The sequence below is a fragment of the Chiloscyllium plagiosum genome, unplaced genomic scaffold (genome assembly GCF_037043375.1).
Source record: "Chiloscyllium plagiosum isolate Xiang-an unplaced genomic scaffold, Cpla_swu_hap1 HiC_scaffold_13, whole genome shotgun sequence".
In the NCBI taxonomy this organism is placed as follows: Eukaryota; Metazoa; Chordata; class Chondrichthyes; order Orectolobiformes; family Hemiscylliidae; genus Chiloscyllium; species Chiloscyllium plagiosum.
In genome coordinates, this window is record NW_028270151.1 from 116,798,948 (window position 1) to 116,871,036 (window position 72,089).

Below are 72,089 nucleotides of genomic sequence, written 5' to 3' on the forward strand. Positions count from 1 at the left end.
GACGATCGAGCCCTCCACTATCAGCTGATGAAGGAACGTCGCTCCGAACGCTAGTGTGTTTCCAATTAAACCTGTTGCACTTTACCCTGGTGTTGTGTGTTTTTTGACTTGGTACACCCCAGTTCAACACTGGCATCTCCAAATTATGTCAAGGCAGATTAAGCTAACCGCCATGCCCACTCGCTAGCATGATTTATTTCACTTCAAATAAGTATTTATGTCAGGGGTTGAGTTATATAAAGGGAGTAGTTATTGCAATGTGAATTTCTGTCACGAGCATCGTTCTGTTGAACTCGTTGTTGTGTTTGGGACTTGTCATATTCTGAGTAGTTGTCGCAGCGAGGGAGTCGTATCGATGTGCTTGCGGTGTCAGGGTGATCATATCATGGTGTCGTCATGTCAGGATGTAGTACTGTTAGAGATATTCATGTCAGGAGGTTAATCAAGTCATGGACAGTTTGATCGGAGTAGGCATGTCAGTGAGTCATGCTGACTGGGATCAGTCAGTCCCTTCCTCAAAGGTAGGTGTGTTAGTAGGTAATTGGGTCGTGAGGAGAGTCAAGTTAAAGGGTAGACGTGTGCCGGTAGTTGCGTCAGGATATAGTTAATTCGGCAAAATTGTGTTCGGACTGACATTTTGTGGGGATCATCAACTCAGCAGGAGATATGTCAGGGGATAGTTACCTCAGGGCGTAGTCACATCAAGGGCAATTATGAAGAGTTACATTTGTTTGGGTCGCCCTATTTCAGGGCATTCGTGTCAAGGGCACTCTTGTCTGGGGCTGTCTTTTCAGTGGTACAGTTATTGTTGATAATTATGAAATAGTGCATTCATACATTGTTATTAAAGATAGCTGCATCGATATAGTTCTGTCAGGGGTTGTCGTGTTGGTGATAGTCGGATCGAAGGTATTCAGGTTGTTGGTTACTCAGATCTCTAAGTAGCAATGTCAATGTTATCTGGGTCGTGGTCGAGCATGTCAGGAAGTAACTCGGTCAGGAGTACCTGTGTAAGGCGGCATTTCTGTTGGGGTGCAGTTGCCAGGGTTGAGTAGTAAAGTCGGGAGTGTAGCTTTGTCAGGGGGTAGCCGTGTGAGAAACTAGTCATGTTGGGGCATATTCTTGCAAGGGAACTTTGTGAATGAGCGTCGTATTCTCATTGGGTAAATAAGTCGGGAGTTCAGTCCTGTCAGAGAATGGACATATTGAAGGAAAGTCATATCAGACTATAGTTGTGTCTGAGCATTCTTTTTATTTGATAGTTGTCTCGAAATACTTATTTGTGGTAATATCCATGTCGGGGTTCATTATGTGCACAGTAATTATTTCACAGGGTTGTCACATCAGCAGATAGTTGTGATGGAGGCAACGGTGCTCGGGGCTAGTCTTGTTTGGGCGGTAGTCTTTTTAGAGGAGCAGGTCGTCAGATCGGTGATTTGGCTTTCAGTCATTTCTGTCTGGGTGAAATATGAGTCAAATCCGAGAGAGGGAGTTCTCCATATTCTGTTTCTGCAAGGTGAATTAATAATACTACAATTTCAAACGTATGAATGAAAACAGATTTTCAATCATTCTGCCTCTCCTGCGCTGACAGAATTCAAGTCCAAAATAAAGACATCTCTGTTCCTGTACCCAAGTTAATATTGTATCTTTTATTTTATGGTGTCCTTCTTCAGTCTAACGTCCAAAAAGCAAATAAGTGCACAACATGCTCCATTCTATCTGCAAGAGACTGACTGATAATGATGTACAAAGTATGTTTTGTGCTTTATTCTTCCAAATACAGTCGAATGATTTCGATGGAGTTAGTCTATAAGTCAGTTGAATTTGTTCCAGTTAGCCTTTTCATGTTAGCACAGCAATGACGTTGACTTTCTAATTTAGGAAAGGTAAGAAAGAGCAGAAACTTTGAGTTCTCTGTGTATTTGAGTGGAGTGCAGATTCACCAGAATTCTTCCTGGATAACAAGTTGTCTATGACGGGAGAGCGAAATGCCACAGCTTGTGTACCTATAATTTTGAATATCTGAGATGATTGAAGCATGTAAGAGAAAAATAAGACCTGTTGAAATAGGGACAGAAAAAAGAGGTTCGACGAAATAATTAGATCCCTTTCACAACCACTCTTTATCTCTTGTTTCTTTCACCACCATTAACGGCCGCTTTGACTTTTGCCATTGCACTCTACACCAATTATAGATCCTCTTTCTGACTTTGTCTGAAGAAATTAATAAAGACATTTTTGAGCTTGTAAGACGTTGCACTGAATTTAAACCTTAACACTGCATTCCCCCTCGACAGACTCTTCCGAATCTGTCGAATTTAATCAAAAGGCACTGCTGTTTGCATCAGATTTCCGGCATTTTCAGAATGTTAGTAACAATAAAGAGTGCTGCTCTTGGGGTTAAATGGCATCTGACTTTTTTTGACGAAACAGGAGCTCAAAATACCTGTCCGAGTGGGCAAAGTAAAATGCATACCTAAAATGTGGAAGTGGAATAAAAGGTAGAAAGAAATCTGCCCAGGCGGAGGATTTGCAAACCATCCAAGGAAGGATGTATGATCGATCATGAGGCATAGAACATAGAACAAGACGGCACAGCACAGGCACTTCACCCACGATGTGGTGCGGAACAATTATCTTACTGTAAGATTAAACTTACCTGCACATCCCTCAATTTACTTCCGTTTATGTGCGTGTTCAAAAGTCATTCAAATGCTCCGAGTGTTTCTGACTCTAATAAAAACACTGACAGTGCATTCTAAGCACCTCACAGTTTCCCCATAAAGAACCTACCCCTAACATCCCGTATAACTTCCATCAACGACCTTATAATTATGACCGCTCGTGACAGCCATTTCTGCCCTTGTGAAAAGTCTCGAGCTGTCCGCTCTATCTATGCTTCTCATTACTTTGTGCCTCTCTATCAAGACACCTGTCTTCTGTCTTCTCTCCAGAGCAAAGCGACCGATCTCACTCAAATTGTCCTCAGAAGACAAGCCCTGCAGTACAGGCAGTATTCTGGTAAATCTGCTCTTTGTCCCGTCGAAAGCATCTACATTCTTCCTTTAAATCTGTGACCAGAACTTAACACAACATTCCAAGCTCGTCCAACCAGTATTTTATAGAGCTGCAGCAAAACCTCGAGGCTCTTAAATTTAATTCCCGAATTAATAGAAGCCAAAACACTATACGATTTCAAAGATTGTGAGAAGATTTGTAGCTCCGGTGCTCGTTGTTGTGGTTCTATTCGCCGAGCTGGGAATTTGTGTTGCAGACGTTTCGTCCCCTGTGTAGGTGACATCCTAAGTGCTTGGGAGCCTCCTGTGAAGCGCTTCTGTGATCTTTCCGACGGCATTTGTAGTGGTTTGAAGCTGCCACTTCCGGTTGTCCGTTTCAGCTGTCTGCTGCAGTCGTCGGTATATAGGGTCCAGGTGAATGTGCTTATTGATTGAATCTGTCGATGAGTGCCAAGCCTCTAGGAATTCCCTGGCTGTTCTCTGTTTGGCTTGGCCTATAATAGTCGTGTTGCCCCAGTCGAACTCATGTTGCTTGTCTTCTGCATGTGTGGATACTAAGGATAGCTGGTCGTTTCGTTTCGTGGCTAGTTGGTGTTCATGGATGCGGATCGTTAGCTGTCTTCCTGTTTGTCCTATGTAGTGTTTTGTGCAGGCTTGGCACTCATCGACAGATTCAATCAATAAGCACATTTTCCTGGATCGACCACTGCAGCGGACAGCTGCAACTAACAACCGGAAGTGGCAGATTCAAACCACGACAAATGCAGGAGGAAAGATCACAGAAGCGCTTTACAGGAGGCTCACAAGCACTGAGGATGTCACATAGACAGGGGACGAAACATCTACAACACAAATTCCCAGCTCGGCGAACAGAACCACAACTTTACGATTTCGGAACAAACCTATCAACTCGGTGGCAACTTTGAAAGCTCTATTTATGTGGACCCCAAAATCCTGCTGTTTCTCCACACTGCCTATAACCCTGTTTTTAGCAATGTAATTAGCATTCAAAATCGTCCATCGAAAATGAATCACTTCACATGTATGCAGGTTGACCTCCATCTGCAAGTGTTCAGCCCAGATAGGCATCCTTTTAATGTGTTCCTGTCGACTGAAACAGCCCTTCACACTATCTACGCAAGTACCGCAATTTGCATGATCTGCAAACTTCTTAACATAATCCTACATTTCTTTATCTGATTCATTTACAAACACTGTAAAGCGCAAAGGCATAAGAAGAGACCCCGTGCGACATCACTCGTCACTGACCTCCTGGAGGAATACTTGCCTTCCACTAATACACGTTGACTTCATTTGTCCAACCACTTCTGTTTCCAGACAGCTAAATTCTCATATAGCCCATACCTCCTACCTTTCTGAATGAGCCTACCGTGGGGAACATTCTCAAATGCATAGCTGAAATCCATATACTCCACATCGACTGCTCGACCTTCGTCGACTTGACTCGACATGTCCTCCAGGAACTCAAAAAGTCTTGTGAGACAGGACTTGCCCCTCACAAAGCTACACTGATTATCCTCAATCAAAATACGTTTCTTCTTTCCAAATAATCATACACCTTATTCTCAGAATTCTTTCCAGTACGTTTTCTACCACAGACGTTGGACTGACTCGTATGTAATTCCAACGACTTCCCTATTCCATTTCTTGAACAGAGGAACATTACTCGCCACCTCCAATCATCCGGTACTGCTCTCACGGACATTGAGGGCACAAGGATCATCGCCAGAGACGCAAATAATTCATTCCTCACTTCCCGCAGCACCGTTGGATATATTTTGTCCGGTCCTGGGACTTATAAATCTTGATGCATCTGAGAATTTCCAACACATCCACTTTCTTAATATCAATTTGTGCAAATACTTAACATAGTTCACGGTGTTCTCATTTTTAATAACATCGCTCTCCCGAGTGAATACTAAAGCAACACAATCATTCCCGTTCCCCTTCAGACTCCAGGCACACATTCATGCCACTATCCCTGTTCAGCCTGACCCTCTACTTGATCATTCTCTTATTCTTCCAGTACGTATAGAACGGCTTTGGGTATTCTCTGATTCTTCCCATCAAGGTTTTTTTTGTATTTGCTCCTACCTCTGCTCAATCCATTTTTGAATACATTTCTAGCTACTCAGTAATAATCTGAAGTTGTGCGAGATCCTTGGTTCTTCAAACTTACGCAAGCTTTGGTCTTCCACTTGATGAGAAAAACCTCTCCTCTTGTCTTCCAATGCTCCTTCACCTTACCATTCCTTCCCTGCCTCAGTTGGACAAGCTCATTCAACACTCCCAACAAGTGACCCTGAAAGTGCCTTCACTTTTGTTTTGTTTGTTGCCATACAATAATAACTCCCAATTTATTTTCCACAGTTTCTTCCTAATAGCAATAAAATTTCCTCTGTGCCCATTAAAAAAAACTTCCAATACTGATTGTTCCTATCCCAATCAATGGTTAACGTAATGGTGAGGGAGTTGTGGTCACTGCCACCGAATTTCTCCCTTTTCAAAGGGATCTGACAATTGGTCTAGTTCGTCGCCTTGCACCAAACCCAATCTGACCTTCCCGCCAGTTGAACTACCTACATATTGATCAGGAAACCCTCCTGGACAATGCTGACAAACTCGGCTCCATCCAGACCAAATACACTCAGAAAATTCCATCACAATTCTGTGCAAGTTGAAGTCAGCCATAAGGCCAACTCTGTTACATCTGCATATTTTCAATACCTGTTGTCAAATAATTCCTTCTGTATTTCGAATGCTATTGTTGGGGTCGATAGAAAGCACCCAATAAAGTGACTGCTCCTATCCCGACTTTCACCCAAACTGACTCTGTCGACAAACCCCACCTCCGCAACAACCTCCTTTCCTGCAGCTGTTATTCACTCTCTGATTAACAATGCTACACCCCTTCATTGGAAAAAACGTCTCAGAACATCCAGCAACTATGGTAACGCTTTGAAATCAATTTCTCAATTATGGCCAAAACCTACCAGTCCATGAACTAAGTTCATCACTCTTATTACTGATACGCTTTCCACTGAAACAGACAGACTTTGACTCACCTCTTTGTCCGATGAACTGTATATCTTGCTTGGCAGAAAGTGAAGACTGCAGATATTAGAGATCAGAATCGAGTGTAGGTTGCTGGGAAAGCATAGCAGGTCAGTTGGCATCCAAGGAGCAGGAGAATCGACATTTGAGCCTCATTTCAGATGAAGCGTCCTTGTCCGAATTGTCGATTCTCCAGCTCCTCGGATGCTAGCTGACCTACTGCGATTTTCCAGCATATCACTCCTGACTGTGTATACCTACTTACAGATACTCTGTATTCTAATTCTGCTCATTCAACAATTACCCTCTCTTCTGACTTGTAGTTCTTGTTCCCGTTCCCCTGACGAACTAATTGTAACACTCCAGAAATGTCATAAACAAGATACCTCCAAACCCTCCAAACGGACCCCACCACCAAGGATATATTTCCCTCCCCTCCCCTATCAGCATTCCGTAAAGACCACTCCCTCCGTGACTCCGTCGTCAGATCCACACCCCCCACCAACCCAACCTCCACTCCCGGCACCTCCCCTGCAACCGCAGGAGGTGCAAGACTTGCGCCCACACCTCCCCCCTCACCTCCCTCCAAGGCCCCAAAGGAAACTTCCATATCCGCCACAGATTCACCTGCATCTCCACGCATATCATCTATTGCATCCTCTGCACCCGATGTGGCCTTCTCTATATTGGGGAGACAGGCCGGCTACTTGCGGAGCGTTTCAGAGAACACCTCTGGGACACCCGGACCAACCAACCCAACCACCCTGTAGCTCAACATTTCAATTCCCCCTCCCACTCCACCAAGGATATGCAGGTCTTTGGACTCCTCCATCGTCAGACCACAACAAAACGACGGTTGGAGGAAGAACGCCTCATCTTCCGGCTAGGAACCCTCCAACCACAAGGGATGAACTCGGATTTCACCAGTTTCCTCATTTCCCCTCCCCCCACCCTGTCTCAGTCAAATCCATCAAATTCAGCACCGCCTTCCTAACCTGAGATCTTCTTCCCGACCTCTCCGCCCCCACCCCAGTCTGACCTATCACCCTCACCTTGACCTCTTTCCACCTATCACATTTCCGACGCCCCTCTCCAAGTCCCTCCTCCCTAGCTTTTATCTTAGCCTGCTGGACAAACTTTCCCCATTCCTGAAGAAGGGCTTATGCCCGAAACGTCGATTCTCCTGTTCCTTGGATGCTGCCTGACCTGCTGCGCTTTTCCAGCAACACATTTCCAGTTCTGATCTCCAGCATCTGCAGACCTCACTTTCTCCATAAACAAGATATACACATGTATCCAGTACAGATCCAAGTTCTGTTAGCATTGACACATACAACATGGAATTTGTCAGTTCACCAATAGACAAAGATTTTTCAAAAAAGTATTAGCACCTGCATTTCATCATATTTTCCCTCATGAAGTTAACAGCCTCCAATACTTTGGCAAATCAAAGCACATAAAAGTCACTTTTCAATGTTAAGATCTTTGTTACCGAAATTCCACTCTCAAGGAACACATTCCAAATTCGCACCAATGAAAAGAATTCTTTCTTCAGTTCCCCACGAAGACATCTGACTTTCCCTTGAACATATTATCAACACTTCAACTAAATGGAAGAGTTGCTTTCTGTTCAGCGTGTGCATTCCCCTTTACTTTATAGACATCCATCAGGTCTCCCTCAATCTTCATCGTTCCTGAGAAAAAAGCCCAGCTTTTCCAGTATCTTTGCATAGCTGAAATGCTCCAACTCAGGCAGCACTTTTGTGAAAGATCTGCACCACCTCCAGTTCAATTGCATCCTTCCGATAGTGCATTGAACAGAGTGCACGAAGTACTCCAGCTGCGGCATAAGCAAACTTCTGACCAGATCTAACCTGACCAGCTGAAACTCACTTTGTTACTTTCCAAATTGGTTCCATTATCGACAAGGCACAAGTAAAGAGTGTCATATAATGGTCCTCACTCACCTGGATGAGTACAGCACCAAAACCACTCAATAAGATCGACATTATCTCGGATAAAAGGTCCCATATACCGGCTACTAAAATGAATAACCAGAACAGGTAACTGGTAGCAACATGAATGGAACCAAATATATTCCAGAACGCACGCTACGGCAGCGCTTTGCAGAAGGTCGCAAAGCACTGAAAAACTTATCTATTCAAGGGACGATACTTTCGAAAATCAACTTCCCAGCTCGGTGAACTTCCCCACAACCAGGTTACAGGCACTCAATTTAAAAATATTTACACAAAACAGGAATTATTCGTGTGTGCAATACTGTCATCAGCAAACACTTTAAAAAACACTGAGTCTTTACTTCTCACTCTAAACCCCAGTCTGTGGTGCATCCGGCTGCCAGTTTCTGATCTCGATCCAAAATGGCCACTGCTGATTCTGAACCTAGGATCAAATACCCTCACAGAAAAGTCCTTTCCCAAGATCTGTCAGGTGATAATGGTCTCAGGAGACTGCAACAAAGCAAATGAGATTTCGGAGTTAAAGCTGATGTAATATTTAAAATATATGTTGCATTGCGTCAGAGTTATGGTCGGTCAATATTTGAAGTTTTGGATGAAGTAATGACGCCATAACCCCGAATTTCATGTATTTTGCTCTGTTGTTCACTCAATTCATGTCCTGCTTAATCTTTTTTAGGTTTAAGGAGGATACATTCAGTCCATTTGGAAAGAAAAACTTCATGTTCCCGCTGGAAACCAGATTTGAAATGTCTGTGACTGTGTGAACGTTGTTGCCTTATTCTCTGTCTCTCCTGTTTAAGCATCTGCACTCCATGTTGAAGTGCTGTTCACCAAATCTGGGAAGTAGCTGGTGTGAAGCAGAGATTGGCAGCGGTGGCTTGCTGACAGTTGCAATCGATTGTCTGGTTTTCAGCTCAGCATCTGCCATTGCTGTTCCTTCTAGTAAACGAAATAGTGTCAGTTTTTAGGTGGGGGACAGAATCTGTCAAGTTGGGTGGATCCCATCATCGTAAAAGGCCCAGACAATACTGAACGTCAATCAGAAAGAGGGAGAGAGAGAGAGAGGGAGGGAGAGAGAGAGAGAGAGAGAGAGAGAGCGAGAGAGAGAGAGAGAGAGCGAGCGAGAGAGAGAGAGAGCGAGCAAACGGAGCATTAAAACTCCGACACATGCGTGGCCATGATTGATCATCAGAATGAAAGGAGAAATGTGGCATGTCTATTTCACACCTGCTATTTGGTGTGAAAGAGTACTGTAAGTGTTGAATGATTCCTCTCCCACTTTTCCTTGCATTCACGATGCAGAGCGATGAGCATCACTGTGAAAATGATGTGCTTTAGTATGTTTAATGGAGACTGAATGTTTCCAACAGAATACAAACAGTGATTTATTGTGGACACGTCCGATTACCCTGGGTTTACCTTGAAAAACCAAGAGACAGTGAAAGGATCTAATGTGTTTGTCACTGCACAACACAATTGCGAGGTTATGTGCAGTGACATACACAAAGAAATGCTTCGGAACCGTATTTAATAATGATCTCATGAGGGCTTTCTGACAGTTTAGGCCGTCATTCCTTCTAAATCATGCTACTTTCTTGTCTTACTGTGCTGTCGCTCTCAGGGTGATGCAGTAATTTTAAGCGTTTTAACATTAATGATTGACACACGCAATGATCACTTTACCATGATTATGTTCATGAGTTAAACAGTGGATGAGATGCCATCCGACATTTTGTTTAAAATACTTGACAAGAGGGTTAATACAATTACACAGGAGCTTGTGGGGATTTGAATTGAGGATTGGTGAAGATTACGAATAGCATTCTGTTGGGAACGTGTTCCAGATGATTCAACAGCACAGTCTTAGATATCGCTGACTTTTATTTTAGGTGGGAAAACACAGACAGTTTTATCATGATGACAGATGGAGAAGAAGGTCAAGGGTATATCTGCACCAGTTCACTCAACGAATCCACTTGAAGTGCGTGATCATCATAGAGCCATATTCTATAATCAGGAATACGTTCACTCTGTTGAATCCTGACGTTGTGGCTGAACAGTACACAACGTTCCAATCAATCATTGGTTAATGAAGTGCTCCCGTAAGATACAGACAAAAGTTCTTTTGTTCGTCTCAGATGAGCAATTGCATAAAAAAGTTTTTATGGAAAATATATCCATGTACATTGATATTTGGAAATAGGAACTGTATTACCTTAGTCGACTTCCCAATAAATGTAAATGGATCTGTCTCAAACGGCAATCGATCCGTGATCAGACAGAACCCTACATCAGTGAGTATAATAATCTCGGGAAGAAAACACAAAAATTCAAGTACAGAATGCAGGACTCAACGAGAGGCATGAAATAAAGCTGGTCCCCCAGAATTGTCGGTTTTCTTTATTATACTAACCACTGTCTTTATGGCAACAGTGAATTTTCTCTCAATCTTCCAAGCTTACTTTCTGCCAAAAGTAAGGGTTATTCAGCACCTAAATGCAATCTTCAAAAAAAACATAATTTTGATACTGCGAACTGATAATCATGAAATAAATATCACCCAAGCAGTAGGAATGAAGCATCCTCAACTTACCTGTCCCGGTCAGTTCCCAGAATGATCGTACTGAAAACACAGACATAGAATATAGAACAATACAGCACAGAACAGGCCCTTCGACCCACGATGTTGTGCTGCACATTTGTCCTAGTTTAAGCACCTATCCATGTAACTATCTAATTGCTGCTTAAAGGTCACCAATGATTCTGACCCTGCCACTCCCACAGGCAGCGCATTACATGCCCCCACCACTCTCCGGGTAAAGAACGTACCCCTAACATCCCCCCCATACCTTCCGCCCTTCACCTTAAATTTATGTCCCCTTGTAACACTCTGTTGTACCCGGGGAAAACGTCTCTGACTGTCGACTCTATCTTTCCCCTGATCATCTTATTAACCTCTATCAAGTCACCCCTCATCTTTCGCAGTTCAATTAGACGGTTTAGTTCACGAACGACTTCACACGTAATGAATACAGTCGAGCTATCCTTCAAAATTGTAAGAAAGATGCCGCAGAATTTCTACGTGGCAGATTGAGTAAAGTTGGCCAGCGACTTCTTGAACCACATTACGTCATGCATGTCAATCGTTGAAATGATGTGCTACGCCATAAGACAAGGGACAGAATGCTGCATCAGATTCGACAGATAACTGATGCTCTTTTTAAAACAGCTCGGCTCAAGGATTATGAATCAAGTGGTGACATTGAAAATATCCAATTCACCGAGTCTCTCAAAGCTGCATATTAGATCAAGTGAAGATCATAGCAGCACGGCTGACTTTCACAAATTATAAGCGCGTGTATTTGAATCCGATTAGTCACTTTGGAAGAGCACAGAAAAAAAAAAGATTGTAAGAAATTGTGCAACAGTTCTCCCAAACCAAGTTGCCTTGGATCAGTGAAAAAATGTATTCTATCGCCGAAATTCCATTTTTGAGCTCTTTTAACCACGTGTAAAAGCAGAGAGACCACAGTTTGAAGGTGTATGACAATTCGTGATGCAACATTATGGGTTCCACTGTAAATCGGTCTAAAACTGCATCCAAATCCTGATCTATAATGTGTCATTAGCGATATCAGCAGCGGCACACCATAGCAATAATAACAATATATTAAAATTGATAGAATAATCACACCTCCCCTTAAACTGCATTAACCTTGGCTAATGCACTTAACCTGCAGATCTTTGTAAAAGGAAACTGGAGCACCCAGTAAAACCCAACGCAGACTCCATGCGAATATGTAAACTCCACGCATTCTCCCAAGGTCGCAATCGCATTTCGGACTCCGCAGCTGTGAGTAAGCTGTGCGAAACAAATGCACAGTGCAAACCAAGTACAAAACAATAGTCCGAAAGTTACGAGATGGGACAAACTTTATAGAAGCCATTAGCATTCGGGGAACGTCAAAAAATACAAGAGAGGGCATGGATACAAACATACTGACCATCAAATTTGTTTGGACTAATATGGGGGTGCTGCTGCCACACTTCTTCAGCACTTGGCCAATTAAGTTCCAGAACAGAGAAGTATGCAGTTTGCTATAAATTTCACAACATACATTCAATGTTGGATCAAACAATTTCAACAATGAACGTTTTAATTGAAAGCATGTGGTCAACTCTCCTCCCATCTACCTGGCCCAACGCATCCATTGACTCAAGCAGGACGTACTTGAAGCCGTCCATATTGACCTTCATTTATGTTCCAATATTACATGCTCAACCCAGTTATTGCCTATGTTTAATCTCATCAAACGTTTTTCATATCAAGGCATTGGAAATACTCAATGTCAGGAATATGTAGTTGTTATTAAACCAGTTTAATTGATAGCAAAGTTTAAAAAGCCACTAAGAGAGCAATCTTGCTAAGTAGTTTGTTGAAAAACCTGGGCTGCTGCACAGCAAAACTTCATCAATTGTGGCCTCAGTACAAGAAAACTGGGTACAGTATAGAGAATGAGGCTATGCTCTACATTACTGAGGAGACTACAGAATGACAAACTTAGCAAGTGAGGACACTATCACTTGGAATCCCGATTTAATTTGCTGAATGCAAATAAGCTAATTATCAGTCTGAGTGAGGAACTGACTTTGATTCAATGCAGTGAATTACACAACGTAGTTTGTGGTTGTGGTTCTGTTCGCTGGAGTCTTTTCAACGCTGTTATGATTAGTTTATGGCCTACTGTATCAAAAGTTTTTGCTAAGTCCACAGACACTCCTGCCAAATTTCTCTTGTTCTTTTTAGCACCATTCATAATATTTTCCAGGATTTTTATGTTTTCTCCGCATCCTGCTATGCCAGACTTAAGCCTTTCTGCCTTTTATTCAAATTTGTGTTGCAGAAGCTTCTTCCCCTTTCTAGGTGACAGCCTCAGTGCTTGGGAGCCTCCTGTGAAGCGCTTCTGTGATCTTTCCTTCGGCATTTGTAGTGGATTGAATCTGCCGCTTCTGGTTGTCAGTTCCAGCTGTCCGTTGCAGTGGTCGGTATATAGGATCCAGGTCGATGTGCCTATTGATTGAATCTGTCGATGAGTGCCATGCCTCCAGGAATTCCCTGGCTGTTCTCTGTTTGGCTTGTTATATAATAGCAGTGTTGTCCCAGTCAAACTCATGTTGCTTGCCATTTGCGTGTGTGGCTACTAAGGATACCTGGTCGTGTCGTTTCGTGGCTAGTTGGTGTTAGTTGGAAGAGTGCTCAGATAATACTCTGATGTACTCGTCGATGTTCTCAAAGACACCTTCAACATGTCCATGAGATGCGTCATAGATCCAATGTGATTGAAGGCTGCTAAACATAGTCCCCGTGCCAAACAAAATGTATTTATGTCGTGTCTCAATGATTCCAGCCCCATTGAACGAACACAAATCAGCGTGAAATGCTTAACGAGGCTCGTGATTAGGCAAATTATGATCGTGCTGCCCCACCATCCCCTCACTGGACACCCTGCAGTTCGCGTATTGTCGCAATTGCTCAGCTGACGATGCCATTTCCATTACTCTCCAACTGGCCCTTACCCAACTGGATTAGAAGGACAGCTACGTCAGATTACTATTTATATACGTCAGTTCTGCATTGAACACTACCATTCCTTAGCACCTGATTGGAAATTTGAGTCTGCCAGGCCTATGTGCCTCCAATTGTAACTGGATCCTGGATTTACTCACTGGGAGGCTTCAGTCAGTTCGGATTAGGAACAGCATCTCCAAAAACATCACACTGAGAACGCAGAGTTCCCAGCCTGAGCGCTCAGTCCACTATCGTTCACCCTGCTGACGAACGACGGTGGAGTGATGCACAGGTCGAATTACATCATCAAATTCGCTGATGACACGACTATAGTTAGTCTCAGTGGAGGAATGACGAGTCAGCATACAGAGTGGAGGTGCAGTCACTAACGGACTGGCGCAGAGACAACAACCTGTCTCTGAACATCGACAAATGAAAGAGATGGTTGTTGACATCTGGAGGGCATGGAGCTACCACTGTCCACTGGATATCGATGGTTTCCTGGTGGAGATGGTGAAGAGCACCAAATTTGTTTGCTTCCAACTGGTGGAGAACCTTAGTTGGCCCCTCAAATCCAATCCCATAGCCAATAAAGTCCAGCATTGTCTTTACCTTCTGTGAATAGCGGAAAAAGCCCACACGCCACCCTTCATCCTCATCACATTCTGCAGAGGGTTCATTCAGAGTCCCCTGAGCTGCTGCATTATTGGTTGGTTCGGAAATTGCACTGTCTCAGAACGTATGAACTTAAAATGGATAGTGAGGATAGCTGAAAGGATCATCTTGGTCCCTCTCGACTCCACTACACACATTAGCACCACACGTTGCGTCCGAAAGGTTAAGACGATTGTGAAAGACCCCACTAACCCCGCACTCCTTCCTGCCAGATGGCAGAAGATCCCAGACCACTTGGTCTCTTGCAGTCAAACTGCAGTTTCACGCCCTAATGCATCAGGTCCTTAATACTGCGTGATTGGAGACTTTTGGAACTGAACTTATTTGCAGCACGACGAGTTGCAGCTGGAAACATCTATTATTAATCTTTTTTTGGTAAACATAAATTTGCGTGTTTTACACTTCTTATGCACGTTATGCCGCCCTTTGCATAATCGCGTATTCTGTGTTGTGCACCCAGAAACTTGGCCCTGGAGCAATGCTGTCTCTTTCTTTTTAACGTATCAGTTATATTTGATTGAAATGGCAAAATCGACTCAGCTCTACTCAATCCCAAGAAGCGAATAAACCTGATTCCGGTCCTTAAATGTGAATCATTATTTTTCTGCAAGCAGCAACACGCGAAATAGTTCATGCTCATCTGTTTCCATCAATGTATAAATAAGTTTTGATTTTATTTTCAAAGATGACTTTCATTGTTCAGAGACTGTTCAGTCACTAATTACCACATACACAGAGCTCCTTGCGAGAGTATGTTTTTCTCTGTACACTGTTGTACCATTTCATTTCTTGCTAATTAGCATCTGATGATGTTGCCCGTTTAACAAGCTTACTTTGCACTTGGTATTATTCGAGAGGGGTCATAAAGGCAATTGTGCTGCATTGCCTGAACTGGCTACTTTAATTATGGCTAACCGAGAATGCATATGTCAACAATCAGACAAGGTCTTCAGACTCTTTTTATTTGAATTAAGAAAATGTTGTACAATTAAAAGTGAGTGGCCAGTTTTCCCAGCTCGGGTTATTTTACCAGTTGCTTTAGTTTGATCCTACTGCCCAAAGAAACATTGCTGGTGAAAATTCTTCCTGGTTTCAACTAAAGTTTTCTGGCTGACTCTCCCTCTGGCATCTCTCTTGAAAGAAAGTAAGCTTATTGTTACTATTTTTTTTTGCCGAGGGCGCCTTTATGTGTGGAATTCAGGAAATTGGAACAATATCATTGAGATGGGATAGAGTTGGTTGGATTTTCAGTTAGGTTAATTTAAATCAAACTCTTTTCGATTAATGGTTGTGTTTCATTCGGTACTCTGTCAATAAATTCTATTTGGTGCAAAACTCGTTGGTTTGATCTGATTCATCATTCTCGAATATTCAACATAAAACTGCATAAAACAACGAGAATTGATAGAGTCTGGCGTACCTTTCTAAAAGGGTTTGAGGGGTGTCGTCAGTTCAATAAGAGATTGGAGACTCGTTGCGATATTTATGCTGTCGTTCCATCAAAGAACTGCTTATTACTCTTGACCTGCAGGAATAGCGTTGGTCTGCTATTGCACCACCTCAGTCGTTTGGCGTTCATTTAGTCTGATCATCTTGTTTAATTTCATAACTTTCTGACGTACTTTAGCGGCGATTACGATACGCTCAAGATTCCAGACTAAGAATCCAAGCGTTCTGCAACCTCAGAAACGAAGGAAATCCATCACCTTACTCCTCTCCGTATCAGTCGATTTTATTTTGCTCTTTTTCGAAAATTACTGGGACCTTTGTAATTTGTACCACCTATTATAACCAGGGTAACCGGAAAAGCCCTGATTATATTTCCACTCAACCTGGGGCATTACTGAAGTTGTTGCATTGTGTTCACAAACCGTGTATTTATACAACGACACATATGAAGTTCAGAGAAGACCTGACAAGTGTGGTGAAGTATCAATTGAGAGACATGAAAAGGAGAAGAGAAGTAAAGAAATGTAGGAAGCAATGTTAAAAAATACATTAATTCTTGCAATAAAAGTTTTGGTAGTGATATTTCTCAACCTTTTCTATTCTTTCTGCCAATGTCAAAACCGGAGGCGATTCGTGTGCAGAATTCCTGGGTTTAGCTCATATGTTGTTTCCAGGTGCTCTTTTCCAAATTTCTGAATAATTTGCTGATCACATATATCCTATTGTGTCAATTTCAGGCGTAAAATATAATGATGACAAGCTTTAGTGACGTCAGGCAAGTGGAAATGGAATAATTCAATACTGACAAGAATTTAAATCAGAAAATTATGTTTGGTATCTAACTATCTCATTTTCGTGTTTGGAAGGTATTGCCGATGCTGCTGAATTTAAGGTGTTAATATTCCAATCTCCATTTGTGTACTGCTTCAAAGGCAAATCGGAAGATTCGCTTATCACGTGTTGCACGAGACTTAAGGAAAGAACTACAATAAAACGCCAATGTCATTCTTCCCTGCTTCCATCTTGAAGATGCAATTTTACATTACAACATTATGCTAGTTAATGTATTTCTCGGGACAGGGGTGAGATTCTCTTTGGAAAAAATGAAAGAGATCCCAACATAAACAACGTGAAAAGTTAGACTTGTTCTGCGATTTATTGGGACAACAATCACTAAACGTTTAACCTATCCTTTCTTAGGTGTAAGTAATGAAAAATCACATACATTCCTTTAACTTCGTGTTCGAGCACTGAACGGCGGAGAGATAACAAAAAAATATTATCACCCTCGACTGACAAAGCTTTGATTAAGAAGAAACTTCATTGCATTCATTCACTTATGTTGCAGGAGGAGGCCATTTGCCTTTTGTATCTAAACTGGTTCTCTGTGAAGTAATTGATTCAGTTCCTTCTCCATACTTGACCCAATAAGCATTGAAATTCCTTGTACACTCGATTTATTTTACAAATCATTGATTACGGATGTTTGCTCAGCACTGGTGAAAAGAGGCTGCGAATTGACTGCCTCTCATCACAAATCTAATCATGCAGTGTGTATGTTATTGATGATTTAACAGTGGTGCAACGCGGAATTCATTGATTGTTGTGTCAAACATATGAATATAGATGAATAACGTCTTTTACCCCCTCACAGCAAACCTATCTATTTGATATTGTTATTCATGTTAACGCATTTTTCATTTTTCACCGGTTCTAGTAGTATCAACTCGATTGCCACCATCTTTTACTGCATAAAATACTTTGGAGCCAAACTTGATCAGAGAGGTCTGCACAGGGAAATCTTATGTCTTATAGATAATTACAATTTAATTCTAAATGGATATTTTTGAAGGTTACACAACATCCTAGCCAACCCATCCATTATGCAATGTTCATGTGTTATCTTGTAACTGTTTTTTTCAGGGTCCGGTAAGTTTGTTCAACCTACGTTTACTTTGCGTTGATCTGGGTTTCAAAAGTGCAAGCAATTTCCTCAAGCGTAACGCAACATCCCTGAAAGTATGCAGTTGCTGCAAAGTGCAGATGTATGACATTTGGCCCAATAGGTCTGCACTCCGAGTGACATCCCACCCTATTCGCAGGTAGGACAATATACCGCAGTTAACTCACCTAACAGACCGTACTGCAGACAAACTGAGCAAGGCCTATTCACTTAACATGCTCATCACTGGTCTACTAAAAGACGCAGGACCACCTAGAGGACGCACAAACACCATAGACTCCGAGGTGAGAGTCAAACCAGGCTCATCACTGCACCAACTCACCTTTCCATTTTTCAATCCTTCTTTCTAAAATGTGTGGATACGCATTCTGAGTGTTCGTTTTATTCAAATAAAAATGATATGAAATGAAATAAAATGAGTACTAAAACATCTCTGCCGACGTTTTATTTTTGAATTGTGTACTTCAGTCAGCATCAGACAATGGAAAATCTGTGTAAAGTATAATTTAGGCTCCTTCACATGTCTTTTTCATTAATTCACGAGATGAGTGTGCGATTGGGCAGTTCCTTATTTATGCCAAAATCCAAATTACCCAGAGGATTCAACTAAATTGTCATAGGTCTGAATTCACATGTAGGCCAGAGTGTGTAAGGACAACAGTATGCTTCCCTAAAGGTCCTTAACCACCCAAATCTCTGTTACTGAACTGAATATCAACAATTGATACATGGCTATCATTCGAGTCTTAATTTCAGATACTTGAAATCATATTTTATATTCTGGAGGCATTTTAACCCCTGGTCCGCAGAATAATACCTGCTTCTGTGGATTAACAGTCCAGATATAATTTCATAACCCACCACTCCGTCTGAACTCATGGCGATTGCTGTCTCCGTCTTTTTGGTAACCTTATCTATGTTGTTGAACCCTGCTACTGAAGAATATGCTTGATCTCAGCTGTTCATTTCACGACATATTCACTTATTCTTTGCATCCTATTGCAACTATTTCACAAACATATTTGTGAATCATTTCTGTCTATTTTGATATTTACTGTATAAATGATTTTTTTTATTTCTGAACATTTATTGTTGTCTAATGGTTTTGACGTACAATTAATTATGCTACATTGAAAATTAGTCAATGCATTTTCAGTCAGCATTCATTTGCAATTCTACAAATACTGCTTTATTAATCTTGAGCTGTGAACACATACATCGGCAGAGTCTTACGAGCAGTTTGTATACACTACTAGAAAAGAAAAAAATCCGTTACTGAGCTGCCATATCACACTGACAGTGTTCAACAGTGTCGGAAAGGGTTCGCAAATCGATATAACTTGCAATGCTACAGCGAGGTCGTCAGTAAGGATTTCACTACCGTTCATTAGGCCCTTTGATGGAGAGAATCGGATCCTGGTGAATCTGTCGCATTTAATGTAATATTTTCCTGCTTACCACTAATTGGTTTACATGAATGCGCATAAGCCGCTGAAACCGATACACCATTCGCTGTATTGGAATGCCTGGCATTGGAATTAGACGGAGATTAGGAGGATAAATGGGCACAAAAGTTCGCATCGATATATAAGGTTAAGAAGAATACAAAGAGACTCGACAACTACGTTGGATGCAAAAGTGAAAATCGGGAGATATTAGGCTCTTAATGATCAACAAGGCTGTCTACGTGTTTCTCCACAGGAAATGGGTAAGATATGAAATGAGTATTTCATTTCATCATTTACTGTGGAGAACGGCGTAGAAGTTAGGGGACTTTGAAAATTAATAGTGATCACTTGATAAGAGTCCAAATTACACAGGAGGAGGTGCTAGAAGTCATAAAGCGCACACAATTGAGAATGTCATCGGTTCTTAATGAGTTCTGTTTCAGACGCTAGTGGGAAACGAGGGAATAGATTGTTGGGACTCGACACCAAAATGTTGTATTGTCAACAGTCACGGGTGAGGTACTGGAAGTCTGGTGGATAGATAATGCTGTGTCATTATTCAAGAAAGTTTGAAAGAAAAGATAAGGGACTAGAGACCTTCGAGCTGATGTTAGTTGTGCACAGATTTTTCGAGGAGAATCTGAGGGAAACGATTTACGTGAAGTTGGAATAGATAGGACTGATTTTGCTTCGTCTATGCGGGTCTATGCGTAGGAAATGTAAGTTAACTTATGTGATGAACTGTTTCGACAAGGGGACAAAGAAGAAGAGAGAGTGATACGTTTTGATTCTTTCGATTTAAGCGAATCGTTTGACAAGATTCCATAAACAAGACAGGACAGCCACTTGAATCACATAGGATCCAAGGGAAGGTAACCAACTGAACGCAAAATTTGCTTGAAGATAGAAACAAAGTGTAGTCAAAGACGATTGTTGTTTTGCACTGGAGGACTGTGATCAGTAATTTTCCACAAGGATAGTTGCTTGGTCCACTGATTCTTGGCATATATATAAATGATTTGGATGTGAAGTTCGGGCGCATTCGTAGATTTGTGTATTCATAAATTGATACTCTGCAGACATAATCAACTCTACATCAATATAACTTGCACTAAAGGTAGACTAATACCAATTCTCTGCATTTGTTCCATATCATAACAGTCGTTCAGCCAAACAGGTCCACATCGAGTCTCCGACGACACAGCCCCCAGCCTTAATCACTGTAAGCTTGCACGTCTCATGGCTAATCGGCCTGATCCATACAACTTCCGACTCTATGAGCAATTTAGCATGGCCAATTCACATAACCTGCACACCATTGGACTCTGGTAGGAAACCGGAATACCCAAAGGGAACCCACGAAGATGCAGGAACAATGTAAAAATTCCACAGCAACAGTTGCTCGAGGGTAGAATTGAACCCTACTCTCTGGCGCATTAAAGCAGCTTTACTAAAATATAAGTCACCACGCCGCCCAATCTGAGCTGCTACGTCGCAATATCGTTGAATGTTATGATATTTGAATTAGTCATTCAAATACGTTTGTAACGTTTCCGAACTCCAATACCTTCTCAGTTGGTTTTCCACTACATGTTGAATGAAGAACGTATTCACTGGAATCCCCTCTGAGTCTATAGTCCATTACCCATGACTATGCTTTCTCATGATTGATCCCTCATTCAAGGGGAACAGCTGTTCTGTGTTTACTCTGACAAAAACCCTCATGATCTGATAAACCTCAATCATGTGCCTCCCTAGTCTTCCCTACAAGAAGAAAAATTATCCAAGCCTATTGAGTCTCTACTTGAAGCTCAATTGCTTCATTCTGGGTGAATTGTTTTTGTACACCCTCTAATGCTATCATATCCTTCCTGTCGTGAAGTGAACAGAACATTCCTGAAGAAGGGCTTATGCCCGAAACGTCGATTCTCCTTTTCCTTGGATGCTGCCTGATTCATACGTCTGAAAAGTGTATAAATCTAATCGTCGAGTGCTCGCTTTCTGGCTTTAAAGCCATTCAGGTTAAAGTAAACTCAAATTCGAGAAAAACTGCGAGATGTCTTCTTGCATTCAGACCAATATGTGAAAATGAAAGTGAGCATCGAATAGAGGTTGTGCAAACAACAAGAAGCCATCTCAGGAATACCTGTGAATCCTGAGAGGAATCATAAGGAGTTGAAACAAAGAACCAACAGAATACCGTGAGGCAACAGTGGGAAACAGTTATGAATCTCTACTGGAGGGGCAGATTATTTTAAATAATTTCATGATGATGTCAAACCATGCATGGATTCATAGATCATGGAATACTAAATCATGGATCAGGCCCATCGACACAACTGGTTCATGCTGACGGAAATGTCAATCTACGCTCACCCGATTTCCCTTCACTTGTTCCATATCCTTTTAAACCTTTCCCATACATGCATCTGTCCAAAAGCCTTCTAAATGTTGTAACTGTACCCACCTCAACAACTTCATTAGGCAGCACGTTTCTTCTGCGTAAAAAGTTGCCTCACATGTTCCCTCTCATTCTTCCACTCTAACCTTAAACTGATGCCCTCTTGTCCTCGTTTCCACAATCATGGGACAAAGACTGTGTGCATTAAGTCTATCAATGCCTCTTATGATCTTTCACACTTCTATAACATCCCTCATCAGTGTCCAACGTACTAAAGAAAGAAGTTAAGCATGCCCAAAGCTTTCTCTACAATAAAGAGCGTTGCGTATTGGCAACATCGAGTTTTTTTCTATACTCTTTCTATTTTAATGACATCCTTCCAATAGCCAGGTGAGCAAAACTGAACACAACACTCTAAGTGCAGCCTCACCAACATCCTACACAAGTGCAACATAATTTCTGAACTTCTCTACCCAAAGCCTTGACGAATGAAAACCGTTGTGCCAAAAGCCATCTTCGCTGCCACGTCTAACTGCGACTCCACTTTCAGAGAACAGTGCACTTGAACTCATGCATCAATTTATTGATTAAGACTTTGCCATTTAACATGAAAACCCTATCTTGATTTGATTTTCCAAAATGGAAGCCCTCACATTTATCTACAACAAACTACATTTGTCAATTCCTTTCCAATTCCACAGATGATTGAGCTCCGGCTGCTATTGATGATAATCTTTGTGCTCACTTTGTTGCATAGTGTCATCTGCAAAGTCATGCCTTGTACATTTTCATCCAAATAACCGATATACGCAATAACAGCAATGGCTCCAGTACCGACCACTGATACACTCCATTAGCGACAGGCCTCCAGTCCAAGTATCCTATCAGTATTAGACATCAACCAATTGTATATCCAATTTTCCAACTCTCCCTGGATTCCATGCGATCTAACTTCTGGAGCATATTACCTTCTGGAACCTTATCAAATGCCGTACAAAAGTACGTATAAATCACATCTACCACCATGCCATCGTGAATCTTCCTCGATGCTTCAACAAAAACCTCGAACACATGAGTGAGATCTGAATTCCCATGCATGAAGTAGTGCTTATTGACCATAATCACTCAGAATCTTTCCAAATGCATGTATATTTTAATTCTCAAATATTCTAAGGATCTTACCCACCACAGGTCTTTGTGGAGTTTGCATGTTCGTCCATTTCTGTGTGGGTTTCTGACGGTTTCCCTGGTTTTCTCCCACAGTCCAAAGTTGTTCAACTTGGGAACATTGGCAATGTTTAATTTTTTAATGTTTTCGGGGATTTGTAGGTTAGTGCATTAGCCGTGGGAAATGTGCAGAGAAATGATAGCGGAAAGCATCTGGGATGATGCGCTTCAGAGGTTCAGTGTGGTTTTATTGCGCTAGTTCCCTGCAGGGATTCTGTTCTATGGAATATTCATATTCGAACAACAAGTGGCAAGCCAAATGTCAACGCGTCCTCACCAACACAACAGCCCCTTGACTATCATCAATCACATTCCAAAACAAAATCCCTGCCATCATGAAACCACTCAACTCAGCCTCAATATTTATGATTGTTGAATGGCTGTTGTGGCATTTTTATTTTATTCATTTCTTTCATATGAGAGTCTCTGTGCGGTCCAGGATGTATTGCCCATGGCAAGTTGCCTTAAAAAGGTAGTGGAGACAGCTGCCATCATACAACGTTGCAGTCCAAGTGGAATACATACAAACACAGACTTTTTGAGGGCACATTCCAGGATTTCACTGCACCAATACTGAAGGAGCGGAACTAAAATAACAAAGAATGATGGTGTGTGATGCGGAGAACTTGCAAGATGATATTCTTAATTGACTGTTGCCGCTGTCGCTCCAGAACGTAGTGGTTAACATTTTCAAATAGGCAGGTAAAGGGGTCACGGTGAATTTCATAAGTGTACTGTGAAGATAATACAAATTTTCGAAAGTGTGCCTTGATAGTGGTGGACGTGCTTTTTTATGGATATGTTGTGAGTCATTCAGGATTATTCGATATGTTGCGAGTCGTTCAGAAGTGGTCCAGTTCGCTGAACTGTAAATCGCAGCATGAATATATCGGGATGGTCAAACGTTTTAAATCAGGTATCTCTTCTGAACACACTGGGATGGTCCAGCATTCTAAACCGGAAATCTCTGTGTGGACACAACGGATGGTCCAGCTGTCAAGCTTGGGAATTTCAGTGTAAATTGTCAGAAATGGTTCAGCTCTCTATACAGTGAATCTCAGAGTGCACTTTGCAGATTCGTCGGGCATTCTAAACTGGGATTCTCAGTGCAAATATCCGGGATGGTTCAGTTCTCGAAAGTGTAAAACATCATTGTGAGCAGCCAGATCTCTTTAGGTCTCTAAGCAAGAAATGTCGCTGTGAACTGCCGTGTTGGCCCAGCACTCTAAACTGTGAATCTCAGTGTGAAATGCTGAGTTACGCCTACTCTCGAAACTTGGAATCTTATTGCGAACAGCCGGGATGTTCGAGCTGTTTACATGGGAAAGTTAGTGTGAACAGCCGTTATGTTCCACGTTATTAGCTGGTAATCTCGGTGTGAATAAAAAACGTTGGTCGCGCTCTCTAAACTGAGAATCTCATTATGAACACATTGGAATCATCGAACTCTAATGGAATCTAGGTGTACACAGCCGGGATAATCCAGCTCTCTAAACTGGGAGCATCGTTGTGAACATCCGGTGTGGTCTTGTCCTCTGAAATGAGAATCTCGGTGTGAACAGTGGAGATGGAACAAAACCCAGAACTCGGAATCTCAGTGCGAGCAGCCAGGTTGATCAAACTCCCTAAACTGGGAATTTCAGTGTGAAAAGCCAGGTTTTTCCAGGTCTGTAAACTGGGAATTTCGCTGTAAACAGTCGGGAAAGTCCAATTCTGTAAACTGGGTTTCTCAGTGCAAACAGCCATATGTATCCATCTGCCTAAATTGGGAATCTTGGCATGAGTCTCCACGATGGTCAAGCTGTCCAAACCAGCAATCCTCGTATGAAATGATGGATTGGTGCAGCGCTCTAAACTGTTAATCACACTGATATGGGCCAGTACATGAAGCTGGGAATCTCGGCGAATATAGTTGGGCTGGTCCAGATCTATAAATGGGGAATCTCACTATAAACAACCGTAGATTCCCAGTTGAAAGAGCTGGACCATAACAGCCATTCACACAGAGAAACCCAGTTTAGAGAGCTGAAACTTTCCAGATTTTCCAACTGAGAATCTCAATTTAGAGAGCTGTACCAGGTCGACTTGTCACAGGAAGATTCCCTGTTTCGAGCGCTGTACCACCCCGGTTGTTCACACTGACATTTCCATTTTAGAGAGGAGGACCATCCCAGTTGTTCACACTGAGATTCCCAGTTTAGAAAGCTACATGATCCCAGCTGCTCACACAAAGAACTCCTGGCTTAGAGAGCTGGACAATCTCAGCCCTTCAAAATGAGATTCTCGAATTGGACAGCAGGACCATCCCAGTTGTTCACACTGCGTTTCCTATTCCCAGTTCAGCGAGTTGAACCATCCCAGCTGTTCACAGCGAGATTCCCAGGTTAGAAAGGTACACTATCCCAGGTGTTAAAATCGAGACAGCTGTTTAGGAGAACTTCACCATCCCAGCTGTTCACACTGAGATTACCAGTTTAGACAGCTGGACCATTTCCGGATGTTCACAGTGATAATTCCAGTTTAGAGAGCAGGACCATTCCCAGCGGTCCACACTGAGATTCGCAGTCGAGTGATCTGGATCATTCTCGGCTGTTCACATCGAAATTCCCAGCTGAGAAAGTTGGATCAGTCCGGTGTGTTAACACTGATATTCCACGTTTAGCGAGTTGAATCATGCTGTCTGTTCACACCGAGACTCCCAGTTTTGAGATTTGAACTATTCCGGTTGTTCACATGAAGATTCCCAGTTTAGAGAGCTGCACAAATAAGATTGCTCCAACGGGATTCCCGTTTAGAGAGCGGAACCATTCCTGCTGTCAAAACCGAGATTCTCCGATTATTGGCTGGACCAACCCATTGTGATTCCCAGTTAATTGAGCTGGATAATCACTGCTGTTCACACCGAGATTCCCTCTTGAAGGAGCGTGAACATCCTGGCTGTTGATATTGAGATTACCAGCTGAGAGAGCTGCAGTATTCCAGCTGTTCCGATCGAGATTCCGTTTTAATAGAGCTGGACCATCCCGGCTGTCACCCTGAGGTTGCCAGGTACAAGGCAGAACCATCCCGCCTGTTCACACTGAGATTCTAGTTGATAGATCTAAACTATCCAGGTGTGTTCACACTGAGATTGCCGGTTTAGAATGCCAGACCATCCCAGTGTGTTCATACTGAGATTCCCAGTTGAGAGAAGTGTACTACCCCGTCTGTTCACATCGAAATTCCCAGTTTAGAGACCTGGACCGTTCTAGTGTGTTCACAATGAGATTCCCAGTTGAGAGAGCTGAACCAGCCCAGCTGTGCATACTGAGATTCGCAGTAGATCGAGCTGGATTATTTCAGCTGTTCACACTGAGGTTCCTCGTTTAGAGAGTCAGACCATCCCTTCTGTTCACAGAAAGAACATTCCTAGCTTAGACAGCAGAACCATCCTGGCCATTCCCACTGAGATTCTCACTTTAAAGAGTTAGTCAATCCCGGCTATTCACACCGAGATTGCCAGTACAGAGATTTGCACCATTCTGAATGTTCACCCCGATATTTCCACTTAAGAGTGCTGGACCAATCCGGCTGTTCCAACTGAGATTCCTAGTTTCAAGAATGCAAACGTTCTAGCTGTTCAGACTAAGATTCCCAATTAAGAGAGCTGTAAGACCCAAGCTGTAAAAACCGAGATTGCTAGTTTACACAGCTGGGCCACACCAGCTGTTCACACTGAGTTTTACAGTTTTAAGAGTCGGACAATCCTTGATGATCCCAGAGAGATTCATAATTTTGAGAGCATAACCATCACGTTGTTCAGACTGAGAAGGACTTTTTGCACGAAACGGCCATTCTCGTGCTTCTGTGATGCTGTCTGTCCTGCTGTGCATTTCCAGCAGCACATTATCGACACTCATTTCCAGCATCGACAGTCCTCATTTTCACCTAATTTTCCCAATTGAGAGAGTTAGGCCATCAGAGCTGTTCACACTGGTATTCCCGGAATAGAGCGCAGGAAGATCCCAGATATTCCCACTGAGTTTCCTAGTTTAGAGTGTTGATCCCAGCCAGCTGTTCCCCAGGAGAATCGCAGCACGTTAGGATAAAATGACCACATTTCAATGCTCAGCTGTTTCAGGTTCGGGGTGTGAACTGAAGGCACTCCTCACATTCAGATCTTCAGCTGCAAAGTTAGAGAGTATTTGTGTTCTCCAGGATCACAACCAAGGGTTTCCACAGAGGGCTCACAAATAGATCCACACAGTAGGTGTGCTGTCAGTACAGCGCTGGAATTAGGCAGGCAGGGTATTTTATCATTTGGTGAGTGGCATACAGCTCCAATTCACCACCCCTAAAGCCACGGCATAAGGGAATCAGAAATCAGGTAGATAGTTTCTCGCTTGTTTAATAGTGGAAGGCAAAACCATTTTAACAATTATAAAAAATGAATAGCCCTATAAAACAAGGGATTAGAAGATATTGTTACAAGTAAACACATTTAAAAACAAGATCCTGGCAATGTTGGAGATCAGAATTGAAAGCAAAGTATTGGTGAACCTCAGATGGTATTTCAGCATTCCGAAGAAGCCAGCTCAATTCTATGCTGACAGGAGGTAAATATTAGTATGAAATCTGGGGGACTGTGAATGTACTTCCCAAAAAGTCAGAAAGAAAATGTTAGTCCCAGTAACGGTGACTATGAAACTGTCATCAAGTAACAAAACTGAAAAGGTCCATTCATGTCCTTTACGGAGGGAAATTTTGTCAACCTTACCTGGTCTGGCCTATATGTGGCTCCAGCCCAGCAACAAGGTGATAAGCTCAAAAGGATGATGAAAACAATTCGTTGCCTTCTGTCGTCAGGATACATGGTAAAAAAAGAGAGGAATTGCTGTTATATTTGTCCTGGAGGAAATTGAATAACATTCAAGTATTTTGTTTGTTGTTGTTCACTCGTGCGAAGTGGGCATCTCTGGTTGGGTCAGTATTTTATTAGGTACCCTGAGTTTTCCTTGAGGATGTGCTGGTGAGTTACTGCTTTAAACTGATGTAGTTCCTCAGTTGAAGATTGATTCACAATGCCATTAGGGAGGGAAATCCCAGGACTTTGACTGAACAATACTTATGGGATAGCGGTGTGTTTACAGGTTAGGATGGTAACTTGCTTGGACATTTGTGTGCATGAGTATTGTGGTGTGCCTATGGATATACTGCCCTTGCCTTACAGTAGTACTGGATTTGCAAGACGCTATCTAAGGCGCTTTGGCAAATCGTTTCAGTGCATCTTGTAATTCGAATACTCTGCTGTCACTCAGCTTCGCTGGTGGAGGGAATTGATGATGATTAACTGTTGCTACTCAATATCTGCCATTCAGATAAAAATTCTGTTCATTCATGCTCTTTGTATTCTGGCTGACAACCAGATCACCATTCATGTGATGGGGGCAGTGCACTCACGTAAACTTTATTTTGTCATGATACCTTCCGTTTTGGGTTTTACCAAACGTCTTCAAAAGTCCAAGTGAATCATATTCGCTCGATGCCTCGAGCAACCCCACAAGCAATCTGTGAACATTGGAGTACATGTGTTAGGTATCATTTCCCCTTTGTAAATCCGTGCTGACCATGACCAATACTCACACAGTGTTCCAAGTGTTCTATTATTTCATTTCTTACGATTAGCGCCCGAATGTTTCTCACGTCTCAATTCAGTCCAAAAGATCTAATACTTTATTCGCTCTCTACATCATTTGGTTTTAATAACTGTGGTTACGTAACCGCTCTCCAATCCATGGGACTGACTTGAGAGTCTACAGATTCTTGAACAGTGACCACGAATGCATCCACTTATTCCAGAGCCATACCGTAAATACACTGGGAAGGGTTGTGACACAGTTCTCAGTTCAAAGGAAGTTTTTCTTATCGAGACAGAGGGGTAGTGTGATCAGCACTTTACGAATTCATTCAAACTCCAACTTAAAACCAGACATGCGTTCTTTATTACCGAAGGAGCTTCGATTTCTTATTTGTTGTAGGTCTTGGTTTCAGCAGCCCACAGTAGTCTGTGACATAGAGAAGTCGAATTGTTGCTGAATTGGAGATATGTCTATGCTCCTGGATGTGAAGGTTCTGGAGGAGAAACTGAGTTGCTACATTGCCAATTCATGTGAAATGATGTACCTCGTGCAAGACTACTGTGAAATCAATCCATCTCACAATCACAGAATGATTCCCACAGGAATGTGGCGATTCCACCGCTTCATGACTGGACTGGTCTTTTGAGGAATTTCCAATTTACCTTCCATCATATTTTTTGCATCTTAATCCAATTGTTCTTGTAAAGTTGTTGTTGGATCTGCTTCCACCTCGCTTTCTGGAAACGCGTTCTGGGTGACTGGAGCTCATTTTCTCAAATATTCCTCTCATTTAGGAGTTTGAAACACAATGGCAAATCTCTTGAAACGTTCCGCTCTTAACAGAGCATCTTGGTATAACCGAAACAGAAAGGAATTCCCACATCCCTGAAACAGTTCTAATCCACGTCTTCTGTTGCCACATCAAGGTCTTGGTGTCTTTCGTCATGACCAGAAAACAAAACTACATGGAATTAGTTTTTATGAGGGTTTAATCGAAATAAATCATTAATTACTTTTCTTAAAGTTGTCTTTTGAAGGATCTTTCATGTTTTGTTCAATCAAGAATTGAAGGAAAGGTGTTTTGCTGAAATTACCTATATCAAGAGTGCAATTATGTGATACTGTTATGGCAGCCTTTTGGCTGATAAAATGAAAATATAGTTTGATAACGTGGCCAAACAGCAAAGGATGCTGTGTGTATTCGGCCCAGCAAAATGTGAAATGACAAAACCCACAAACCAAAAACAGTGGTAAGTCTAGGGTGAGGTGTTCGCTACATTCGCATATTGTAAAAGAACTAGTTATCATCGACCAAAATTTTCAGCAAGGTATCCAATACGTAAAATAAGGCCGAGAGAGAAAGGCACCTGGTCATGCTGCACAAAGAAACGAACAGTAACATGCTATCTAAATAATTGACTCAGTTTTAAACTATTTCGTGCATCTCGCTGATTGTCCAGAAATGTAAAAGTTCCAGAAAACAAACAGAAAGTAAAACTACCTGGCTTCACATGAAGACATTTTCTCTGAGGTCCACTCTTGGGCGTTCTGAGGTGAATAGCACCTCGAGAGGTGGACACCAGTTGAACAACTAGAGAGAGGGAAAAACGAGGGGGTGGGGAGAGAGAGAGAGAGAGAGAGAGAGAGAGAGAGAGAGAGAAAGAAAGAGAGAGAGAGAGCAGATTCCCAACCCCAGAGAAAGAGCAACTGCGTAAATCCATGTGAGAGGCGTAATATGTTGTTACGGTGATGGGCCAATTAGCATTAGCTGTTGAAAATTAAGGGTTGTTATCTCTTTGTCATCAATAAAGTTTGGAATGCTTTGATTTGGTACCACCTTGTGTTCGTATTCTTTTGACAACAACGGTATTTTGGTATGCCTAGCCAAATTCCTTCATAACATTCCAAACGGAGTTACCTAAATTATTTCAAGGAGAAACTGGACAGTCTTGATATGTTGGAACAGTTAAAGAATAGAAGTTAAATCACATATTATTTTGCTAATTGTTTTGAATGTTTTTCCAGTTCTTCTGTTTTTGGTTCTATTTTAACTGTGGTAAAAGAATAACGTGCGTCTTGGTTAAAGATTAGTCGGTTAACCATTTGTGTCACATCTGGAATGCATAACCTTTTATTTGTTCGAAAAAAGGTAAAAGCCAGAGTCGAGCAATATCTCCTTATAATATTTTATGGGAACATGGTCTGGTTCGGAACAAACGATTGGCATAATACTTTCTGAGGCATGTGCACTAATACTATCAGATCTCACTAATACAGCATTCAGCTCGATTTGGCATCATTTATCGTATAATCTCGAGGAATAGCTTTTGAAAACAATTTTTAACGTTTAATTTATGGAGTCAACTATTCCACGGGCACTATTTGTTAGTGCAATTAAATGCATGCCCGTCCGTGCAAATTGCAGAAGCCCATCTGATAATGAAATGAGTAAACGTTGAAAAAAAACGCAAAGATTCAGGGTATTTCCAAAAACCTGGAGCGGAAAGCACTGGCCGACGGACTGCAAGAACTGCAGTAGATTGGAACGAGGGCACACTGACAGATCAATCATGAATTGTTATCTGTGAAGACCTGCGGTCAAGTTCTACAATGAGATATATGCCACCTTCCAGATTTATTTAACAAATATAGGGGACTGACTTTTACAATGAAATCAGCTGCATGTGGTAATGTGGCGAAATGGTCTAAAATGCGGGAGACTGCTTCAGTCGCGACAGAGGCGTGAGTTTGATCCTCCTGCTGTCAATAACTTCATCACTTCAAAATTGAAAAGTTCAGAGAAGAGTGAGAAGGATGTTGTCAGGGGTTGAGGATTTGAGCTTGCTGAAGAGGCTGGGGGCATTTTCCTGGGATGATCGGAGGGCGAAGGTTGACTTTATCAAAAATTAAAATATCATGAGGGGCATGGATTGGAAAAACAGGCTCGGTTTTTTTTCCCCTGGGATGGGCGAGTTCAGAACTAGAGGACATATGGATAGGGAGGGGTGAAAATATATAAAAGGTGTTGTGGTTCTGTTTGCCGCTCTGGGAATTTTTGTTGCAGACGTTTCGTTTCCTGTCTATGTGACATCCTCAGTGCTTGGGAGCCTCCTGTGAAGCGCTTCTGTGATCTTTCCTCCGGCATTTGCAGTGGTTTGAATCTGCCGCTTTCAGCTATCCACTGCAGTGGTCGGTATATTGGGCCCAGGTCGATGTGCTTATTGATTGAATCTGTTGATGAGTACCATGCCTGTAGGAATTCCCTGGCTGTTCTCTGTTTGGCTTGTCCTATAATAGTAGTATTGGTCCAGTCGAATTCATGTTGCTTGTCATCTACGTGTGTGGCTACTAAGGATAGTTGGTCGTGTCGTTTCGTGGCTAGTTGGTGTTCATGGATGCAGATCGTTAGCTGTCTTCCTGTTTGTCATTTTTAGTGTTTTGTGCAGTCCTTGCATGGGATTTTGTACACTACATCGGTTTTGCTCATGCTGGGTATCGGGTCCTTCGTTTCGGTGAGTTGTTATCTGAGAGTGGTTGTTGGTTTGTGTGCTGTTATGAGTCTGAGGGGTCGCAGTAGTCTGGCTGACAGTTCGAAAATGCTCTTGATGTGTGGTAGTGTGGCTAGTCCTTTGGGCTGCGCATGTCCTCGTTCCGGTTTCTTTCTGTTAGGCATCTGTTGATGAAATTGGGTGGGTATCCACTATTGGCGAATACATTGTATAAGTGTTCTTCTTCCTCTTTTTGAAGTTCTGGTGTACTGCAGTGTGTGTGGTCCTTTTGAACAGTGTCTTGATGCAACTTATTTTGTGTGTATTGCAGTGGGTGTTTTCGTAGTTTAGGACTTGGTCTGTGTGTGTGGCTTTCCTGTATACCTTTGCAGTGAGTTCGCTGTTCGGTGTTCTCTGTACCATCACGTCTAGGAATGAGTGTTGGTTGTCCTTTTCTTCCTCTCTAGTGAATCGAATTCCTGTGAGTGTGGAGTTAATGATCCGGTGTGAGATCTCTATTTCTGTGTTTTAAATGATTACAAAGGTGTCAACCACATATCTGACCCAGAGCTTGGGTTGAATTTGCGGTAAGACTGTCTGTTCAAATCTTTGCATTACCGCTTCTGCAATGAGTCCTGAGATGGGTGAGCCCATGGGTGTGCCGTTGATTTGTTCATATATTTGGTTGTTGAATGTGCAGTGGGTTGTGAGGCACAGGTCCAGTAGTTTGAATATGCCGTCTTTGTTGATAGGTTCAATGTCCTGTTGTCTGTTCTGTATGTCCAGCAGATTGGCTATTGTTTCTCTGGCTTGAGGCTTGGCACTCATCCACAGGTTAAATCAATAAGCACATCAACCTGGACCCAATATACCGACCATGTCAGCGGAGATCTGGAACTGACAACAGGATGCGGCAGATTCAAACCACTACAAATGCCGGAAGAAAGACCACAGAAGCGCTTCACAGGAGACATCCAAAAACCTGAGGATATCACCTAGACAGGGGACGAAACGTCAGCAACACAAATTCCCAGCGCGGCGAACAGAACTACAGCAAGGAGCACCCGAGCTACAAATCATCTCCCAAAGTTTGAACACGTACGGGCGAGAGACGCTAAGTTAAGCCAGGAAATGGGAATCCTGTGCCAACCGCCTTAGCGCCACATACGAACAACTCCGGTTCCTGCATGAATGCCAAAAGAATCGAATCCTTTCACCATGTGTCAGATACAGACCACCAGTCAACAACCCACAAGCCAGGGACACAGCCAGGCAGAACGGATTCAGGATGATCCAGGTAATGATTACAGACGCTCATGGGCAGAACAGGGACAGGATTGGCTGTTGCAGGTCCCAGGGTTTAAATGATTTAGTAGAGTCAGAGGTGAGGGTAAAAGAGGGGGAGGTGTGGCATTGCTTGTCAAAGATAGTATTACAGCTGTGGAAAGGACGATGGATGAAGACTCGCCATCTGAGGTAGTTTGGGCTGAGGCTAGGAATAGGAAATGTGAGCTCACCCTGTTAGGAGTTTTTTACAGGCCTCCTAATAGTCCTAGAAACGTAGAAGAAAGGATTGCGAGGATGATTCAAGATACGAGTGAAAGTAATATGGTGGTTGTTATGGGGGACTTCAACTTTCCTGATATTGATTGGGAAAGCTACAGCTCAAGTTCGTTAGATGGGTCAGTGTTTGTCCAGTGTGTGCAGCAGGGTTACCTGACACAATATGTAGATAGGCAAACAAGAGGTGAGGCCATACTGGATTTGGTTCTGGGTAATGAACCAGGCCAGGTGCTAGAATTAGAGGTAGGTGAGCACTTTGGGGACAGTGACCGCAATTCGGTGACTTTTACTCTCGTGATGGATAGGGATAAGTGTGCACTACAGGGCAAGAGTTAGAGCTGGGAGCAGGGAAATTATGATGCGGTGAGGCATGACTTAGAATGTGTGGCTTGGAAAAGTAATCTTCAAGGGAAGGGCATAATTGATATGTGGAGCTTGTTCAAGGAGCAACTATTGAGTGTCCTTGATAAGTATGTACCCGTCAGGCAGGGAGGAAAGGGTCGTGTGAGGGAGCCGTGGTTTAATAAGGAATTGGAATCCCTTGTTAAATGGAAGAGGGCGGCCAATGTAAAGATGAGGTGTGAAGGTTCAATTGGGGCGATTCAGAGTTATAAGGTAGCCAGGAAGGACCTGAAGAGAGAGCTAAGAGCAGCATGGAGGGGACATGAAAGGTCCTTAGTTGGTTGGATTCGGGAAAATCCTAAGGCTTTCTATAGGTATGTCAGGAATAAAAGAATGACTAGGGTAGGAATAGGTCCAGTCAAGGATGGTAGTGGGAAGTTGCGTGTGAAGGCTGAAGAGATTGGGGAGACACTGAATGAATACTTTTCGTCAGTATTCAATCAGGAACAGGACATTGTTGTCACTGTGAATACTGAGTCACAATTAAGTAGAATGGATGGCTTTGAGGTATGTAGAGAAGAGGTGTTGGAAATTCTGGAAAGGGTGAAAATAGATAAGTCACCTGGGCCTGATTGCATTTATCCTAGGATTCTCTGGGAAGCAAGCGAGGAGATTGCAGAGCCATTGGCCTTGATTTTTATGTCCTCGTTGTCTACAGGAGTAGTGCCAGAAGATTGGAGGCTAGCAAATGTGGTTCCCTTGTTCAAGAAGGGGATTAGGGATAACCCTAGTAACTATAGGCCGGTGAGTCTCACTTCTGTTGTGGACAAAATCTTGGAGAGAACTGTACGGGATGGGAATTATGAACTTCTGGATAGGAAGAATGTGATCAAGGATAGTCAGCATGGTTTTGTGAAGGGCAGGTCGTGCATCACAAACCTTATTGAATTTTTTGAGAAGGTGACTAAGGAGGTGGACGAGGGGAAGCGGTAAATGTGGTGTATATGGATTTTAGTAAGGCGTTTGATAAGGTTCCCCATGGTAGACTACTGCAAAAAATACGGAGGTATGGCATTGAGGGTGAGTTGGAGGTTTGGGTTAGGAGTTGGCTGGCTGGAAGAAGACAGAGGGTAGTAGTTGATTGCAAAGGTTCATCTTGGAGTGCCATCACTAGTGGTGGTCCGCAAGGATCTGTTTTGGGAGCATTGCTGTTTGTCATTTTTATAAATGACGTGGCGGAGGGGTTAGAAGGTTGGGTGAGCAAGTTTGCAGATGATACGAAGGTCGGAGGAGTTGTAGACAGTGAGGACGAATGTGGCAGGTTACAGCGGAATACAGATAATCTGCAGAACTGGGCAGAAATTTGGCAAATGAAGTTCAATGTAGCTAAGTGTGAGGCGATTCACTTTGGTAAGAGTAACAAAAAGATGGGGTATTGGGCTAATGGTCGGATACTTGGTAGTGTGGATGAGCAGAGGGATCTCGGTGTCCATGTACACAGATCGTTGAAAGTTGCCACCCAGATAAATAGTGCGGTGAAGAAGGCATATGGCGTTTATTGAAAGAGGAATTGAGTTCCGGAGTACTGAGGTCATGTTGCAGTTATATAAGAGTCTGGTGCAGCTGCATCTGGAGTATTGTGTGCAGATTTGATCGCCATACGGTAGGAAGGATGTGGAGGCACTGGAACGGGTGCAGAGGAGGTTTACCAGGATGTTGGCTGGTATGGGAGAAAGATCGTATGAGGAAAGGCTGAGGCACTTGGGGTTGTTCTCATTGGAGAAAAGAATGTTTAGGGGTGACTTTATAGAGGTGTACAAGATGATTACGGGTTTAGACAAGGTCGACAGTGAGAATCTTTTTCCACGTATGGAGTTAGCTATTACAAGGGGGCATAGCTTTAATTTAAGGGTGGGGGAGTAGGTATAGGACAGATGTTGGGGGTAGATTCTTTACTCAGCGAGTCGTGAGTTCATGGAATGCTCTGCCAGTAGCAATGGTGGACTCTCCCTCATTATGGGCATTTAATCGGGCATTGGATTGGCATATGGAGGATAGTGGGCTCGTGTAGGTTAGGTGGGCTTGGATCGGCGCAACATCGAGGGCCGAAGGGCCTGTACTCCGCTGTATTCTTCTATGTTCTATGCTCCATGTTCTAACAGACTTCACAAATGCAGACAAGAAATTGCGCGCCAAAAATTCTTAATTTCAAAAACCATCAATCAGGAATGGACCAGGACCATAGAATAGGCCGTCACCTAGGACAGAACAGCACCCACACACCGCCAGAAAACGACACTAAAAGAAAAAAATGGCCAAACTAACACACAACAGAGAGGACACCACACCTGGGTTAGAAACCTCTCCCCCAGACAGCTCACAGGGAAATAATAGTACTGGCCAAGGAACCCAACTACAACCACAGGAACGCCAAGACAGAAGACTTCCTAGCAGTAATGAGAATGCAGACTCGTGAACAAAAGACTGACAGAAGAGATACAACAAACAGTGAGACAAAGTATCGTACCTCTGATAACAAGGACAAAGACAAACACATAAGCTCAACACCAAGGAGAGGGAAGCACTCAAATCACGAAGAAATGATAAGAATATAATCATATTACCAGCAGACAAAGGCAGAATGACGTTCATCCTGGACACAGCAGTCTCCATCCAAAATGTGCAACAAGTACTTGCAGATACCAACCCCTACCAAAAGAGAGAGTTTGACCCCAATCCACAGCTCACAAATAGGATAAACAACACACTGAGGAACTTACAAAAAATAGGACAGATAACCAGGTTTGACCTACAAAGAATTAAACCTGAAAGCAACAACACCCCCAGATTCTATTGACTACCTAACGTGCACAAACCAGACATCCCACTCAGACCCATGGTACCACATCATCACACAAACTGGCTAACGAATTGCAGCAGAAACTGAAATACCTGATCAGCGGATCCAGACACTCTATACAATCAACACAGGAATTCTTGGACATAATCAGAAACATACACATAGGCAAGGAAGACACCCTAGACAGAAAAACAACAGACAACCTGCTGGACATACAGAACAGACAACAGGACATTGAACCTATAAACAAAGAAGGCATACTCAAACAACTGGACCTGTGCCTCACAATACACTTCACATTCAACAACCAAATATATGAACAAATCAACGGCACACCCATGGGCTCACCCATCTCTGGACTCCTTGCAGAAGCGGTAATGCAAAGATTAGAACAAACAGTCTTACCGCAAATTCAACCCAAACTCTGGGTCAGATATGTGGATGATACCTTTGTAATAATTAAAAACACAGAAACAGAGATCACACACCAGAATATCAATGCCACACTCACAGGAATCCGATTCACAAGAGAGAAAGAAAAGGAGAACCAACTCTCATTCCAAGACGTGAGGGTACAGAGAAAACCGAACAGCGAACTTACCAGAAACGTATACAGGAAAGCCACACACACAGGCCAAGTCCTAAACTACAAAAACAACCACCGCAATACACACAAAAGAAGTTGCATCAAAACACTGTTCAAAAGTACCACAACACACTACAGTACACCAGAACTGCAAAAAAGAGGAAGAAGAACATCTCTCCAATGTATTCACCAAAAGCGGATACCCGCGCAATTTCATCAACAGATGCCTAAGGGAAAGACAACGGAACGAGGACATGCCGCAACCCAAAGGATTAGCCACACTACCATACATTAAGAACATTTTGAACTAACAGCCAGACTGCTGCGACCGTAACGACTCATAAAAGCACACAAACCAACAGCCACTCTCAGACAGCAACTCACCAGAACGAAGGACCCGATACCCAGCATGTGGAAAACCAATGTAATGTACAAAATCCCATGCAAGGACTGCACGAAACACTACACAGGACAAACAGGAAGACAGCAAACGATCCACATCCATGAACACCAACTAGCAATGAAACGACACGACCAGCTATCCTTAGCAGCCACACACGCAGATGACAAGCCACATGAATTCGACTGGAACGACACTTCTGTTATAGGACAAGCCAAACAGAGAACTGCCAGGGAATTTCTACAGGTATGGCACTAATCCACAGATTCAATCAATAAGCACATCGAGCTGGGCTAAATATAACGGCCACTGCAGCGGACAGTTGGAACTGACAACCGGAAGTGGCAGATTCAAACCACTACAAATGCTGGAGGAAAGATCACAGAAGCGCTTGACAGGAGGCTCCCAAGCACTAATGATGTCACCTAGACAGGGGACGAAACGTCTGATACAAAAATTCCCAGTGCGGCGAACAGAACCACAACAACGAGCACCTGAGCTACAAATCTTCTCACAAACTTTGAAGATATAAAAAGGTATCTAAGAGGCAACATTTTCACACAGTGTGTTGTGCATGTTTGGAATGCGATGCCAGCGGAAGTGAGGGAAGCTGATATAAGTGGTGGATGAGGGTGGAGCATACAACAGCAGAAAGTTCACAAATTAACCTGACTGTATATTAACTAAGGGAAAAAAAAGATATGCAACAGAACTCACAATCTTTTTATGCAAAAATCTTCTTCCAAATAAGCAATTTTTCAATATATCAGAGAACTTGCAATGTGGAAATGATTTCAATAGGTTATGTCACACGGTATTCATGTCAGATAGGGCAAGTTTATTCTAAATGTAACTGTCATCATATTAATTTGGCGAATTTGCAGAAAACCGTCACAGTGGGTATTGTCAGGAGATATAGCACAGTGCTCGGCACTACCTACGTTTAGTACAACAACCGAGTAGCACCAATATTGCTCTGGAAATTCCAAAGTGTTTCTCTGCACAGTAGTGATTATGTCTCACCTACGCACTCTCCATGCCTCAGATTCAATGTGCGACCGGTTTGGTTGCAACACTTTTTTTTCTTGATTGGCGCATCTTGGACATTTCACGAACTGTATTAACGATATTCAGGAACCATGTTGTAGACATAGGTGACGTACCTGGTGAAGCAGTCGAGTTTGGATCTGCAAAACCGACACTTTATAGACACCATGGCAAACAGTTGCTTCCAAACCTCTGTGAACTTGATTAGATTACTTACAGTGTTAAAATAGGCCCTTCATCCCAACAAGTCCACACGGACCATCCAAATATCAACCTAGGCAGACCCATTCCCCGACACCACTGGGTATTTAGCATGGCCAATTCACCTAACCAGCACATTTTTGGACTGTGGGAGAAAACCCACGCACACACGGAGAAACGGTGCAAACTCCACACACAGTTGCCTGAATCGAACATTGAACCCGGGTCTCTGGCGGGTCTCTGAGCCTTTACAGCTAACCCTCGTGCCACGGTGCCACCACTACCGACTATCCCATTACACAGTGGACCCAGTCGTGCAAACAACTTTCTACATCTCCTGTCACTGAGACACGATTGCATTCAATACCCAACTGTGATATCACCAAAGTCCTGCACAATTTTACCAAGACATTCATGTTCCTGTACCAAAATCCACTCACTGCGAAGATTATCACACCAATTCTCGTAGTCTCCACCTGCTGCACGTTCAGAGATTGTTGTGTCAGGATGTCCAGATCTCATTACACCTCCTAGCTTCAAATCTAGCACAATCCATGTTTTTACTTCGAAACCGATTCACTGATTCAGATATTGTGAAAAGCTGCGGTCCAGGCATGTCGTACGTTTTCAGATAAATAGCTATTTATAATTAGTCTTTGTTTTGTCTACCATACAGTTCTCGGTCCGTGTCATTTCACCGCCCCCAATGTCACGAGTCGGAATGGTTTTATGCTATTCTATTCTGTAGGATTTATCAAAAGCCATTAGAAGAAGTCCACGAAAACTACATCCACTGTTTCCTACTAATCAATGACACTGTTTGCATCCCCGAACAATTCCAATAGATTTCCCTTTTGACAATTCATGGTGATTCTGTATAATACTTCATTATTTTCCACATGCTCAGTGAGTAAATGTTTCATAATGGGGTCCCGTAATTTGGCCAATGCCAACATCAGGCTGACTTGTCGAAAATTCACAGTTTTGTCTCTGCGCCCCATTTTAAACATTGAGTCTACATTACCAAATCTGCAATCTGTAGGTACTATTCCAGAACCTATCGAATTTTGAAAGATGACCACTAATGTTTCCAAAGTTTTTTTGTTAATTCCTGAAGTATTCTGCGATATAGATTATTACTGTTTATGGACTTATCTGACTTTAATCCTATGACGTTTTCACAAATCAAACATCCATTTTCCTGTACTCAAATACGCTCACTGAATAGACCAACATACCACTTAACCTCATCACCACCTGCGTGCTTATGTTCTGTGACTGCTGTATTAGCACGTACATGTCTCATGACGCCTCCCCACTTCCAATCTGTCACCATGCATATTCGATCCAACTTTAATCCATGAAATTTTCTCAAATCATGGAAGATATCCGTGCTGCTACACAAATCCACTCACTGTGAAAATCAACATATCACTTAACTTCATAAAACGAATTTTCTCCATTTCCTTCCTCCATCTGTAGTCTGTGATCCGAGCATTTTCCTTTGTACAAATATACAGAATTCAGCAAATATAGAAATGTCATTTCCTCTTACTGTTAGCGGTACTTTTCAATATCATTTCGACAAATCGAGTTTAGGTACGAATGATGAACTACAAATTCTCTCTTGATGACGACATTTAATTTCCTATAGTCTATGCATAATCTAATTGAACTGCTTGGGGTGGAGGCTGGTTTGGAATCAATGCTACAGGAGAACTCCAATGACTCTGAGTGTCCAATCAAGACGCCCTCTGTCCGGTCTCTAGATTGTCATTAGTAATTTGCCTATTTTAGGTGGGTTGAATCACTCTCAAGAACATGTTTCGGCCATTGGACTGCCTTAGGAATACAACGAAAATACGTCAAACCGTTTAGCTCTGTTGGCTGGGCTGTTGGTTCGCAGAACAGTATGATACCAACAGCGTGTATTTAATTCCCATTCCTGGTTTGAGGTTAACATGAAGGAATGTCCTTCCTCACCAGAGCTATGGTGGCACTTCAAGTTGAACCACCACCACCAGTCGCTTCACCTAATAAGAGAGCAGCCTCTATGGCATATTAAAACTATGGCGAAAAATTAAAGAAAGCAAAAGTTCGATTGTTCTGGGCAAAAAAAAAATGTCATTTAATGCACGAGGTCGGTATAATGCATGATATAAAGGCAAATTTAATTATATGAAGGACAGTAATTAAATGCACGTTACACTCTATTAGAAGACAAACAGTAGTTTTAATCGCAGGCACATTCTTCAGGATTCCTACTCGAAGGGCCCCATGAACTGACAACACCTGCCATACCCTCCCTGACAGCTTGTTTGGAAACATTGGAATGCCAGGACTTTCAGCTCCCCACCGAGGGAAGTACCGTTTTAAAACGTGTGCAATTTCTGAGGGGCTCGCCTTCGGTTCTCTTGCCTCCAAATAGCCCTGTGTTTGGAAGGTTTTGCTCTGATAGCGTCTGGTTGGCATATCAAGTCTCGGATGTCTTTATTGAGATGATGTTCTTGTTTGATTTCTCTAATCAGCATCTCTTTTCAGCCTTAGTGGTTTTTGGTTCGGAAGCTGTTGGGTCGGCCAGGAACCTGTGGTGAAGCTCTTTATATAAGAAAAATGTTGTTGGAACGTCTGTCCGTCAGGTCACATGAGGGCTAATGTTTTATAGACCCGTTTTGTACCCTCAAATCTATGTAGTCCATTTTGTTTCTGGTATTCTCCTGAAGGTCAATTGGCTTCCTGACAATTAATATGTGCGAATGCATTTTGATTGACGCTGAATGCCCGATGTCTCTGCGAATGAATCTTGATTGAGTTGAGTGTCCATTATCCGCATAGTTTCAAAAAGGCCATTATATATAATGTGAGGCGTAAAAGTCAGTTTCAGGCTAGAATGTTAAGCATGGTTGATTTCTGGTGGAGCTGTGAATTGGCAATCAAGGGAGAACAAGTTTCCATGCAGCTTTCTATGTGTCTGCGTGTTTTTTCCAGAGCTCAGCCCAGCTGCTTCTTTGTTATCCAAAATCCTTGGTTTTAGATAAGAGGGATGTTTTGCTCAACCGACACGGGAGAAATCCAATGACTCTGATAGTTCAATCATTTCATTGGCCAATAAGTTTGAACGTCATTTATTATTTTGCCCTGTTTCTCTAGTTTTTAACAAAATGGGTTTTGTTTTATTGGGACTGAATTACCTACATCCGCTTCATATTCGATTAATGTGGTATATCTAAGTGTATATTTAAAAGACAATACATCGGTGTAGCATTAGACCTTTCGACCATTGAGTCGGCTCTCCCATTCTGCCATATTTGATTTATTTGTCACCCCATTCTCTGACCTCCATTTCATTATGTTTGAACCCATTAACAATCAAGAACCTATCTGTTTCTGCCTGAAATACACAAAAATTGGCCTTTGCAGCCCTCTTCAGTGATGTGTTTCACAGATTTACCAGTTGCTGGCTGAATAAATTCCTCATAATCTCAGTTCCTAAGGGTGGTCCTATCACTCGGAACCTGTGCCCTTATATCCTCGTCTGTCTGAGTCGTGTAAATATCTTCTACATGTCTACTTTATTCAGGCCTCTCAGTAATCTATACATTTGAATGAGATTTCGCCTCATCCTTCTAAATTCCATTGAGTACAGAACGAGCACAGACGTCAGCCACTCCTCATATAAACATCTTCCATTCTCTGAGCCTCTGTTTATCTTTGTCCAGATGCAAAAGTATGATGTCTGAATTCTCTACCATTTATGAGTTTGGTCATCTAACAGGAGGAAATTCATTTTGGGAATGGCCCATTTCTCTTTGACTGTCCTGCCATTATTCATCCACTTCTCCACTACACTCACTACTTGACACACCGACAGACGACAGAATGGTTCCTCAAAAACTGGGAAATGGATAAACAATGCTGCTTTCAACTCATGATGAGGTTTACCTACAGCTTGACAAGTCTTTTTAATTCATTCCATTAGGTGGATGCGGGCATTCCTGGGCTAATATTATTTGTTCGTCATATTTTGCCCTTGAGAAACTGACTTCATGAATTGCTGCAGTCCACCCGGTGTGGGTTTAACCACGATGACATTAGGGAGACAATTCCAAAATTTGGGCGCAGCAACAAAGAAGTCATGACAATATAATTTCGAGACAGTTATATGAGTGGCTTGCGGGAGAATCTGAACATGGTAGTGTTTGCCTCTACCTGTTGACCTTGTCCTTCGAGATGGAAGTTGTCGTGGGATGGGAAAGTGTTGTCTGAGGATCTTTGTTGAATTTCTGTCGTGCGTCTTGTAGATAGCACACGCTGCTGCTATAGAGCACCAGTGGTGGAGGGAACGGATGCTTGTGGATGCAGTTTCAGTCAAGTGGGTCCCTTTGTACAGGATGCCACCAAGCTTCTTGAGTGGTACTGGGGGCTGAACTCGTCCAAGCAAGTGCAGAGCAATCCATCACACGTATAACATGTACCCTGTCGATGTTGGTGAGGGGTTTAGGAATCAAGAGGTTAATTGTCGAAATATCTCTTGCCTCAGTTCTACACTTCTTTTTATGTGGCGACTCCAGTTGAGTTTCAAATCAACGGGAACTCCCAGTAAGGGATACAGTTTTGATATTACAATTGAAGGTCGGGGGTGGTGGTTAGAGGGTTTCTTATTGGTGATGGACGTTGACTGGTATTCATGTAGCGCAAGTGTTATTTGCCAGTTGTCAGCCGAAGCCTTGGATATTATCCAGATCTTGTTGCATTTGGACACGGAAGGCTTCACTATCGGAGGTATGGAAAATGGTGCTGAACGTTGTGCAATCATTGGTAACAATACCAACTTATGATGGTGGGAAGGTCATTGATAAATCAGCTGGAATGGCCCGAGGAACACGTGATAACTCAGCTCCAACAACTACGGCCATCATCCTTTCTGTCAGGTATGACTCGAAACACCGGAATGTTTATCCTGAATACAATTGATTCTAGTTTTTCTGTTGATCCTTGACGTCTCACTCAGTCGAATGAAGGGCTGTCACTCTCAACACATGTCTGAAAATCAGTTTGAACAGAGGATGAAATTAATTCAAGACTGATTTGCATTGGCCGAATCCAAACTGAGCGTCACTGAGCAGGTTACTGATGAGCAGGTGCTGCTGGATTGTGGTTTTGGTTACTCCGTTCTTCACATTAATGACGGTCGAGTGCAGTCTGACGGGCTATAATTGGCCAATATGGATTTATCGTACTTCGTATGTACAGGACATACGAGAGCAATTCCCACTTCCTCAGGTCAGGGTTAATGTCTAATTGTACTGGAACTGTTTGGCTCGGGGAGTAACAATTTCTCAAGTAGAAGTCCTCAGTGCTGTTACCGTAATGCTGTCAGTGTCTGTAGGTGCGTTTCCCCCGACAGGGAGAGAAGAATCAGTATGCAGGCAGAACTCTGTAAATTGGAGGTTAATTCATGTGGAAACCAGTTCAATCACGTAGAATGCCAAATGGTCTTACCTGAACCTGGGCTCGACATGCAAACTCAGTTATACATTTCATTTTTAGCTAGGATTGAAAGATAGATCAATGACACACTCTCACCTGTACAGTGCTAAAGCAGCATTTATTTTCATACACTTCTATATTACAATAATAACATACAACGTATTTCCATCGCTTCACTCCAAATTCATGCAACCAACTTGAAAAAAATCCTAATCAATGCAGCGAAAACCTATGGGTAGCCTCAGTTTATATATATATATATATATATATATATATATATATATATATATATATATAATCCACATCTTGCAGCTGGTCTTTTTCCTTTTATTGGCGTAATCGTTTTTTCATTAGTGCGCTGAGAATATTTGCTTGTTTTTTCCTGAGCATCTTCTTAATATAACTGTCCCTGATGGCTGTTGCTTAAGACTCACTTTACTGGCTTTAGTGTAGTTTTCTTCAAAGGTATCATTGTTTCCTTTACTTGAAGACTTGGGCAGACTGTTCGTCTCATTTATCCCTTCACATCCATCTTCTAATCCGAAAGCATGCTGCCTCTTTCTGTTTGTCAGCCAATTTGTGTGCGAAGACATGGCGCATTTTATTAGAAGCACGTACGTGTCACCCGACAGTCTGCTACAACCGAAATGACTCCATGCAGAAAACAACTCAAAGGTTCCAATTTGTGACTAGTGCTTAACTAAACCGAACCTCAATTAGAACGAGTCCTCATTTCCTGAAATGATCCAATTGAAAAAATATTTTTTTTTGTGGGAACCACATGCGTTTCAGCTGATGTGAATGGAATCTTGTATTAAGCAATAATGTAAGTAGTCGGATGCTTCAGTTCCGTAGCCATATTTTTGAACTGGCTCACCCACCTCTCTTTTCACTTCAAACAAAACTTAACCGATTCTTGTCTACGTAATGTTCTCCAATCCCAAGAGTAATGCACACTCCACTAATATCCCCGGGCCTTCAGAAGCCTTGTAATATTTGTAACGTCCACCGGACTGTTAAGCCATTTTGAATCCTGCCCAGAATTCTTTTCCATCTTTTCATAGAGCCAAGTTAAATAACAGAGCATATATATTAAAACAGGCCAGGTGTACCAATAATACTGGATATTTAGCAGCTGAGTGACCAGGATAGCGAATTGGAAATTGAAGGATTATAAACATATATACAGGTCGGGTAAACAGGCCAAGATGTGAAGTAGATTTGTGCATAAAGGGTATGATTAATAGTTGTGAGATTATTCAATTTACCTACTGCTCTTGCTAGCTATGGGTCCTCATCCTGATGCATCGATCCTGTCAGACAGTCGTAACAGCACTTGTAACAGCCTCAATGGGCAGATTGGTCTACTCATGTAGCTGTTTAACAGGCTCAAGCGGCTGAAAGGAACACACCTGTTCATGTGTAGGAAACTATGGAGGCTGAATGACCATCTCCTCCTCTGTAACAATCGCGGTAGGCTGGACGAACTATTGTCTGTTCTTCTGTAATAGGCTCGGGAGACTGAATGACCTACTCGTCTTCGTGTCTAACAGGATGGTAGGAGCAGAGTATGGCTCTCCAGACAAAGCTCCCTGGTCCGAACATTATTTTTCTGTTCTTCCTCTATTTTCCTTCTTTTCTCCAATTTTATTCAATTGCACTTACCCGAAGGTAAGGGACGAGTTGAGAGCACTGGGGCCGAAACTCAGAGTGGAGACCAGCACAGGGAATCAGTCTCGGAAAAGACGCTGGTGCAAGAAATTGTTTCAGACCAGAGGCTTGCGAGGACAACCCAGTCCTGGAGAAAACTTATTTGGAGCAGCTGAGAACCAGACTGTAGGATTGAAGCGGACTGGTGACTGTTGCTTTGAATTGGATCTGGTGCTGTCGATCTGAACACATATGAAAACCCTCCGCTGAGCTACCGCAATGTAGAATTAATTCATAATTTGTCTTTCTGACTGTAAGTTCCAAAATTTTAATTGTCACATTTCTCACGGGTACTGTGAATTACTGCAAAGTAATACAACGACTTTTCTTCTTTATTCTACACACATTTTATGTAAGATTTGTACCTGTGCACTTTGTACCTAAGATAGCGCCATTTGAGGCAACATTTTAAGCTTTTCACTGTACTCCAGCAATGGAGTAATTGACAACATTTGTCAATAAAGGATACTCAAATAAGGGATATTCTAATAAATGATGATCAAACTCTAACAAAAGACAGAGGCAGAATGAAATCCTCCTGTAACTCTGTAACAGTCTCGAGTTATTAAATGACACAGCAACCAGGTATTTCGAGCAGCTGTTCAACTCTCACTTAAGGTGGTCCCTTCTTTCTCAGTTACCTAAACACAAGCAACACAATGTACTCCAAGTGTTCTCTCAGCGAGACCCCGAAAAGCTGCAGTAGCTTTTCCGAATGTTTTTAATTATTGCTTTTGGAAAAGTGTGAATATTCCAGTTTTCCACCTCTCCAAGTGAGGTAAGCTCGAATGGTGTCCGCCTTTCCGTCTGGGAAAGGCACAGTGGGGCTAAAATGCTGCCCTCTGTTCCTGAGCAGTAGTCACAATGCTTTGAATTTTATGTCTTAATGTTCTGAAATATTTGATTATAGTGCACTTAACAAGAGGAACAGTCTTACACAAAGTCAATGAACACAAGATATTGTTACCCTCGGTTATCCATTCGAAAAAAATCACCCCACTTTTCCTTTTATGCAGCTAAACTGTTACTTTATCCCTGTCATATTTTATATACAATATGGAACATCTATAACCCTGCACTGTTCTGGCCTCTATTCCCACATATAAGGAAGACAACTGAAAATGCTTGAACGATTTAAAGTCCATCCCTCAGCAAAACTCAACGATTGCATCTAGACCGATGAAATGTTACCTTTTATGTGATATGAAAAGCGATGTCAGGAAGGAGTTAACTGATCTGTTTGTTTGGTAACTGTGATTAATATCTGTTTCTATGGATACTAATTATTCCAGTGAACTGTTTCGAGTTTTTAATGATAAATGGGTGACGTTAAAAGTGTTTTCCAATATTATGAGCGTGAGCGTAAACTAACAGAGAGCAGCAACTCCACCGAGAAAGGGAGGGAAGAGATCAGAATCTGGGAAAATTGTACTCGGATGTTCTAACAATGGGTCAGAATATGAGAACATTAGACTGGAATGTTGCAACAATGGACAGGAGTTTGACCTCGGATGTTTGGTACCTTTCTACATATTATGGTGGAATGTCAATATCGATGCGGATCCAATATGTACTTGAGAATATTCAATATATTTATTATCCTATTCTGGCTATTGTTGGTATCCCTGGTAAGTCTCACTGTCATGTTATTTTTCTGTCCACATATGTGAATTTATTACTGTTCCGTTTATGTACTGTGCATTCCTCGCCACTATTACACTTCTTGTTGACTCTCTGAATTCAGACATTCACTCCACAAACCAGTGCTAACCGTATCATTGATCTTGTTTATTCACGCTCCACCTCATTGATTCTCGCAGTGTCCACCATGGGACACGATGTTTACATAATCATTCTCAGCTGAAAACGTTGCACAATTGTATCACTGTTCTTATTACTTAAATATCGATTTTAAAATCACAAAACACCAAGTTATAGTGCAATAGGTAAATTGGATGCACACTACATTTCGGAGCGTCTCTTCGAAAGCTAGTGCGCTTCCAATTAAATCTGTTGGACGAGAACCTGGTGTTGTGCGATTTTTAACTTTGTACACCCAAGCCCAACACTGGCACCTCCCAAATCTTAAATATCGACAACTTGAACTCACTGTCTTCTACTCTGATCACAAACTACATTTTCTTCCTCTGGCTCCATCTCATTCCTGGACAATATCTGAGGATGAAACACACGAATCGCTACTGTTGTTATCACATTGGCCATACCTGATAATTTCTACTTCTTACAATTCACACGTTCCCATATACGTTATGGGTTAATCCCATCTGCTATTTGACCTTAAGCTACGGAATATACCCTTAATGATGCCAATATTCTGACACAACTGAATCTCAATACTGAAACAAGAAAATATTAGTCGATACTCCACGTTGTGTAACGGACATCACGCTAAAATTACATCCAGTTGAAAGTATAGACGCAATGTACTGTCAAAATTTGCAATATTCCCCATGCTGAGCAGATAGCTCAGTTTACTGAGAAGTGCGCGAGCATCGTCAGCACAGCTATCCATGGTGTGCTGTCATCTTGCTTCAGTGTTTGGTATTTGATCTGTTTATGTGAGGCAGACTAAGAATTTGATGAAACGCACCATTTCGACTGAACTGATAATGCCTTTATTCAAACTTAATGTGATTTGGAACCTTCAACATCTTACTCCTCAACGAAGTCTCAATCAATGGTACCTTTTCCCTTGCTTTTTCTCGAAGTTGTTCAGTCAATTGTTTGTTTCTAATGTAATCTTAATCTCTCCATTTCAGTAACGACTGCCTTTTACGCTGCATGAAGACAAGGACAGGTCATGTTTCGTAATATATTCTACCTACCAAACTATTTTCCGTTGAATTTACCTGTTTATATCTATTATCAGATTCTCTGTCTTCTCTTGATAATTTAATTTTCTATTTGTTTTGACGCCATCGTCAAACATAGTGATAATGCATCAATTTCACTCCTCCAAATCATTGATATAAATTGCAGCACTCGACACTGTGTGACTCCCCTGGTTACGTTCAGTCAAATTGTCAAGAATAATATATCACGAGTGTCCTTTCTTGATTGATATCTAGTCCTTGGTTCAAGGGTCCAGATGACCGACTCCAACGCCAGTTTCTTATGTTCTTATAGATGTCCTCACTATCCACATCTCGACTAACTTACATGTCATCTGCAAACTTACTAATTAGTCCATCCAGACCAATTGTATCTATAACAAACAGCTTGCAAAATACTGGCCACAGGCCCCCAGTGCGAAAAAAAAACAGCCCGCACAACTATCAATGTCTTCTATGACCAAGTGAATTTTGCATCCAACTTGCTAACTCAACATAGGCTCCATGTAACTGAAGCTTCTGAGCAAGTCTACTATGAGGTACATTTTAACACACTTTAGTATTTCCATGTCGACAACATACACGGCTGTACCACTGTCAATCACCATCGTCACTTCCTCAAATAACTCAGTCAAGTGTGTGAGACTGCTTCACATAAAGTCATGCTGGCTAACTGTAATAAGGCAGTTAGGAGTTATAATGGAGAGACATGAAAATAAAAGTGCTGCCAAAATCAGATCAACCATGATCCTATCAAATGATGCAGCAAGCTGAGGGATGGAATAACCTACTCCGAAATCATACAGAAACACATTTCCTTGATTTTAATAATAGGTGTACGATTCTTAGTATACACTGTGAGAATCTATAGCCCCATATTCAACATAATACAGAGAACAGAGACCAAGACAGCGCAGTACAGGCCGTTCTGCCGTCGATGTTGTGCCGTCAGGAGGAACCAATCTGAGGCCATCTATTCTCTACAATTCTGTTTCCATCCATATATTGATCGAATGAAGACTTAAATGTTCTTAAAATTGACGAGCCTTCTGCTATTGCAGGCCGTGCATTCCACACTCTGACGACTTCGTGAGTAAAGAAACAACCTCTGACATGTGTATTGAATCTATCACCACCCAATGTAAAGCTATGTCCCCTCACTATCCGAGTAAAATGGCTCTCACTATCTACACCTTTGATTATCTTATACGTCTCATTTAAGAAATCTCTCGACCTTCTTCTCTCTAACGAAAATGGCGTCAATTCACAAGTCCTTTCCTCAAAAGACCTTCCATCTATTGCAGGTTACATTTGTCATAAACCTCCTCTGAACCCTTTCCAAAGCTGCCACAACATTCCGATGATGTGGTTACCAGAACTGTAGGCAATAATCTAAATGTGGCTGCACCAGAGCCATCAATGCCTCTACCAATAAAAGCTAACGCATGGTATGCCTTCTGAACATCCTGATCAAGCTGGTGGCAAATATATTAGGGATCTATGTATTTAGACACCGAGACATGCCTGCTAATCTACACTGACAAGAATGTTACCATGAGTGCAATATTCTTTATTCCTGATTTGGAGTTGCCGGTGTTGGACTGGGGTGAGCAAAGTTAAAAATCACTCAACACCAGGTTATAATCCAACAGGTTTAATTGGAAGCAGACTAGCTTTCGGAGCGACGCTCCTTCATCAGCTGATGGCGGAGGGCTCAACACTAACACAGATTTTATAGCAAAAAATTACATTGTGATGGAACTGAAATTATACATTGAGAAATTGCTTGTCTGTTCAGTCTTTCATCTTTAAGAATACTGTGATAGTGTCTCTTCTTTCATGGGTAAATCAGAAAATATGTAGCATTCTCGGGTTAGCTGTTAACGATGGTGATAGCTGGACAATATGTTCTCTGTCTGTGGCATGATGTTTGGATTGAATCTAATCTAAAAAGTGAGATAACTCCGGGTTTGTGATTTACACACGAAAGAAGTGAAACTGTCACTGTATTCTAACAGATGAAATCTTAACAGACAATCAATTTTTCAATGTATAATTTCAGTTACATCACACTGTAAATCTTTGCTATAAATTCTGCGTGAGGATTGAGCCCTCCACTATCACCTGATGAAGGAGCGTCGCTCCAAAAGCTAGTGTCCTTCCAGTTAAACCTGTTGGACTATAAACTGGTATTGTGTGATATTTAACTCTTATTTCGTGTTGTTTCTTTCAAAGTGAATTACCTTACACTCTTCTACATTAAACTCCATTTTCGACCACTTAGCCCAGATCTGCCGGTTATCTATGTCCCTCTATAATCTGCAATACTCTTCAGTACTACCCCACAATTCCAACGACCATCGTGTCATCCACAATTTTAATACTCATCTTTCTACGCCGTCAGCTAGGTCATTTTAAAAAATGACAAACAACAGTTGCCTCAAAACAGATCCTTACGTTATACCACTAGCAACGGAACTCCAGGATGATCATGTCCTATCAACCACCATTCTCTGTCTTCTTTCAGCTAGCCATTTAATGATCCAAACCGCTAAATCAACCTTAATCCTATGCTGCATTATTTCGTGAAATAGCCTACCGTGCAGAGCCTTAACAATCATCTAACTGAAATCCATATACATCACAACAACCGCATTACCCTCATTCACCTGGTTGGTCAGCATGGAAATGAACTCAGTAAGGTTTGTAAGGCAAAAGTACCTTTCACTAAACCGTGCTGACTATCCCTCGTCAATTTGTTCCTCTCTAGGTTATGATAAATCCTATCTCTCAGAGCTCTTTCTAAAACTGTATCGACAACCGAAATATTGCTCACTGGTCTATAAATAACAGAGTTATCTCCACTCCCCTTCTTCAACAAGAAAACAACATCTGTTATCCTCTATTCTTCTGTGAATATTCTATCAGACAATGGCGATGTATAAATATCAAACCCGAAGGGTCTGTACTTTCCTACCTGACTTCCCAGTGTTTGCTGAGCTAAATCTCATACGGCCAGGGGATTTATTTATTTTCAAACTTCCCAGAATTGCTAACACCTCTTCTTGGGAACGAGGTTATTTTTCAGACAGGAGGCCTTTGACCAGTGGAGTGCAACGAAGATCGATGCTGGGTCCATTAGTTTTCGTCATTTATGTAAATGATTTGTTTGTGATCATAAGAGATCGAGTTTGCTGATGACACCAAAATTAGAGTTGTAGTGGACAGCGAAGAAGATTACTTCAGATCATAATAGGATCTTGGTCGGATTGGCCTGTAGGCTGAGAAGTATAAGAGGAGTTTAATTCAGATAAGTGCATTTTGGGAAACCACATTTTAGCAGGACCTATACACTTAATGTTAATTTCTTAGGGAGTGCTGCTGAACAGAGAGACCTTGGAGTGAAGGTTCATAGCTCTTTGAAAGTAGACTCTCTATTGACAAGATAGTTAAGTAGGCGTTTGCTAAGCTTTCCTTCATCATTCAGAATTTTGAGTACAGGAGATGGGAGGTATTCTTACGGCTTTCCAGGACATTGGTTAGACAACTGTTGGAATATCTGTTCTCACTCCTATCAGAGAGATGCGTGAAACTTGAAAGGGTTCAGAAAATATTTACAAGGGTATTGGCATGATTGGAGGATTTGAGCTGTACGGCGATGTTGAAAAGAATGCGGCTTTTTTCCTTGTAGCGTCGGAGGCTGAGGGATGACATTATACAGGTTTACAAACGTATGATGGGCATAGATAGGATAAATAAACAAAGTATTTTCCCTGGGGTGTCGGAGTCCAGAACTAGATATCATAGGTTGACGATGAGAAGGGAAAGATATAAAAGAAACCTAAGGGGCAACTTTTTTTAACGCAGAGGGTGGTACATGTTTGGAATGACCTCCCAGATCAAGTCGTGGAGGCTAATATAATTGCAACATTTAAAAGGCATTTGGATGGGTATTTGAATCGGTAGGATGTAGAAGAATATGGGCCAAGTGCTGGGAGGTGGAAGTAGATTGGGGTGGGATATCTGTTTGGCGTGGAGGGTTGGACCGAGTAGTCTGTTTCCAAGCTGTACACCTCTGTGACCTTGACTCTAAGCCAGCAGTAGCCGGTATCTCAGTATTCTCCTCGACAACATTGTATCTTTCAAGTGTGAATACTCATGAAAAACATTCATTTCACACTTCCACATCTCCTCAAACTCCACGGACAACTTGTAACTGCTATCATTGATTGGCCCTAATATTTCTTAATGCTTTATTTTATTCTTGATTTACCGATCGAAAGCATTCGGGTATTCTTTGTTACCACTTGCCAGTGAGTTCTTCATGTCCCCTCCTGGCTCTTCTTATCATTCTCTTTAGGGCTTTACTGGCAAACGTGCAACTCTAAAAAACGCCATAACTGAACCTTCAGAATTCATACTTACATAACCCTCCTTCTTCCCATTGACAAGATATTCAAGTTCTTTACGGAACCATGGCTCCCTTGTTCCAACACATCCTCTCCGCCAAACCGGCACATATTTATGAAGGGCACGCAGTCGCTGTTCGGTGAATAATTTCCACATTTCAAACGTGCCAATCTACTGCTGCTTCCTTCCCCATCCTATGGATCCCAAATAATGCCTAAAACCTCCCATGGTTGCATTTCCACAGCATTAACACGTGCCCTACATTGTATATCTATCCCTTTTCATCGTTAATGTAAACATAATCAAAGTGCTCACCTACCTCCAAATCTAACACCTGGCCATGATCATTGCCCATTACAAAATCCAATGTGGTAGCATCCCTTGTTGGCTTTTCTACATACTATGTCAAGAAAAAATCTTGCAGACATTGGGCAAACACTGATTCATCTACAATACCAGAACTATCGTGTTTCCAGTCAATATCTGGAAAGTTAAATCTTCCTGTAACAACTACAATGTTGCTCTCACTCCTATCCAGAATTGTTTTTCCTGTCCTTTCTTCTACCTCTCTGGAACTATTCTGAGCCCTGTACATAACTCCAGCAGGGTAAACTCTCCTTTCCTGTTTCCAATGTCATCCAATGGTGCCTCAGTAGACGAGTTTTCAAACATCCGTACTTATACCATAATACTGTCCTTGAATAACAATGCCAACTCCCCATCCTTTACCACTTTCTCTGTTCTTACTGAAAAATCTGAATCCTAGAACCTGAAACAACCATTTCGGTCTCTGTTCTATCTATGTCTCCGAAATGGCCACAACATCAAAGTCCCAGACACCAATCTATGCTACAATCTCAAACACCTTATTTCAGATTTTCCTGGCATTGACATAAATACACTTCAGAACCACCTTCCTGCTTGTCCATGAACTCTTACGACCTTGAAACCAAAATTCTGACCTCACTACTCTGAACGTCCTGAACACAGGAACTACAAATTGTGCCCACCGCCCCCTGCTGAATTAACTGAAACCATACCAAATAGCATTTGCAAACATTCCCATCTCAGGAAATTGGTACCCCTCTGGTTCAGGTGTAGACAATTCTATTTCAAAAGTTTCCACTGAACCCAGAATGAGCCCTACGTATTCAGGTGTTCGAACCCCTCTCTGACCTTACTACTACTCAGCTTCCACACTAGCTCCCTGGATTTCCGCCATAAATCCCCAAACCTTTCCTATCTATATCAATAGTTCCTCTGTGGAACACGACTTGGGGCTTGTCCCCCTCAACCTAAAGAATCCCAACACAAGATCCAGCAATTCCCTAACCCTGAAACCTGGCAGGCAATGCAAAGCTGAGACGCTCTTGTTCCCACAGTACCTGATATCTGTCCGCCTAACTGCGGAGTTCCCAAATAGCAATGGCCTGCTTTACTCCACCCTTCCATTCTGAGCAACAGGGATAGGCACTGTATCCCATTTCTTACCCCTCATAATTCGTACCGCCCCAGCCGTACCCACAACAGTATTGAACTAAGAAAATCGCAAGAATAGATTCTGATTTCATTCAACATTTCATAAATATGGCTGAAATACTTTGGCTATTCGCTCGGCAATACAAGCTAACTCTCAGGTTAATCAGTGGGCTCCTCGTAGACAATGAAGAACAGAACAACCGCAGAATGAATTAGTGCCAGTTGTTCAGTAAAGAAAATTGCATCTGGTCCACAAATGTGAGCACAGTGATCTGTTATCCAGAGAATATGCGCATATGCCTCATGCACACACAAACTCGAGATGTACTGAGAATAACCCCCATTTGCTGTGAGAGGTGCAGGTGTAGGACTAAACTGGCTTTGGAGCGATCCGGCACAAATTCGATGCAATGAATGACGCCCACAGTTTTTGCAACCACTCTAAGATTGTGTGATAAGCCCACGAAAATGTTTTGCTTAACTAGTTCGCAGATCATGAGAGCTGCCTGCCAATGTCTAAGGCTATGGCTATCGGTGACTACAAATGCAGGCCATTACTAACTGTGAGTCCTTTAATTGAAAATTGTTTTTTAAATCAAAACGCATAACAGTTTTCTGGAATCAGGTGACATTTGAACCATGTTCGTCTTCCGAGCTGAGTGACACTTCTACTCTTCTCAAGTGCTCACTCCATCTTGTTCTACGATTGGTTAAATCTGCAATAAGATGTGATGTGTGTGGCTTTCTGCACCTCAGATATCACAGCCTCATATTCTCTCATGGATTTAGTAGTAGCTGCGTATTTGAGAAAGAGTAGGATATTCAGTCCCTCAAACCTGGTTCACCATCCTAATTGTGCAATATTAATCACCAGAGCCGCAGGAATGTGATTGATTTAACTGTTTTCTGAAATGGCCGAGCAAGCCACTTAGTTTTCTCCATCTCTACACAGTCTCAACAGAGAAATTAATCTGCACGGACCACTTAGTATCGACATAAGCACTGAAAAGACAATTGCAGAAACAATTGACCCAGCATAGTTCTTCGTACAAACATCTGGGGGCTTGTGTCCAACTTGGGACAGCTATCTCACAGTTTAGTCGAGCAACAGCCTGACATAGTCTTTCTAATGGAATCACATTATCTAGACAATTTCTCAGCCAGTATCATCAACCATCCCTGTATGCATCCTGTTCTACGTTCCACCCTGCCTTGGCTAATGAATCAGTATTCCTTTTTGTTGAACACTGTTTGGAAGAAACACTGAGGGAGGCAATAGGACAAATTTAAATTGGGTGGGGCATTTATGTGTCCATCTTCAGGATTGGTTTGGCAGGAGCACGACTGAACGAAAAGGTTGCATTGTAAAGGACAAAGCTGCTAGTATGGGAACAGCAGGTGTGGAGAAAATCAAGAGGGAAAAGCATATTTGTCCTCAACATGAGACATTGACAACTGCGTGGTCAAATTACGCCTCAATTGCGTTTGCAAATTTGACGACGACACCACATTTGCATGTCAGAATTCAAACAACAGCAAGACAGTATACCAAAAACAGAGTTTTGCAGGATGGTGATAGCTCACTCTCCATCAATATCAGAAAAAAATAAGGAGCCATTCATTGACTTTTAGAAGTGGAGTACAGGACACACACTTTTCTTCATGAATGATGCTGAGGCAGAGAAAGTACAGAGCGTCAAGTTCCTGGAAGAAATGATCAATTATAATTTGTCCTGCTCCAGCCATGCTGATGCAACTGTCAAGAAAGTTCAAAATTAAAAATCGCACACCACCAGATTATAGTCCAACTGGTTTAATTGGAAACAGTAGTTTTTGGAGTGCCACTTCTTCATCAGGTGGTTATGGAGGACACAATTGAAAGATACCGAATTTATAGCAGAAGTTTACAATGTGATGTAACCTAAATTATACATTGAAAATTATCTTGTTTTTTTGTTGACTCTTTTGTCTGCTCGAATACCATGATAGTTTCACTTCTTAGTATGCTACACAACCACCTGATGAAGGAGCAGCGCTTCGAAAGCCAGTGCCATCAATTAAACCTGTTGGATAATAAACTGTTGTTCTGTGAATTTAAACTGTGTGCACCCGGTCCAACACCGGCATTTCCAAGTCAAGAAAGTACAACAACGTCTTGGCTTCCACGGGAGGCAAAGGAAAATTGGCATGTCCACAAAGCCGTTTACAAATTTTATAGATGAATCGTAGAAACTAGCCTCTCAAGAGGCAACACAGTGTGGTTTAACCTCTGCTCCTCCATACCACAAGGGAGTACAGGAATTTGGCAGCACAGTCCATTCCATTTTTTTTAAACCAGTCATCCATTCATTGACTCCATACATGCGTCCTGCTGCCGCGGGAAAACAACTAACGTAAGACCCCCTCCCACTCAGGTTATATTTACTTCGAACCTGTGCGGTCAGGCAGAAGATATAAACGTTTGAATGCACACGCAAACAAATTCAATAACAGTTTCTTCCCGTTTATTTCGACTTGTGAACTGACTCCTCAAATGTTAATTTTGATCTCTCTCAGCAGATTCTCTGCAGCTGTAGCATAGAACATAGAACATAGAACAATACAGCACAGAACAGGCCATTACGCCCACGATGTTGTTGCGAACATTTGTCCTAGCTTCAGCACCTATCCATGTACTTATCCAATTGCCGCTAAAAGGTCTCAAAAGGTTCTGAATCTACCACTCCCACAGGCAGCGTATTCCATGCCCCCACCACTCTCTGTGTAAAGAACCCACCCCTGACATCTCCCCTGTACCTTCCACACTTCACCTTAAATCTATGTCCCCTTGTAACACTCTGAAACATTATACTTAACGCTCGGTTTGCGACCCTTATGCACTTTTTAATGGTCTGTTCCGTCTGTACAGCAGGAAAAACAACACTGTTCATTGCATCCTGGACATGTGACAACAATATTATCAAACTCAAACTCATCCTTACTTATATGCCAGCTGCAGATGCATCTGTCCATGATGGTAAATAGTATCTTTAAGAGTGACTAATGCACATTCCTTAGGTAGATGAAGTACAGCCTTAACATTGCGATCTTCTTCATCGTGTTCTGTAGCACACAGACCGTGTTAAATGTGACAGACTTTGAACAGATTTAGCACCTCAAGTCTGTGCATCCATGAGACGCAGTGGGCATCAATAGCAGCAGAGCTGTACTTCAGCACAACTGGAAACCTCATGGCCGGGATATCATTACCTCAGTCATGATGCTCAAGCCACGGAATCCACCTTTATTCGATGGAGAGTGCACAAGACCATGCCAGGAGAAGATCAAACATAATTAAAATTGAGGTGTCCACCTGGTGAACGTACCAAATAGAACTAATTGCACACCAAACAACGTAAGCAGCAGATGATAGAATTACGCATGTCCACAATCAACAGTTTAGATCTAAAGTCTACTCCCCAACTAGATCAATTTCGAACGGGAACGTACAGTTGAATAACTCATTGGAGGAGGAGGCTCGACAAGTTACTTAACCCTCAATGATTGAAGAGACCAATGCATCAGCGGAAAAGATATAACTGAAGCATTTGAAGCATTCCAACTGAAGTGCCAAATGGATGTTCTAACAAGGCCTTCTTCACTGGCCCCAGCATCAAAGATATCAGTCTTTATACAAAGTTAAAAATCACACAACACCAGGTTATAGTCCAACAGGTTTAATTGGAAGCACGCTAGCTTTCAGAACGACGGTCCTTCATCCTTCATCCTTCATCAATATCACCTGATGAAGGAGCGTAACTCCGAAAGCTATTGCTTCCAATTAAACCTGTTGGACAATAACCTGGTATTGTGTGATTTTTAACTTTGTTCACCCCAGTCCAACACCGGCATCTCCAAATCAAGTCTTTATACAATTCGATTCACTCCATGTGATATCATGAAATGTTTGAATGCAGAGGATCATGCAAAGGTTTTGGGCCCTGATAATGTTCCACCAATAGTACTGAAGACTTGTGTTCTTCCGGTACAGTCGCAGCACCGGCATCTACCTGACAAAATGGAAAATTGCCCATATGTGTCCTATACTCGAAAAGCAGGATACATCCAACCAGGTCAATTACGTCCCATTTTTCTATCCTTGATAAGCAGTTTAGTGATAGTAGGGATCATCAACAGTGCTTATCAAATAGTGCCTGCTCAACAATAACCTGCTCAGTGAACCCCTTTTTGAGTTGCGCCAGTGCCACTCAGCTCTTGACCTTATGGCAGCCTTCTTTCAAACATAGGCAAGTGGTTCGAGAGGAAACGTGAGAGTGACACACTTGTCATCAAGACTGCATTTGACTAGGTTTTGAATCAAGGAGTAGAAGCACAAGTGTAACCAGTGAGTATCAGAGCAAGCTCTCCGTTTCTTGGAGTAAATCCTGGCACATAGGACGATGGTTGAGAGTGGTGGAGGTCAGTCATCTCGGATCTAGTACATTACTTCAGGAGTATATTTGCATAGTGTCCTAGGCCAATAATCTCCAGCCGCTTCTTCAACCACCTTCTCTCCATCATACGGTCAAAAATAAGGATGTTTGTAACTGAATGCAGAATGTTCAGCACAATTTACGGCAGCTTGTTTAGATTCCACTATCAGATGACTGTCTATGTGGAGTGTGCATATTCTTTCTTCCTCTGCATGAATTTCCTCTGGCTGCACCGCATTCCTCCAATAGTCCAAAGATAAGGACAGATGAATTGGCCATTGTAAATTGATCACAATGTTCAGGGATGAGTAGGCGACTGGAAATCATCCATGGGAAAAGCGGTGTTCTCGGAACAGTGTGGTGGGGTATGTTGGGCAGGGTTACTCTTAAGATGGTCTTTGTAGATGTGATGAGCCGAATGGCCTGCTTCTACACGGTAGTATTCTATGAGTTTCATTTTTCAAATACTGAAGCAGTCCACGTGCAAGAGTTGGGCTACATCCAGGCTTGTGCTGCCATGTACCAAGCACCATTGCGTAGCCACACAAATGCCAGGAAATGACTGTCACCATGAAGAGAAAATCTCACGACTGCAACCTCATTTTCAATGGCGTTACCATTTCAATTTTCGACATAATTGTGATTATCAATCCCGTGGCATCAACGCCCTTTCGGTTATCATTGACCAGAATCTCATCTGGACATGCACATAAGGACCGTTGCTACATGTGCAGGTCAGAGGCTAGGAATACTGTGATGAACAACTTACCTCCTGACTCAGTAAAACATTTACAACACCATAAGTCAGGAGTGTGATGAACTAATCTCTATTTATTTGGTTGTATGCATCTACAACAACATTGAGGCAGCTTGACACCATCCAGGTCAAAGCAGCGTGCCTGATTGGCATGACGTCCACAAGCGTCCAGTGACAATCAGTAGCAGCAATGTGTTTCATTAAAGAATGAAACTGTGAAACTTCAGCAAAGATCTTTAGATAGCTCCTTCCAAACCAACTATAATTTCTGCCAAGGTGGAGAAGGGCATCAGATACATCAAAACATCAGCACGTGCAAGTTCCTCACCAAGACCACACACCAGCCTGACTTGAAAATATGTCGTTGTCCTTCACCGTTGCTGAATCAAAATCCGGTTTCGGTTCCTAAGGGACTGCAGCAGTTCAAGAAGGCTGTTCTGCACCATCCTCTCAAGTGCAACTAGAGATGGTAATAAATGCTGTCCATCCAGAGACGCCCTTGTCCCAAAAACAGAAGACATTGATGACAAGCGACTGCGGAAGATTTTGGGAGGCGATCTGATTCACTGCAATTCAGGAGTGAGTGCAGAAGAGCTGGTGTCAGTGAACAGTGTGAGGATTACCAACAAAGTATGAGAAGCAAATGAAGAGGACTCTGATAGGTGTTGTCTCAGCCACTGCCCAGAAACAAATAACAAAGCAAACGAGCAGAGTGGCCATTTTAGAGCGGCCAATTTGAGAATGGCTGCTTTGTGTTTGAAATTATGCTGGACGTCTAAGTGTCGGCAGAAATGGATATCGGGCTATGGTTACGAGGACGACCATCAGCGAAGTAAGGGAGTCGAACGAGGAAGGTAGGAGCATAACGGTAAAGTAAAAGGAAACTGAACTGTGATTTCACAGGCATCCGGTAAGTGAGTGGCTGTTGAATGGTGAGTAGCTTTTCTTCTGTGTAATTTTCACTTGGCTTTGCTTCCACTGTTAAGCTGACTTAAAGGTTTAAATAATGGCAGAAGTCCCAAGGTCGTGTCATACTCCTCCTGTATAATGTCTGAATTGAGAGATGCTTCTGATGATCCTGACCACTTTATGACCATCTGCAACTTCTGTCTGACAGATATACAAGTCGGGAGCTGTGGTCATGTTTACTGATGGATTCATAGAGTCCTGCAGAACGGAGAAAGGCTCTTCTGCCCTAACTAGTCCATGCCGAACAAAATGCCCACTCACGTGAAACCTATTTCCCTGAACTTACCCCATATCTTTCTAAACCTTTGCTATCCACGCACTTGTCCAAACGCTTTTTGAATGTTGTTAATGTATCCGCATCAACCATTTCTGCTGGCACCGTATTCAATATGCGTAGCACCCTCTGTGTAAAAGACTTGCCCCTCAAGTTCCATTTTATTCTTTCCCCTCTAACATTGCACAATACTCCAAGTGCGGCCTCACCAACGCCCTGTACAACTGCAAAATTACTTCCATACCCAGTGTCCTGACTGATGAACGCCAGTGTGCCAAAAGCTTTCTTCACTGCGCTGTCTACTTTTGACTCTATTTCAAAGAACCGTGCACCTGAACTCATATACCCCCTGTTCACTGCATTCCTTAAGACCGAAACATTCGCCATAGAACTCCTACTTACTTGGAAAATGATAGATGATTACAGGTGTTCAACATGGATTTGTGAAAGATAGTTCGCAGCTCACACACTTTGTTGAATTATTTGAGGACATGATGCAACACATTGATGAAGCTAGAGCAGTGGATTTGGTGTAAATGGATTTTGCCGAGGCGTTTGAAAAGGAATCCCACGTTAGGCTCATTTACAAAGTATGGAGACGTGGCACACGGAAATCTGGTTGTGGATATCGAATTGGTTAACGCATAGAAGACAGTGGGTGTTAGTCGATGGAAATAAGATTCAGCCTGGAGCTTGTTGATTGGTAATATTCCACAGAGATCGCTTTTGAGATCTCTGTTCTTTGTGAGTTTTATAAATATTTTGGATGAGGACGTGGTTGGATGAATTATAAATTTTACCGATGACATGACGTTTGATGGAATTTTGTAATGTGTAGAGTTGGAGGTTGCAGCGGGACAGTGACAGGATACAGAACTTGTCTGACAAGTGGCAGATGTACTTCAATCTTGAAAAGTGTGAAATGATTCATTTTGAAGGTCGAATGTGAATACAGAATACAGGGTTAAACGCAGGATTCTTGGCACCTTCGTTCTGGACTAGGTCAGACTATTCAAAATATTTTGAAGCAGTGAGCTTCGACTAGACCTTTGCAATTTGTTTCGTTTGGTGAAAATTGCCCTGAGTAAATAAGCCTTTTTAAACATAAAAACAAACATAAAACGATACACTGAGAAACAAAGAACAGAATAAAAAAGACCAACAGAACTCTGTCTATCCAAACTTGATTCCTTTCTACTGTTTGGAATATATGCAACAGTCCCAATAAAAAACCCTACCTTAAAAAAACTTTTATAAATTGAACAAATGCTTGCACGTTGTAAATAGAAGGGCAGGAGCAGAGAGCGAGCATGTCCACACAGATGAACTCCAATCTAGTTCTGAACTGAACTGCTCAACTACAGAGCTGACCACTCCCCTTTCATTATACAGATAGTTTATAAACATGACCACTTGGCCTGAAGTCTCATGTGGTTATATAAAAACAAAAAGGCATCCCTTTAATCTCTGTACCAAACTAGACTAATCGGAACTGAAAAAATATTTACGACCTTCCTGAAAGAACATTTGTTCAGAGTATACTTGAGTAAACAAAAGTGTTTTTAGGAGAATGAAACCAGATTTGGGACACCTCTCCCCCACCCTTAAAAAATGAACCATCAATGCCAAAAGGTGGCTTCATATTTAAAATCCATCCAAAATCCAGTTAGTTGTCAAAACACCCGAATCTTAAAGTCTCTTGCTCCACCGTTGAATACTTCTCTTGATGATAGTTCAGCTTCTTGGAAAATTGTTCGTTTTCTATCCCCTCGTCATGCTCCTGCAAGAGAACCGCAACAAGATCACTGGCATCGACAGTCACATTGACAGGCTTCCTGCAATCCAGTATGGCTAATACGGTGGCAGTGGTTAACACAGTTTGTAGTCTGTCAAAAGTCTTTTGGTATTCCCTGACTGCTGAAACGTCTTGCCTTTTTTAACAATTTGGTGTGTGGAGCAGCCACACTGCTAAGATATGGCACAAGTTTTCAGTATATTCCGCTTGAGTCCAAGGAACTAGAGTGTAGCTTATTTCATTGACAGTGTGGGAAATTCCCCAATTACATTCGTCATCGCATCCCGTGAGGCCATTTGTCCATGTTCAATATAATGGCCCAGGAAAGTGTATTGCACATTGGCAAATTCAGTCTTAGCTAGATTTACCACCAACCTTGCCTTCTGAAGTCTGTCGAACAATTCGGAGAAATGCTGTAAATGTTCCTTCTGTGACTGACGAAAAGTCACCACATCATCAATATACACCACACAGTTAGATAATCCGAAAACGACCTTTTTTTATCATTCACTGAGATGTGGCTGGAAATGTTTTCATACCAAATGGCATACCTTTGAAGAGATATCGTCCATTTGGCGTTATGAAAGCCGAAATCCCCTCAGCTCTTTCTGACAGAACTACTTGCCAGTAGCCTTTGCGAAAGTTCAACTTAGACATGTAAGTTGGTTGACCCACGTTTTCGACACAGTCCTCCAACTGTAGAATTAGATACGCATCAGTCTTTGTAATGGCGTTGCATTTTCGGTGGTCCACACATACACGTTGGTTTCCATCTGGCTTTGGAACCATGACTATGGGTGAACTCCAGTTAGTATAACTGATTTCGATTATGTCATCTTGCAGCATGTGCTGTATCTCCTTCAGAACCTATGCCAACTTTTGAGGGTTATGCCCATAAGAATTTTGCTTAATAGGAAATGCATCACCTTTAAATCATGCATAATTGGATCAGCACTTCCCAGTGTACTTCCGCATATCTCCCCATTTGATAGCAACAATTCTTTCAGTTCATTTCGATTTTCTTGTGGAAAGTAACTTAACAATTTGTCCAAATTTCGCCAACTTCGTCATTACGAATTTTATTAAATGAATGTCCAAATCGGAATCGTCTAGACTTCGTTCTTCTTTCCTTCCCTGTCAAAATAACTTTGAGAATATACACAACGCACTATGTGGGACTTTTCCTATCTGGTAGCCTTATCAAGTTTTTCTCCTCAATAAATTTCTTCTTCATAAGGTCCACTCAACCTTGATTTTTAAGTCTGGAAATAGCACCGATACCTTATCCCAATCTGTAAGATTGCACATTTATGATTTCATACCCGTTCCTGTTCCATTGAATGCTCTGATAATTTAAAATGTTGTCTAGCCAACTCTCTAGCTTTAGTTCTCTAAAACTTGACAGAAAGTCCAAATGTATGGTCTCTGAATTCTGACTCATAAGGTTCTCTTCAATCAATTTTGACTGCTCTCTTACTTCATGCACAAAAAATAATTCAAATCACTGAATTTGATCGAAGCATTACATGCATCTCTCATCGGAAAAAAGTACATAATAAAGCTGCCTTATCCCATTATTCTGGATAATCCTGACCAATAGCGCGCAACATGATATTTCCTGATTTATGCAATCTGCCCAGCGATCCTTGCGATTCTAGATGGTACACAGTAGATTTGAACTTCTTTATTCCCAATTTAGCGATGAATTTCTTGGATATTTTGGATGCGATGTTTGATACTTGATCTAACTGGATCTCCTTTTTTGACAGTATCTATAGAAAAAATAAGTAATTCTACTGCAGCACTTTTAGCTGCGATGTTACGTCATGGGAATGCCTCTGGAAATCTAGTCGACACATCCATTATTGTTAATAAATACTTATTCCCACTTTCTGGTTGAAGTAGTGGGCCTACACAATCTATCAAAACTCTTCTGATAGTTTTCTCAAATGCTGAAATAGGTATTAAATATGCAGATTTATTACTGCCTGTGGTTTTCTGTTTAGCTGATTTTTGTGAAATGTCTGGGAATGTTCAACGACATCCTTGTGTAGTCCAGGCCAATACAAAATATCTTTGTATTTTAGCAAGTGCTTTCTTCACCCCTAGGTTAACTCCAAGTCGTAGTTGATGCATCACTTGCACCACCGTCTTCTGTACCCTAATGGTAAAACGACTTGATGAATCTCTGCTCATTTCTCATCTGCTTGAATGTGTGATGTTTTCAATTTCCGCATGAAGATATCAGATGTTAAGTAACAATACACAGAGATGCTTTCACTTTTCTTGTCTGTAGATGTTTTCTGTGACAACTGTTACGACATCTCATCTTTCTGCTGTAACGAAATTAACCTAGCAGAGTCAACGTTACTGCATGCTTACCTATTTGCACCCGTTCTGTCCCTCTTCGCTGTTCAAAAACCTTTTGGAAATAACTATTTCAGCTTCTTTATCTTAGACTTATCCTTGACCTCGTCTGTTTCAGCTTATGCTTCTGTGATCTTGTGACCACACAATCAGGGAAACATTCTGGATAAACATACTTCGTGTGTTCAGTCGGCTGCTTCTCCACTGGCTTTTCAATCACGCCTACCGCTGAATCACCTATATCATTAGCAAGTACAAATTGTATTCGTGGAGCTGAGAGTTTGTCCAGTCAGCCTACCACAAATTCTCCAATCTTCTCTGGAATCGCTAGCCTCAATTCACCTAAATGAGCACTTCTTGTTTCACCATGAATTCCTGTTACCAGTATCTTTTCAGGCAATTATCCCTCTGGAGTACATATTTCCTCACCTCTCAGCATTACAAACTGAGATAATCCTGTGTCTCTTAATATTGTAACCCATTTCCCTGCTACTTCTGGCCTATTGGAGTAAACTTTCCCCTTTCATGTATACTATTAAGCAAATCCGGCACTTTCCCCCTGACCAACCTCTGATCATCTCGTAGACATGAAGAAAGTTGTTTAACTTCCATTGTGTTTTTGTTAATTGTCCAACCAAACTTCAAGGCATGGCCGTTTTCCTATATCTCGCTTTCTCCAAGCTCACGAACACTGTGATTTCCTGTGCCCCACTTTATTACAATGAAAACAGCGCATTTTTTAACTTCTGTCTTCCCCTAAAGGATTTTTGTTTTACCGTGTGGTCGGTTAGTATTCTGATCTTCACTGAGATCTACCTTTCACTTTCCCCGTCAGAAAGTCTCTTTGACACAATTTCTATCCCTCATGCAATGTATTTAATTCTGGAAGCCAAACCGAGTTTAACGATCCTGCTCATAATCATCAGAGAATTCAGCTTTTAACATTGCCACTTTTAACTCTCAGCTCTTCCACAAGTTTGCAATACTTCAGGCAGTGAATTTGAATTTCTTCAAAATATTTATATCTCTGAGGGCATCGTAGGTTTGCTCTAATTTTAAAGCTGTTATCCTGCTATCGAAGTTACTCTATGTGATCCTTAAGAACGCAATATTGGTTTGACCATCTGCAGGCATCTGATAACAGTTCATGTAAACTGCAGATGGTCTTTTTCACCTCCCCATGCTCCCCAGGTACCTCCTTTGATAATGAAGCGAATAACTCACGAGCCCTACCTCCACATTTGGTTTGTTTCAACAAAACCCACATTGCCACCGGCTAATGCACCTGGTTCGCCACGATTTCAAATGAGAGGATAGAGGCTACCTCATCCTTCTAATCAAATGTTGGAAATGATTGAATATAACCGTTAACAAACAGTTTCTCACTCGGTTTCTGACTACCAGTGCTTTGCTCATGCTCACTCTCTTGCTTGTGAATCATACCCTCAGCCTTTATCTCCAGCCTTTTCCCCTGACTTTCCCTTTGAAATGTCAGTATTGAAGTTCAAATGTTCTTCCGTTTTCTTTCTCCGCTCTCTCTTTCCTCCCTCTCTTCTGCTGCTCTTCCTTCTTCTCTCTGTTCTGTCGTTCTCTTTTCTTTCACTCTCTTCTGCTTTTAATCGTAACTCAATCTGTTTCATTTCTGGTGTGTTTTTCTTATCTCTCGTCTCTAACTCAAACTGCTTCATTTGCAATTGAATACCTGCTGCATGTATAGACTCTGATGGTTTCTCCAGCATTTTTTAAATTCGAAACTACTGCTGTAATTATCTCTACTTTCCTCACATAAGCAGGCAGTTCCAATTCTAGCTTGTCTGCTAATTGCTGCAACTTGGTCTGTTTCATCTTTTGCAAAATTTCCAAAGTCACGACATCCAAATACATAAATCTTTTGGCGACTGAAAGAATCATTACTATCCCAAACGCTGTCCACCCAAGAAAAGAAAAATCTGAACTGAAGACACTGGCAATTACTACTCACTGTTTAAAATCTTGCAAAGAGCCACCCGAACCGTTATGAACTCAGTTAGACCACTCAAACCATTCTTAAGCATGCAGACCAGACCACAACTTTGTAATTCGATTCGATACTTGTACAGTGAAAATAAGCAGAGTTAGCTACCTAGGTTGACTGCCTGTTTGTAAAGCAGACACAATGTATTCACAAAATTAAACAATGAAGCAGAAGGTAGAGAAAAACGATCGCTGACGGAAGTCAGCCTTTCCAAACAAGACTTAATTATTCTGTTTCAAATATATGCAATAGTCCCAATAAGCAAACCCCATAAAAATCAGTTATTACAGTTTGAAGTTAGAAGTGTCGAAGGAGAGAGAGGGCCTGTCTACACAGCTGAACTCCTAAATAGTTCTGGACCGAACTGCTCAGTTAGAAAGTTGATGAATCGCCTTTCATTTTAGAGGTCACTTCTAAAACATGACCACTTTGGTCTTATGTCTTCTTTGTTTACATACAAAGGAATGTCTCTCAATACCCTTCAATATCTGTACCAAGCCAGACGAATCTGAACAGGGAGATTTTTAAGAAACCTCTGATTAAAAAAATCAACACAATATCCTTGACAAACGAAACAGCTTTCAGTAAACGTGTCCAACTTTGTGACAGTCTGGATGGATAGGGAGATCTTAGGGTCCATATCCATCCATTCCTCAAATTTATTCTCCCATTTAATAAGGTTGTTATTATTTCGTATTGTTTCTTGGCATTCATTTCCTGGGGTAATAGGTTAAAGAACTGCTCTGCTATTTTACAATTCTATAAAACTCTGCTTCGACTGCACTTGGTGTATTGTCTGCAGTTTCATTAGACTCATTACACGAAGTATGTGTACGTTTTAGAATGGGTGCAGAGCGGATTTACCAGGATACTGGCTGGACTGGAGGGCAGTCTTATGAAGTAAGGTTGGGCAAATTACGACTTTTCTCATTGGAGCGAAGAAGAATGAATTGTGACGTTATCGAGATATCCAAAATGATGAGAGGCATAGATGGACTACGATTTGGAGATGTTGGTGTTGGACTCGGGAGTACAAAGTTAAAATTACGCAACACAAGGTTACAGGCCAACAGGCGTAATTGGAAACACGAGCTTTTGAAGCGCTGCTCCATTTTCAGAGTAGATAGCGAAAGACTTCTTCCCAGATTGGAAATGGCAATTGCAAGGGGATATAATTTTAATGTGAATGGAAGAAGATTTAAAGGAGATGTCAGAGTTCGGTTGTTTACACAGAGAGTGGCGGGTCCGGGGAATGCACTGCCAGGGATGGCTATTGAGCCAAATACATTGGGGACTTTATAGCAACTCTTGGAACGCACATGGAAGAAAGTACAATGAAGCTGGTGCACAGTAGGATAAAATATCGGCACAACATCGAGGGCTGAAGGGCTTGTACTGAGCTCTACTACTCTGTGTTCTAATCACGTACAGCACACTCGAAGGGCTGAATAGGAACGAGGAACATCAGTCGGCAAATAGTCCACTCCAAGCCTGCTCCGGCATTGAATATGATCACGTTTGATGTCATTCCGGCCTTATTTCCATTTCCCTGCTCGCTCTCCATAACCCTTCACTTACTCAATGTCCCAGAACCCACTGGCCTCTGGACTTTTGCATAGATTCACAACTCTTTTACAGAATTAAGATCTCTTTACACCTGTATTAAAACTGCTCTACGTTAACCTAAAATTATGATCTCTTGTTCTCGATTGCCTCACGCGACGGAATTTCCACTCCACATCTACATTTTCAATCACCTTTGGCATCTTACATCCTTTATTGAGATCCCCTCTCATTCTTCTAAATTCCAGAGAATGTTGGCCTGAAATGCTCAATATCTCTTCATACGACAATCTCTTCATCTTTTGAAGCAATCTGGTTGCTTATGAAATGTGTATAACGCAGTCAAATACCTCCTCACGTCAGGGTTCCAGAACTGCATATAATGTACATTTGCAGTCTCACGAATGTCTTGCACAGTTGCAGCAATACTCTCTTCCGTTTACACTCTATTCTTTCAGATATAATCTCTTAAATTGCATTTGCCTTTCTCTTTACCTGCTGGACTGCATGTGAGCTTTCTGTGATATGTACGAGTTGACTCATATAGTCTGCACTTAAGCAATTTTAGAAAATAAGATATCTTTATATTCCTCTGACCAAAATAGAAAACATAGTTTTAAACTTATCTGCTAATTATTGGTCCATTCACAATATCCATTTATAAAATTTTCGTTGTAAATTTCTGACATATTATCTGCAATGCACTTTTACACCGATGTTACGTGCAAGTGAAAATGAAGGTATGGTATTTCGTAAACCATAATCAAAGTTATATTACAAATGTTAAACAGTTGGGGCCTAAGGACCGACATTTATAGCACCCCAAATATTGCCCACCACGAAATGACTAATCTATTCTGTCTAGGGTAGAAATGATTTGGAGACGCTGGTGTTGGACTGGGTTGTGCAAACTTTAAAAAAACACACATTAGTTAGAGCACTACAAGTTTATTTTGAAGCACTAGCTTTCGGAGAACTTGCAGAATTATATTTAACTTCGCTGAAAAACTGAATGAATCCATGCAAGATTCTGTAAATCCATTTTCTGGATTAAAATCAGTCTGATCATTATGACATTGTCAGCGTTAGGAGGAGTTACCGCTATCAATACCTTACCTGGGCCGACATGACACCAATTGTTAAAGTGCACGTGAGAATCTAACATTAAATAAAAATATCTTTTGATTTAACCAACATGGTCATTATAAAAGATGATAGACTTAACTTGCAATCCGTGTATTTTTCAATATATAATATCAGTTACATCCCACTGCAGACTTCTGCTATAAATTATGTGTCTTACAATATAATTCCCCACAAACACCTGACGAGGGAGTAGCACTCAGAAAGCAAATACTTCCGAATAGATTTGCTGGACCATAACCTATTGTTGGGTATTTTTAACTAGTTTTCTTGAAGAAGGGTTCATGCCCAAAACGTCGATTCTCCTGCTCCTTGGATGCTACTGCACTTTTCCAGCAACACATTTTCAGCTTTATTTTTAACTATTCCGCCGATGCATTATTGTTTGTTTCCCCAAAACTGGACAAAGCCAATGAATTGCTTCCAAAGCCACGTGTCCTTATCTGGCGTATCAGTCTTTTCTTCCGGCATTTTATTAAATTCCTTCTGTAAATCCAGATATTTTACAACTCCAGGATCTCCATTATCCACGCCGTTTGTCGGAATCTGATGATTTGTTGTTTGACGTTGCAAATGCCCCGTAATGCATCCCTTGATAATGAAATAAACATTTTTTTCTTAAAATACTGATCGTTTGTACACTACATTTAATTCCCCAGTGTAAATGATCCTCCTAAGTTCTTCCCTCTCAATAATATTTATATTTCCTTTCAATTTCCATGTGAAGGGCACAAGCTTTAAATAGGCTGCTCCAATTTGGCTTAATCCGGACATGTCTTACCGATTTATAAAAACGATAGTATGAATGACTTCCTGCGATTTTATACTCAGCAGAAGGAGGAGCGGGAAAAAAGACCATGGGGCTGCCGGCGAAGTGAATCATTGATTTAAAAACTTGCTTCGATAGCCCAGGCGCTCTATTTTGTTTTCAGTAGCAGAAAAAGTGTTAACAACGACGACCGAGCTGCAGGGGAGCTAAATCACTGATGTAAAAACTTTTCTCGTGAATAAGCGGAGCACGCACTGAGCTGGAGACGGCTGAGTAAGTGAGATAACATATTTGGTAAAGTAATTGATTTTGTATTATTCTTTTTTTTTGCGATGTCTAGAAATTTGGAAATGTGGGAATGAAGGTAATGGCAATTGATTGTTTCTCCTGCAGAATTTTGGGGGAAGGGAGACCCGCTCCAATTCTTGCTAACTTCATCAGCGGAAAGTGCACTCAATTCCAGGAACTTGAAAACCGCGTTAAGGAACTGGAGCTGGAGATGGATGAACATTGGATCATTGCGGAAAGGGAGGGTGGTTGTTGAGAGAAATTACAGGGAGGTAATCACACCTCATGTAAAAGAAACAGGCGGAAGGATCACATTCAGGTGATCGAAAGGGAACTTGCAGTTAGTGCAGGGATCCCCTGTGGACGTTGCACCCAACAACATGTATACCTTTAGGGATACTGTTGTGAGGTCAACTTACCAGGAATAATCCATGAGGTATCGGTGTCTGGCGCTTAGTCCCTATTGCTCAGAAGAAAAAGGGGACGTTGGGGATCGTAACTACAAATCGCTAAGTTTACTTTAGCCATGTAACGTGATTGTTATACTGCAGGTTAAAAGTTATAGTTCGGGGCAAGACAATTACAATCCGATAAGGCAAGATTTAGAACGCATACAATTGGGACAGAAACTGCAGGAGATCGGCACAAATTGAATTCTGGGACTTAATCGGAACAACTACTTGGTATCCTTGATAAGTATGCAATGCTCGGCAGGGAGGAAGTAGTTTAGAGGGGAAGTAGTTGGATCCCTTGTCAAGAGACAGAAAAGACTTAGGTTGGAATGAGAAGGGAAGGCTAAGAGAAGGTGCTTTGCGACTTAGAA